Genomic DNA, 53565 nt, shown 5'->3' on the forward strand with positions numbered 1-53565 from the left:
ATACGCAAGCACGTCGCTTAGGCTATCATTGCCTTGATTCGTGTGAGCCGTCGCTTCGTCTCATCAACTGGAACGACAGACTCCAGGCCTTCGACACGTCATCGCATGCTCAAGTGTATTGCTAGTCCGTTACGTCGTTCGAGAGAATGTTACGTTGTTCGAGGAAGCCACGTCCGTTTGTTTCGACTTCGTGTGTTAGTATAAAAACCCAGCCTTCTCCATTCTTTCTTACTCTTTCAGAATTTTCAAATGCCCAAACTCTGCCAAAATTTCCTCTCAACTTTCCAACCTTCTCAAACTTCGAATTAAGAACTCTTCTCCCCCTGCTCAGAGTTTCTCTGTTTGTGACCACGATTTCAGCCGCTTTTTCCAATCACAAGTTCGTTAAACCTCTTTTCTGGGTTTCCAATCACCTGACGCCACCTGGACGAAAGAGATTCTAGAAAACTCGTCGGCCATGTTGAGGGCCGTCACGTAATATGTAGTTAGATTCTCGCTCGTGCATTGGTACTCCCCAGTTAGTTGGTTGATCACCAGCTAAGAATCGCCGTAAACCAAAACGGGAGTTGCCTTCATTTCCTTTAGAATTTCGAGGCCGATGATGAGTGCTTTATATTCGGCCTGATTGTTGGTGCATTTGAAATCAAGCTGGAACGCGAATTGCCACCTTTGTCCCTGAAGGGACTCGATCACGACCCCGGCCCCAGATGTGGTCTCGGTACTAGATCTGTCGAAGTACATGGTCCAATAGTTCTTCTCCATGCGGGCCATGCCGATCTTGACTTCCAACTCCTCCTCCTGCCCTTAGCTGGGTAGTGAGCCAGAAAATCGGCGAGAGCCTGACCTTTGACCGACTTCTGAGCCACATACTGGAAGGTGAACTCTGATAACGCCATCGTCCACTTCCCAATGCGGCCGCGTATGATCGGTCTGGTGAGCCTATATTTGATAAGATCGGTCTTGGAGATAATTTGAACAACTGAAGGAAGCATATAATGGCGTAATTTAGTAGCCGCGAAATAAAGTGCCAGGCACAGCTTTTCGACTGGTGAGTAGTTTAGCTCGGCCGCGTTAAGGGTACGGCTAAGATAGTGTACAACTTGTTCATGCTCAGACTTGTTATTCTGGGCCAATAGACAGCCGATGGAGCTTTCAGAAGTCGAGATGTAGAGCTTCAGGGGTTTCCCCCTTCTCGGTGGCATAAGAACCGGCGGCTGAGATAAATATCTTTTGATCTCGTCGAGAGCCGTCTGATGCTCGGCCCCCCACACGAATTGTTCCATGTCCTTCAGCTTGAGGAGAGGGGTTAATGGCCGAATCTTACCTGCCAAGTTGGATATAAAGCACCTTAAGAAGTTGACTTTACCGAGGAAGGACTGGAGCCCCTTTTTGGTTTTTAGTGGAGGTGCCGCCATAATAGCCTTGGCTTTATTTTTATCCACCTCGATCCCTCGTTGATGGACCAAGAAACCGAGGAAGTTCCCGGCCGTGACACAGAAAGCGCACTTCTTAGGGTTCATCTTCAGGCCGTGCACTCTCATCCGATCGAATGCCTGACGGAGATGTCCTACGTGGTCGGCCTTTGATAAGGACTTGACGACCACGTCGTTGATGTAGACTTCAATGGTTCATCCAATGAGGTCGTGGAAAATAAGGTTCATGGCCTGTTGGTACGTCGCGCCAGCATTCTTCAGATCGAAAGGCATGACCACCTATTCGTAGGTTCCAATAGCCCCCGGACATCTGAATGCCGTCTTGTGGACATCACCCTTGGCAATAAAGATCTGGTTATAACCAGCATGGCCGTCCATGAAGGAAAGGAGCTCGTGCTTTGCGGCCCCGTCGACCAAGAGATCGGACATAGGCATGGGGTACTCATCTTTGGGGGTCGCGAGGTTCAGATTTTTGTAGTCAGTGCAAACCCTCAAAGCCCCGGTCTTTTTCAAAACCAGCACGATGTTAGCTAACCATTCGACGTACCGAGCCGTATGGATGAAACCGGCTTTAAGGAGTCGTTCAATTTCTTCCTTGACTTTTAACTATACGTTGGTCGAGAATTGCCTTGGCGACTATTGGAATGGTTTAAAACCTTCCTTGATTTTTAACTCATGCTCAACCAAACCTCTAAGTAAACTAGGCATCTCATGATAATCCCAAGCAAAACAATCTTTACATTCATGGAGCAGGCCGATAATCTCGGCCTTTAACTTCGGATTCAAAAGTTAGCTTACAAAAGGAGGCCGTGGTTCGGCCTCCGTTCCTACATTTATTTCTAATAAGGGGTCTTGAACCTCAGGATAGTCATCCTCCATCTCGGCAGGTGCCATTTCCAAGTCGTCGATGGTCAAGACATCCCTGTCATTTGATTCGTGGAGGAACTTGATCAGGTTGATTGGTGAGTTTGGCTGTAAGGACTCCTCCGTCCAATGCTCCAGCAGTCTTTCCAGCAAGTCGGTCACGGCCGCTGCTCCTTCTTCCTCGGTGGCTTTGTCCGTCATTTAAAGGCTAGTAAGGTCGATCAATACTTTGCGCGCCAAATTCTGTCGGACATTCTCGGCGCCTAACTCCAGTACTTTCTGGACCGTTGTCCTGGTTGGTCGGCCGCTCAAATCGTGGCAGGTGAGGACAACCCATCCGACGTCATTGTCGTAAATCTGGGCCTGTACGGCGTTTGCTTCGAACGGCCTCTCGTCGGTCGGGTGTATGGATACTTTCTGGCCATCCCAAAAGAACAATAGTTGGAAAATAAAGGACGGTATGCATCCGGATTGATGAATCCAATCACGGCCAAGCAATATGTTGTAGTCTACACTAGAGTCGACTACGTAGAATGCCGTGACTCTCGTCTGATCAGCCACGGTAATCTTCAACGGTAACACCCCAATGGTTTTTGATTTATCACCGACAATGGTTTTTGATTAAGGCCAAAGCTGCTCATTACCACGTCGCTGGGGATGAGGTCTTCCTTTGATTTGTCTAACTTCCTCATCAGAGAATATGAGAGAATATTGATCGTGGCTCCACAGTCAACAAAGACTTTAGACATGGGTATCCCCTCCACATGAGCCGAGATGTATAACGGCTTTAGGCGTCGGTATTTGTTTGGCTCGTCTCTGGGTATCACCTCGTTAAAGGCCACGGCCAACAACTCCTCCTTTGTCTTCGACCTCTGACCAGGCCGCTCTTCGAGCACATCGTTGTCCAGACCGCCCTTTTGTCCCCTTGGGGCCGTGAACTCGGCAGGTAAGACCATCACCATGTTTATGTTTACTTCTTTCGGCCCGTGCGGGTTTCCTTTGTCAGCTTCCTCTTCGGCCGTGCAGTCGTCCTTGGTGAGGGTTCGGTCCTCAACCATCCCGAGAATCCCCTCGTATTCCTCATTGGAGATCCCTAACATGGGGTCGTCCTCGGCCTCGGTCCCAGAGAAGGAACTGACGAGGTCGTCAATCACAGGACATTGCTCGTGGAAGTTTTGGCCACAGAGAGGCCCGAAAACTTAGACTTCCCCCTGAGGGCTCGTTTGGCCTTAGTCAACGCATCTCTAGCCATTAGGTACTCGTCCAATCGGCTAACCCTGACCTTTTCCTAGGTCGTCAGACCGAGATGGAGTCGGCCGGGATTACGGTAAAGTACTGGCGGAGGTATTCTTGATCGTCTTTGCGGAAAGGAGCCTTGGCCTCCAATCCTCCTAAGTTAGGTTGGTAGCCCGGCATTATTTTTGCCCTAGCCTCCCGGCTTGCTTGGTATACGGCCTTGATGGCCGAATCAGATTCTTTGGTAATGAGGAGCCCCTCTGCCTTAGTGTTCTTAAGGGCCAGCTCCACAATTTCTTGGTTTTCCGGGACCATGCCGTATAGGTTAGTGGCAGAGTGGTCTTTATGGAACTCTATGAGGAAGGACAGACCGTTGGCCGAGAATAGGGGGTCCCTTCCGCGGTAAATATCGATGATTGTCTGCCGCGCAAATCTCACGGCCTGGAGTTCCGGGCCGAGGGGATATGCGTTAACACGCGGTTTCCTGCTTTTGGGTGCGGTGCGGTGCGGTTGTGCGCGGGCGTGCCAGCACGGTCTACCGTGCGTCGATGTGTTGATGAGTGTTGGATGGGTAAGTGGTGCGCCTGTTTGAACTCGTCTTCCTAATCAAACGATTGTAGCCGAGAGAGGAACTGGTCTCGGCTGTTAGGTTCACGGCCTGAACTACAAGGCCGTTGAGTGATGGTGTTGGTGGTGGGTTTTGGGCGGTGCTCCGGCGCGCTGCTCAGGGAGCGACGGTCGTGTGATATATGGGGTGAGTGAACGAACAACAAGGATGGTGCTCCGGCGCCTTGAAAATCAAGGGTCGTATGATATATTGATGAATGGATTTTCCTTACAATCTAACACTACTCCTAGGAAAGCAAGTAAAGATATTGAAAGTGCATTACAGGAAAAAATAAGTTGCTCCGTGGGAGGCTTTGTTTTGGTGTTGAACCCTTTGAATGTAGCTCGAGTCTTGTATTTATAGGAAGAGTCTCTGGAGGAGTAATCGAGGCTAAAAATCTGCATGGTGGAGCCTGATTGGAGCAAGTGGGCAGTCCAATCGACATTTGGGATCGTGAAGTATGGTGGTGTGACCCCAGAAATCCCGGTGAATCTCGGCCGCCGCTCTTGATCGTGGGTTCTGAGCTTCTGGCCGTGGAGACGCATTTATGGCCTGTATAGCTGGTGAACCAATATCTCAGGCTATCAGAATTCTTGTGAGAATGTCCACGTCTAATCACTCTGATCCTCATCACCAAATCCTGACTTCAGTCACTTCCCACCTTCCCTCATGCATTAAATGCTTCTTTGTGGCCAGTGGGTTTGCTGCATTAAACAGGCACTACTTCATTAAATGAAGCCTGGGACCCTGCTGTCACGTGATGATTTGCCTTTAATGCCTTGGCCGTGATTTTGTTCGGCCTCGGCCTCGGCCTGCGCTTGAGGCCGAGATGATCATGCCTTAGCATTTCTTCTTTTGTCTTTAGGAAGGCGAAGTACCCTGGCGAAACGCTGCGTTTCAGTTTTGACGAACAAGTGCCAGGGCCGAGAGAAGGAGCTCCTTCGGCCAGCTTATGGCCGTAATTTATCAGGCACAAACAAGGAATAGCCTAAGTCTTGTTACCCAATGGCACAATGTTATCCATCCCAACTACTTTATATGCAGCCAACTCTAAGAGAAACTTGTTGAGTTTAAGGATATACGTTTAAATGGATATCATATTGAAACACGAAATGAGGACAATATGGAATATCTGCATTACCTCTAGTAATACCCAAAAGCGTATACTAGAAAAGTTTAGTGCGCTCTCATTAAGGTTATATTCTACAACCATACAAACGATTGAGGCACATAATGTGATGCACCAACGATACATTGACTCTAATGTTATTCAGATGTGGCATGACCATTTAGGTCATCCTGGATCCACAAAGATGCATAGGATCATTGTCAACTCTCATGGCCACCCCTTGTTAAGTAAACATATGTCATTTTTTGGTAATAGCCATTGCTAGACTTGTTCACAAGGGAAGTTGATAATCAGACCATCTCAAAGCAAGGTTAATGTTGAATCCCCATCATTTTTATAGAGAATTCAATGGGACATTTGTGGGCTCATTCAACCGCCTTGCAGACCATTTCAATACTTTATGGTCTTGGTTGATGCATCTACACGTTGGTCGCATGTTTGCCTCTTATCCACTCAAAATGTGGCATTTGCTAACCTCCTAGCTCAGATAATTAAATTAAGAGCCCAATTTCCATATTATCCTATTAAGTCAATTCGACTATATAATGCTAGTGAATTTACATCACAAACTTTTGATCACTACTGCATGTCATTAGACATTGAGGTTGAACATCATGTTCCACATGTTCATACTCAAAATGGTTTGGCAGAAGCTTTGATTAAATGTCTTCAATTAATAGCCCGAACTTTGCTAATGAAGACTAAGTTGCCTATTTATGCTTGGGGACATGCAATTTTATATGCAACATCATTAGTAAGATTGAGGCCCATTGCTAACAACCAATTTTCCCCCATACAACTTGTATTTGGAAATCAACCAAACATTTCACATTTACAAATTTTTGGTTGTGCTATTTATGTGCTTATTGCACCACCACAACGTACTAAGATGGGTCCTCAACGCAGAATGGGAATCTATGTTGGTTTTGATTCACCTTCCATCATTCAATATTTAGAGCCTCTGACGGGTGATGTTTTTACCACATGGTTTGCGGATTATCACTTTGATGAGACACATTTCCCGCCATTAGGGGGAGAAAGTGTCATTCCTACATAACGGCGTGAATTATCATGGGATATACAAAAACAGCTTGAATTTATCATGGGATGTACCCACTGTGTCTTAAAGGATTCAACCCCTTGAAAATGGAAGGCAATGGCAACTATGAATCCAAAAGAAATTGATCATGAAAAAGAAATAAATAAGGAACCCACAGTTCATGATTCAAATGCCATTGAAAAGGCACAAGTATTTTCTAATAAGGACAATGTCGTAGATTTGACAAATGTCCCTGAGGAGGCAATCATACCTAAAAATCAAGGGATCTCTATAAATTATGCATGCAATAACAAATTGTGGGATCGAAATGAAATAATCATCGATGAAATATTTTCATTCTCAGTGGCTAATGAGATCATAGAAAACAATGACGTAGAGCCCCACTTCGTCAATGAATGTAAACGAAGAAATGATTGGCATAAATGGAAAGATGCAATCCATGCATAACTAAATTCTCTGGAAAAACAGAGTTTTTTTGGATCAATTGTCTTAACCCCATCCAATATTAACCGTGTAGGTTATAAGTGGGTATTTGTGAGAAAACTCAATGAGTAAAATGAGATTTCAAGGTATGAAGCATGCCTCGTTGCACAAGGGTTTTCACAAAGGCTTGGGATTGATTATAAGGAAACATATTCTCCAGTAATTGACGCAATTGTGTTTCCTTAAGTGATAAGTTTAGCGGTTTCAGAAAAACTTGAAATGAGACTTATAGATGTTATTACCGCATATCTATATGGAGAGTTGGATACTGATATATACATGAAAGTCCCAGAAAGACTCAAGTTGCCTGAAGCAACTAATACTAAACCATGGGGCATGTTCTCAATAAAATTGAGGCGATCATTTATGGTTTAAAACAATCTGGTCGAATGTGGTACAATTGCCTAAGCAAGAATTTACTTAAGAAATGATATACCAACAATCCTATTTGCCCTTATGTGTTTATTAAGAAATCAAACTCTGGTTTCGCAATCGTGGCAGTATATGTTGATGACATGAATCTTGTTGGAACTCCAAAAGAGATTCAAAGGAGTGCTGAATATTTGAAACGAGAATTCGAAATGAAAGACCTTGGGAAGACACATTATTGTCTGGGGCTACAGATAGAGCATACTGCTAGAGGAATTCTTGTCCATTAATCAACTTACACTGAAAAGGTATTGAAGCGGTTTGGAATGGACAAAGCTCATCCACTCAGAACCCCAATGGTCGTTAGGTCTCTTGGCACTAAGAAAGATCCATTTCATCCGAAAGATGAAAATGAACCCATCCTTGGTCCAGAAGTGCTATATCTTAGTGTCATTGGTGCTTCATTATATTTAGCACAATGTGTGAGACTAGATATTGCTTTCAATAAATTTGTTAGCACAATACAATACTGCTCCAACAATTCGACATTGGACAAGCATCAAGCATGTTCTACTATACCTTCATGGAACAACATGTAACATCCCGTTCCAAAATTTAAATTAATTTTCAAAATTCTAAATCGGAGTTGAAACGAATGAGTTATGATCTATGGAAGTGCAGTGGCACAACAGTAATTCTTGCAAAGTCGGATTTTAAAAAGTTGGACAGTTTTCTTCTCTGGGATTTTTTTTTCCTCTCTTCCCTCACGACTCTCTCTCTCTCTCTCTCTCTCTCTCATATGTTTCTCTCTCACCGCGACGACTGAATTTCAAACCGCAATTTCATCGCCATCAACTCGAATCCAGCGACGCCACCGCCACGAAAATCTCCATCTCTCTTCCCTCTTCAAAACCTAGTACATCTTGGAGATCAAAACCACCAATTTAGGGCTCGATTTCAAGCAAAACCGAGGCCTTGTTTTCCAGCATCTGTACCGGAAGTTTCGAGCTTCAGTCCGGCCAACTCCGGCCATTACAAGCCACGATACCACCATCAAACCTAGAATGATCCCCACATTGTCTTGAGCACGACGGTATGCTCGGATTTGAAGTTGGATACCGTTTGACTATCGAACGGATTTTGTGTCTATTATGCGATATTCGGGTTCAATAGTTGATATATTTACTTTCCTAGTATGATATATTTATGTTTTATTGTGCGGATTTGGGTTGAGTTGATTTTAAATGTTTGGTGATTTGTTTATGTTTATTTTTATACATGTGTTAAATCGTTTGAAATTGGAAATATTGTTGCCTTCAGAAATATTGATGTCTTCGGACATCCCGGTTGCCTTCAGAAATATTGTTGTCTTTGGACATCCTAGTTGCCTTCGGAAATATTGTTGCCTTCGAAAATATTGATGTCTTTGGTCATCCTGGATGCCTTCTGAAATATTGATGTCTTCGGACATACAGTTGCCTTCAGAATGTCTTTAGACATATAGTTACCTTTGGAATGTCTTTGGACATGTAGTTGTCTTCGGAATGTATTCGGACATATAGTTGTCTTTAGACACCTCAATTGCCCTCGGATTTGTCTACGTGCGTATGACATTGCCCCACGAGTATCGTGGACGTCGGAACCGTGTGGTGCCAAAATTTGCGTTCTTAGGTTGAGTATATCTCCTTGAGTCCCGCTAGGGGAATTGATGGATTATTTGCATTCTCAAGTTGAGTATTTCTCCCTAAGTTATTCTAGGATTTGCGTTCTCAAGTTGAGTATATCTCCCTGAGTTCTGCTAGGATTGCATTCTTATGTTGATCATTTGTCCCTGAGTTCTACTAGGAGAATTGATGGATTATTTGAGTTCTCATGTTGAGTATATCTCCCTGAGTCCTGCTACGGGAATTAACGGATTATTTGTGTTCTTAGGTTGGCCACGTGTCCCTGAGTTCTGCTAGGATGCAACACACATGTGGAGTTGGCCATTCCACATGTGTAGCACTTGGAATTCACGAATTATGTTTGAGGTACATCTATGTGGAGAATAGTGTAGTACCAACGTGTGGTATAGTTAACATGATATTTTTCGTCACCTTGCTCATATTATCTGCATATGGTTGGCTAAGATCCTTAGCCAACTGCCCGACTTGTCTACACAGGTGGTTAGAGCATCTCCTGGAGAGTCTCCAAATTTTAGCCAAATTCTAGCTAAAATAGCTAGAAAGCTATTATAGCAAACCACTTAAAAGGTGTTTCCTCCAACAATGTTCTCTATTTCTCTTTCTTTTGCAAATCAAATATATTAAAAAGAAAAGTAGAAGCCCAACCCTACCAACCTCCCAAATGTTTCTATTTCTCTCTCCCTTTTTCTCTTTCCTCCTAGCCAAATTCTCTCTCCTCTTTGCTAGATGTAGAGAGCCAAAAGTAGTTCTCCAAAATAGAGAGCCTAGTAGGGAGTCTGCTGGAAGAAGGATTTTCCTTCTTTTTAGCCAAAGTAGTTAGGGATGAGAGGATAGAGAGTCTACTGGAGATGCTCTTAGCTAGTTTGCCTTTCCCCTATTGCCTTCGGATTTGATGGTGTTCCCATATACCCCTTGGTGGGTGATTACAGGACATATGCACTATGAGGTATGACTTTCAAGTAAAAGGTTTGGTTATGTAAGTGTTTGGATATACAATGATAAACTAATTGAATTGTTAGGTACATAATTTCATGGCATGATATTCAATCATATAGCTTGTTGAAATCAAGGTAAAGAATGATTCTATAATTTTAGTGTTGATTTCACTTTGAACATTTTTGTATTATCTTAATTGTGATTTAGGGTGGAAAGAACTATGTGTGACTTGATCCCTCAATAAGGGTACGTAAGCAACCTAGTCTAACCTAGGTGCAACTGTAAGTTTATGATTTGTTTGTTATGTTCAATTTTGTCAAGTTGATTTTGCTCACTTTCTTATATTGGTAAAAGGGGGCCTAAAGCCCATTGAAACTTTTGCTAATTGGTGTGTGGTTTTTACCTTATGCTTGCTAAACTTTTGGGAATTAATTGTGTTTGCTGTGCATGTGGATTTTTTTGGGTTTTGAGCCAGTTTCAAGGAAGGCTTTGCCGATTTTCCGTTAGAAGTCAAGCCCTAAAGTTGTTTTGGAATTAGAGCAAGAAGGGTGTTTTGGTAATTTGGGCCGACACATGCCTGGTGTCGAATAAGGAGAGGGTTCATCACTGATTCCAAGGGGGAATTCTAGGCGGGTCCTTTCAATTTGGTATCAAAGCATTAGGTCAAATTCCTGTAAACCTTGCACCTTGTGTGCCTCCTTATTTCGGTGAATTATTTGACGTCCTATTGTGCTGTCTTGCCTTCTCGACGTGGCTGAGCTCATAGGCTAGTTGAGATTAACGACTGTTTGAAACATTTGAATTTCGTGTTTATGAAGATGACTGTGCCCATGGTGCTAAAAGTTTGGCACAACTGGTAAGTAATGTGGGTATGGGAATTTGAAGTACGGTGTGTTGACAATGGACAAAGTATTTTTGGATATACAGATGCAAGATATCTCTCTGATCCACATAATGGTTGTTCACAAACTAGCTATGTATTTACCTATGGAGGGACAACAATCTCATGGCATTCCATAAAGCAAACATTAGTGGCTACATCCTCCAATTACTCAAAAATACTTGCACTCCATGAAGTAAGTCGTGAATACGTTTGGTTAATATCAATAATCCATCATATACGGAGCACATATGATTTACCTTCAGTGAAAAATACTACAACAACCATATATGAAGATAATGCTGCTTGCATTGCTCAAATCAAAGCAGGATACATCAAGGGAGATACAACCAAACACATATAACCAAAGTTTTTCCACACACACGAACTTCAGGAGAATCAAGAAATTGAAGTCAAACAGATATGTTCAAGTGATAATCTGGCAGATCTTTTCACCAAATTGTTACCGAAATGCACATTTCAAAACTGGTGCATGGCATTGGATTACGTGGACTTTCTAATTAGTAAAATTAATGCATACTTATCAAGGGGAGACATCCATCCTGGGGAGCGTGCTATCAACAAAGTTTATATATACACTGTACTCTTTTCCTTTCGCCCAGGTTTTTATCCCACAGAGTTTTTCCTGGCACGCATGTCAATGTCATATACACAGAATTTTATGTTACATATGATTATGTACTCTTTTTCCCTTTGACTAGTTTTTGTTCCACTAGATTTTACTGGCAAGGTTTTTAATGAGGCATATTCATGCATGATGGACATCCAAGGGGGAGTGTTGCAAATACATGTTGTAAATTAGCATAGATTAATATGAATGCCCATCATTACCTATCATCCCTACCATTATATACTTACCCTACAATTCAATCATTTTGTTTGAAACCTATCATATGACTCACTGCCCCATATCATATTATAAATAGACACCAACATTAATATAATGTTGATGAACTTAAACACAAGAATAAATGAGTTTTCTTCATCCAAATCTCTCTCCAAAATCTCCCTCTTAAATCCTCTTAATTTTATAAGAGGATAGCAATTTAAAACACCTACAATTTGATAACAATTCTTAAATCCTCTTAATTTTATAAGAGGATAGCAATTTAAAACACCTACAATTTGGTAACAATTCGAAACCACCTTCAAAATTCGGGAAGTTTTATGTAATCAATTCAAAAATAAGTATTTCGTGGACAAATATTGGCAATTTGTCTCTAGTCTTTCACGAATTTTAGAAGCGACAAAAATAGAAATAGAAAAAGGACAAGCCCAATCTCGCAAATAATGTAGCTCTACCTCTACTTGACACCGTTGCTGTCCCCACATCCCGGCAACCTGAAAAAGAGCATATTATTCACCAAGGTTTGCCAACACGGTGATGATCTCCCAAATTTTTTGACTCTGTTTTATTTCCATGAAGAAACCAGCGAAAATTTCAGAAAGAGAGACACATATTCGACATGGGTTTCTCCAAAGACAATCTTAAAGGCTTTGTTTTGGCTTTGCTTTCAAGTGGGTTCATAGGGGCAAGCTTTATTATCAAGAAGAAAGGCCTCAGAAGAGCCGCAGCTGCTTCTGGGGTCAGAGCTGGTGACTTTCTGTTCATTTATTTCTTCTCAATCTCGAATTTTCTTTTACTTATATTGATTTATCAGATGGGTTTTTTTTTTATTGATTGGTTTGTTATTGGTCCTTGATTGTTGTAGGTTATGGCGGGTACTCTTATCTCTTGGAGCCTCTGTGGTGGCTGGGCTTTATTACAAGTAAGCTTCTACATCTGTTTTTGGCTTTTTGGTTCTGTTTCATAATGTTTGTAAGACAGCCAAAATTCTGATTACTGTTGTCGTTTTTTTGTATATTTTTATTGTTGAATATAGATTCTGCAAATAGTTATGGCCATGGTGTCATATAAAACTTTATGGATTATGGTCATTACTTGCTCTTACGATTTTTTGGTATTTCATCACCGTTCACGCTTCATTTTGTAATCGAGTTCAAGTGCTGGTCATGGGAAATAATTTTCTTCACCATGGAAGTAATGCTATTGTTGCATTGTAGCAATTGATGTTTTCCAATGTCACTATGTCAGTTAAAAGTACGGGTTTTGGTATTCATTTTGTTCGTTCAATTCCACTGATGGTTTGCAGAATCTCTCTTGATTTATGATTTTTGATATAGTGATTGTTGGAGAGATTGCAAACTTTGTTGCCTATGCATTTGCTCCGGCAGTTCTTGTTACCCCTCTCGGTGCATTAAGTATAATTGTAAGGTAACTGCTCATATATTGCTTTTGATTCCGTGGTTGGTTGTTCATATATATTTTTATCATGTCCTATGATGTTGTTTGGTTTTACTAATAATGTTTAAAAATTCAATGGTATGGTGTAGTGCTGTGCTGGCTCATTTTATCTTGAAGGAGAGGTTGCACCGGCTTGGAGTTTTGGGCTGTGTAATGTGCATTGCCGGGTCGATCATTATTGTTATCCATGCACCAAAGGAGCATTCTATAACTTCTGTTCTTGAAATATGGAGTATGGCAACTCAGCCAGGTTTGATTCAGGCTATTTGTTTTATTCTAATTCCTTTTTCTCTGTTTTCTTGAACTTTATATGATTCTTCTTTGGAAATTAACAACATATACTGTCAATTTCAGCTTTTTTGCTTTATGTGGGCTCAGTGGTTGTTCTGGTTTTCATACTAGTCTTCCATTTTGCACCACAATGTGGGCACACGAATGTGCTTGTTTTCACCGGCATTTGTTCATTGATGGGTTCTCTCACGGTAAATTGTTTCAAGTACTTATAAGCATTAGTTCATTTCTCTCTTACTGTATTGAGTTTCTCTCTTTTCAACCTATGGTGTTCTCCCAAAAAAAAGAGGAAACCTGATTTCCTCTCATTCTTGTCTTACTGTACTAAAATAATTATGCATTATACAGAATGTAAGAATTTAAACTTTAAGCACAAAGTTCACACATAAAGCTAGTGTTAAAATTGTTCTAATATCAACCTGTAAGTTCTTCATGCTCAAATTTCATTCTAAAGTTACAGTACAGATTTATTTCAAAAATGTTTAGGGTGGGGACTGGGTGGGTAATTGATACATAAGTCAATCTGATTGCTTAGTTGGATGAAGACAAATTTCTGTTAGCACATCAATCTACAGAGTCCCTGTAGACCTGAGTCTGCTTTTAATGATTTCTTGTTATCAAATTGTTTCCTTTCAATTTTAATAATATCTGGATCTCTCGTAATTTACATGCATTATTTTCCATGATTCTGCAGGTGATGAGTGTTAAAGCCCTAGGAACTGCTCTGAAATTAACTTTTGAGGGGAAGAATCAGTTAATCTATCCAGAGACGTGGTTTTTTATGTTGGTCGTGGCTACATGCGTCATCACTCAAATGAATTATTTGAATAAGGTTAGAAACTCCGTTTCATTGTGAATATGTTAGATATGGACAAACATAGTCTGATTTATAGGAGTCTTTTGGAAATTCTTGCTCTTGTACTGTTCTTCCACCTTTCCCCTTCTCCAGAATAGTTTTCTGGCTATTCCTTTGTCCTGCCGTTCACTTTGCTCTTGTGCATTGCATCTATCACTAACAGAAAAAGTAGTCTGAACATAAGTAGGCTTTTGTTTAGTCTATAAAATTTGACATGTTCGGGGACAAGTGGTTCTACCTACTTTTCGGAGGATGTATGGGAAACCCATCAAGTTTTGTTCAGTTTTAGACCTTTTCCCACCTTTAAGATTAATCTTGTTCTATCCTCACTACTAAGTTAGTCAAAGAAAGTAGTTTTCTAATGAATATATGCTGCAAAAAAGAAATTGGTATTGAAAATACATTTGTACAAGTCAAAGTCTGTAGCTGCCTTCGGTGGAGGCTTTAACTACAATTAATCATAGGATAATTTCATGTCATATGATGTTTTCAAATTTCTGTGTAATGTTCAATATAGTTTCCATAGTTAATATGTGGTTGCCACATCTCTTACTCATATTTTCATATAAATTTTTTTTCTTCACTAGAGCTGTTAGTGGCATTGATAACATATTACATGTCATTTAAAGAGTGGTGGTGATGCAGGACAAAGAGAAATAATATCTAGGTAAGATCAAAATGGAAATTTATGGAATGCAAGGAGAAAATTAAAAGAAAACGATAGAATCTAATAGCATCACACCAATAGTGTTTTAGGAATCACTTATAGAGGCCTTAGGCATCACACCTAGGGTCAGGTTGCATCATACATACCTTGAGAGAAGCAAAGCTGATGTAACTTTATTCAATCATCAAAATATGTTCGAAATGATCACGACTAGATAATTTATAGAACCTAAACCTAAGAAGAACTCTGGATAAAAAAGTACTAAAATATCCTTCACTTAAACAGCGTTAAAATGACTCTCTAAGTTGGACTCACCTTCACCCATCATCCATCACACCTCATCTCTGAGTTGGACTCAATCTTGGCCGTCCATTTTTGAGCATCCACAATCTATAACTTGGCTTTTCAACATTTCTGTAAGCATCTTAAAAAACATAATTAAAAGGTAATCATAACTTGAGGGTTATTCATTATTGCAGTAATAGTTTGGCTCTTGCTTTTTGCGTGTGCATGAACATATATATGGATACATTCCAGGATATATGTATACCATTTATATGTATGTTTCTTTAGAAGAATTAAAGGAATCTTTGTATTCATATTTTCTACTGAACCACTCAACTCTGATTTTTCAGGCGCTTGATACATTCAACACTGCAGTCGTGTCCCCTATTTATTATGTCATGTTTACAACGCTGGCAATCATTGCCAGTGTCATAATGTTTAAGGTATTGTTCCCTCAAAAAAAAAAAGTGTGTTAAAGGTATTGTTAAGTGATAGTATTATAAGTTGGACATGTCATGGTGTTATATCTCTTTGCCAAGTCTAGCTTCAGTTCCAAGTTGGATTGTTGTTAATGTGATTGATTTTAACAGAAGGCATGAATCTGGAATGTGACTACAAGGCATACACTGAAAAGTAGCTCCAGTAGACCCTTGTGTGGATAATAACATCTGATTTGGCATTTCAAGCAAAGATTACCCAGTTAAGAAAATCACGCTTTTTATGAGGCTAAAGCCAGGTCCATTAATTTAGTTGACGTGAAAAAATGTTGGTTCTTTGGTTGATTGGAATTGGTAAGGACCTTAATGAAAAACCGACGAAAGAGTACAATGTCAGTCCGACTAACTATACTCCAAATTAACCTATTAGAATTAGTCAAACTTAGCCATCCAGTACTCTTGATCCAAATTGGAGGGCTAACTTTATGACAGGGAGAATTCTACAAGGGTTTGCTCTACTTTTTGTATCAGAATTGTTGTTTAGACACTCAATTTCTACTGCTTAAAATGTGATGTATATCTGCACCATAAAAGAGAAGAAACAGAGTCAGATTTCAGTTTCTTGGTTAGACCAACTTACAGAAAATATTTTTTGCATAGAATGCTATGTAACCATTCTTTCTAGCAAAATACTTTTTGTTCTTCTACTAAAACCACAGGCTGTTGATTGGGGATTTAGTTTGATGACAGTAATTACATACTGCTTTTTATGATTTTAGGATTGGGATGACCAAAGTGGGGGAGCCATCTTATCAGAAATATGTGGATTTATTGTTGTATTATGTGGGACCATCTTATTGCATTCAACAAAAGAATTTGAAAGAAGCTCTTCTTTTAGAGGTGTGAGACCAATCTGTTCTATTACTTTTTTTTCTCTCTACTCTAGTATCATCTATTCCCTAACCAGTTGACTCTTTTAAATTTCCAATTATTTTGGGCTTTATGCTTGTTGAAATAAACAGGTGGTAGCTATATGCCTGTGTCGCCTTCATTATCTGCGCGACTTTGTAGTGGCGGGAATGGAGAATTAGAGAAACATGAAGAAGAAGATGGGACACCTTCGGAGGAAATTTGCTTAAGAAGACAAGAATTGTACTAGATCATATCTAGGATGATACCATTCCATTCCATATACCTACACGGCAAGCAAGAGTTAAGTGCCAACCATTCTTTTACCATTGTCCATTAGATGAATCTATTCTTGCCCCATCTTTGTCAAATCCAAACATACAGTGCCGGGTGGTGGCCGTTTGCTGAACTGCCAACGGCATTTTCTGTGTAGACTAGTGAGGAGATTGACGATGCTGACTTAACCTAGGGCTTCGCAGACAGTTCGTCCAAGATTTCAAGCTTTTAATGGGTGGTTTGTTCACATTATGAAATATGGAAAGATAGCTTTAAAATCATGTGAAGCCAAAGAATACATGAAGACCTGGATTTTATATCCAGGCAGGGCTTTTCTTTGTTGAGGTTAACTACAGCGAAAATTGATGTATGAAGGAGCTCAAGATCAGCGGGGAGTTCAAGTTTCTGCCCATTTTTTTTCTCTGGTGACTTCGAACATAGATTATTTTATTTTGCTTATTGGTATTAATTCTTTTAGGGGTGGTGGGGGGTGGTGATTTTCCCTTTCTGGCTTTTTGGAAGGCATAATAAGAAATACTTCTTTGTAGAGTTCTGTAACCGCTTCTGATTGTACTTTTTGAAGATTGCTGAGTTGATCTGGAAATGTTTATGCATACGCATTGTGTTTGTGACTTTTGTTGGATCAATACAACTGTTTTTCAGATCAAATAAAAACCAATTCTAATACCTTTTCTTTTGTGCAAATCGATTTTCTAGTACCAATCCATCGTGTCCTTTTGGATCAATCCCTACAAATTGTGTTTAAATGAAATACTACAGAGACTTGTCATTTTGAGCCATCCTTTTGTGTGATTGGATGCACATTGATTTACTGCAGACAATTTTTTTTCACCAAATGGTTGGTTTCATAAAAGACTCAATTATGATGCATTCGTTAAAACGTTGTTTAAGCAATTCATCTTCGGTTTAATCTTCTCTACACGGATTTTGGTTGTCTAGCTCAAGCAGTGAATGTGCTTGTGAGAGATGACACTCTGAAAGCATTGAATGTGCTTTTCTTGTTGCCATTCCGATAGGAGAGACATGTATAAAGAGAGAATAGATTTTAGGGTTGGTTGTCAAGGAAGGGAGAAGAATTTACATAACAAGGATGCAACCATGGCGTCTCAAGCCTATCACACATTGTCATGTTGGAAAGTTGTGTTGCCATATCGGAAAGTTAAAACATATGGCAATGGGTGATTGGCACGAGATAGTGCCATAGTGTTATCCCCGATATAGGAAAGCTTTTCTCCAAGGAAAGGGCCGTGGGTTGTCGACCACTGCCGAATGCACAAGGTGGTTATTGATCGGTTCATAATTGTATATCATTTTGTACCCTTCTAGCTTATGATTTGGTTATGTTTTTGAGTTAAACTTGTGCTTTTAATCATTTTTGTGTTTATCTTTCAGTTCATTGAGCTTTAGGTAACAATGATGGCTTTGGATAGGAAATGATGCAATCCATGCATGTTAAAGCCTGATTTGGGTGAATGGAAGAAGAGCTTAAAGACAAACTAATTTTGGCTACAAACCCTTGCCAGCCCAGTTTCGTAGGTCAACTTCTTGGCCTTGGATCAGCATGCTCTAGGGCTCGGATGAGGTGAAGATCTTCATAAAAGTTGTTCCAATGGGTGTGTACTATAACATATCCAAATTTCAGCCCAATTGAACATATCTGGAGTCCTTAGCCCGTCCAACACTGAACCCTGCTCAGGAGGATTTGCAGCTGCTAGCTTTTAGCCATGTGCCTCACCCCAGCTATAACTGACTTTGTACCCAATATAATGAGTAAAGTAGGGAGGCATTCTAGCTATGAAAGTCTAAAGGAGCAAGTTGGTACATGCTGGAGCTATTAAAGAGAAGCATGTGCATGCATGTGAAGCAAAAAGAAAGAAATGAAATGAAATGAAGTCAATTCCAGTCTCTGTTCGGCAGCCAACTTGCAAGGCCCAAAACGCACACTTCTACTGCTCCTGTGGGAATACTTTCTTCATAGAAGTTGTTCCAATGGGTGTCTAGTATAACATAACCAAATTTGAGCCCCATTGGATACGTTTTGAAACCTCTGGCCATCCTACACCAAGCCTGGTTCAGAAAACTCATTTCTTTTCAGCAACCAAAAGAAAACCACATGGGTTGGCAGCAAAAGACAGCCACAATTGAACACCTTTGAAAACCCATGTGAAGAAAGCTTCAAGAGCAGCAAAAGAAGTATGAGATGGAATTGATTCCAACCACACTAACATAGACAAGATGAAGTGAGAGTTATGAGTTGTATTAAAAGAGGAATGGTGGTGTTGGAATTCATCATGATGTTCCTCCCTATTGGCCCTATAAATAGAGAAGTCTTCAAGCTTCAAAACACACCCCCAAGGGGGGGAGCTCTCAAACACTTCTCTAGAGCTCCCTTCCCTTCTCTCCCTCAAATTCTCTTAGTTTCCTTTCAAGTTGTCAATTGTTGTAACAAAATGATTTTACTAAATTTTCCTTCAAGTTTTCTTAGTTCCACTTTACTTTTATTTGTAATGTACATTCTTTCTTAAGTATTCAAGTTTAATTAGTTTCCAAGTTTCAATTATGGTTTTTGTTCTTATTCATTATGCTTATAAGTTAATATGCTAGTTTGAATGATTGATCACCATTTAGGCTTGCATGTTAGCTATCTTGGTTTGAATTAAGAGTAGACACCGTGCTTTAATTCGAATTGAACTATGAATAGGAAGAGTATGTATGGACATTCGACAACAGGGATTAGATACATGCTTGGTTGTTTAAATTGTTCTTCTATGCTTAATGGGTTCCTAATGCTTAATTTTAGGTTAGACAACAAATGATCAAATTAGGGAATTAGGAACACAAGGTTATGACCAAACCTCATGGCTTAATCATACTTTAGCTAGAATCAATCCGTTAATCTAATTGAACTTGGGAACTTATTTGCTTGAGTTATTTCCTTTTTTTCTTGTTTTATTTATTTTCTTTTTCATTTCTGTTTTGTGTAGGGGAAATGAATTGGATCATTCAATCACCAATCCTCGTAGGATCGACCTCGCACTTACATATGCTATATTACCAAACGGCTCGTGCACTTGCGAGTATCACAAGTTGAGGATGCAGCTGAATCCATTTTGGTGCAGCTGAATCGACGCAATAGTTATTAGGGTCGCTTTACCCCATGAAATTAGTTCAAATGTGCATATTTGATGGTTTTATTGATACGTGATAGCTAGGGCATGGGCATATTTGATGGCTTTTTTGATATGTGATAGAAGAGGGAAAAATAAATGAAACTTAATTTTCATTTTCTGGCTAGGGAAGCAATTAGAGTAAAAAGAAAATACTATTGTTTAATTTTTTTCAGTTATTTTTGTCAAAAAAAAAAGTACGGAGACTCTTACACCATAACTCCTTGGGATACAAATCCTGGATCCGCCACTGTTGTCGGCAGTTCAGTTGGTGAGTTTTTTTCCTTCAGTTTTTGTCTTCAAGGACATATTAGTAACTTCATATTTTGTTGGACAAGAACAGACAACAGTGGCGGTTCTAGCCTATGACAGGCTAGGAATTTGTGTTAAAAAATTATTACCCACACTCTTCTCTCTCCTCTTTTGCCCAGCCCAAATTTTTGTTAAAAAAAATATTACCTACACTCTCCTCTCTCCTCTCTCCTTTTTTTTTTTTTTAAAATTTATTTATATATTTATTTTTTATAATTCTTTTCCTTCTCTCCTCTCTATCTCTCTTTTTTCGTTCTTTTCCTTCTCTCTTCTCTCCCTCTTTTTTTTTTTCATTTTTCGTTCTTTTCCTTCTCTCTTCTCTCCTCTCTCCCTCATTTTTTTTCTTTTTTCGTTCTTTTCCTTCTCTCTTCTCTCTTTTTTTTTCTTTTCCTTCTCTCATCTCTCCTCTCTTTTTATTTCCGTTCTTTTTCTTCTATCTTCTCTCCTCTCTCTCTCTTCTTCTCTCCCTTTCTTATTTCTTCCTTTTGCTTCTCTCTTTTTGTTAGAAAAATATTACCTACATTACTTATGATTATTAATTTTTTGTCTCGCACAAAGATAGCTATTTCAGAAATTACGGAACATGATTGATAGGGCTATGGAGTTCGAGGTGGAAAGCCAAAAACGGATGTCATAATAGACGTTTATAAAAGGAAACAAGGGGCAAAATGAGGTCACAACTCGTTAAAAAAAAAAACCTAGCTCCGCTAATTTTCTTTTCTCTCGATATAAAACTGGCTTTTTTTAAATTAATGTAGTCCCCTATTTTATCTTTCTTTTTAATGTGAAATAAATTTTTTTTCTATTTTTTTCTTTCAATTTTTCTTTTGGTTTTTATTTTAGTTTTTGTATTTGTAGATATAAATGCATTTGAGGGTAAGGCTTATTATGTCTCCTCTCACTATGTAATCTTTTTATGTTTATTAATGAAATTCACTCGTTTCGTCAAGTTTATTATATAAGTTTTGCCCGGTCAGCTTTCGAATCTTGGAACTGCCACGGACAGACAACCAAAACGCAAAATAAACAAGGAGAGGCCAATTGGTCTAGTCTAGTTAAAAAAAAGGCATTGACTTGCAGACCACTAATTCATGTTTAAACCTCATGACACTTTAATAGTAGGTGTGACAAAACAAAAAACCAAAAACTATCGATTGTATTAAAAGAAAATTAAATATGTTTTTTCGGTCGAGAGACCAAACAAGACTTAGCACTGAAGTAATTTATTAAAAAAAATATCTTTATATATCAAACAAAGTCCCTCCCAAAAGAAAGCGAAAGAGGAAGGAGGCTCAATTTGGGCTTTTACTCGTCTATCTGAACTGTGAGGCAGAAACCCCAAAACACACAAACCAAACGAGAATGGCAGCGAATGTTGGGAAATTCTTTGAGTCGGTTGGCAACTTCTTCTCCGGTGGTGATCAGATCCCATGGAGCGACCGTGACGTCATCGCTGTAAGCACTTTTCCTAGCATTTTTCTGAACTTATTTGTTATTATGTATTGCTTAAAATTTTGGCATAAATGTGAAATTGGTTTGCAGCTTTAGGTTTTAAGAGCTAATTAACTTTCGATAGAATTAATTCGGTTATTTGATTTTCTAGGGTAAATTAAAAGACTTTGCTTGTCAGGGTTTTGTTGTTAGCTTGCTTGTATGTATAAATCCGTCTTATAATGGATCATGGTTTTCATTTTCTCAAGATTTTAACTTCTCTAATTGCAATTATTTGGTTATTTCGTCGAATTATTTAATGGATAATAATAATAACGATGTGGGGATTAAATCAGATGAATATAAAATTGAATCCCCTATTAAGCATCGTTGCGGGATACTCCATTTGTTAGAGTTTCGATTTCAGCAGCTCCTTTGCAATTTCGGGTTTGAAACAGCTTTTACAAAAACAATTAGCATGTCATTGGTAGAAAGTGTAGAGGTTCTTAAGAAGTAATAACCAACCTTACAATCTTTCCAGATCAGAGTGTTTTGTCTATATTATGATGCACTGATGTATTCCCTTTTGTTTTATTCTTCCCAATTATTGTTATTTTCTTTTTCAATAAAAAGAAAAATCATGTTGCTTTTTACTAGAAACTGCAATGTGGTTGCAGCTCGCGTGATAGTTTCAGTTTAATTTACTACAAGTGAAAACAATCAAGTGCTTTACATATCGTGATGAGTAAGGTAAAGAATATGGATCTTATTACGACTCTAATGCTTAAGTAACTACGTCTTCTACTCTTTGACTCCTCGAACTAATGAGGAGTAGTAACTAGTTCTTAACGATCTTTGAGAGCCAACCCGCATTACTGGGGTTGGAGTTCCATAAGGGCTATCTAGAGGTTGGAGTATAATGCCTTGGTAGAATAGTGCTTAGTCATTGAATACTAGTAGATGTGTGAACTTACTAGGGAATATTGCTACCACCTCACCAAGGTAAAAGTGGTACCTCATGATTTGGAACCATGGTGGGATCTTACGGTCTTAAAGATTATATACTAAGCCTTACACAGCTCTAATATTGGCTGGTTCATAACAGAGTCCTAATCAGCATTGTGGTGTCAGCTGGAATGGTCAGGCACATGGTTTGCTCCCATGTGGTCCGTTTGAAACTCCCAAAAGGATCTACCTAGCTATTTGCTAGTCTTTCCTGCCACCCAAAGATTGTAGGGTTTGGTGAGGGGCCCCAGTTTCAAATCTGTGTCCGCACAATGGATTGGTGCATTTGTGGGTTTTAAAAAAAAGAAAGAAAAAAAAAACCGGTCCTAATCCCAAAAGATGTGGAAATAAATGACTAGTAATTTTTGAGCATTCTAAAATGTAAATGCATTTTAAGGACTGCAAGAATTTATTGATGAGTGTTTGGCAGGAGTGGTCATGTTGCAGGCCACACTCATCTGATGTTTTCATGTTTCTGAATGCATGTTATGACAGGGTTGTGAAAGGGAAGTTTCTGATGCTCAGAAAGGTTCCTCTGATGAATTTTTTAAAGAATGTATCATGCGATTATCATGGGCTCTTGTTCATTCAAGACAGGCAGAAGATGTGCAACGTGGGATAGCAATGCTTGAAGGTTCTTCGTCTCTGTCTCTGTCTCTGTCTCTCTCTCACACACCCACACACCCACACACCCACACACCCACACACTTTTTCGTCAGGGCTTCTTAGATAAGGTAGTCAGCTTGCCATGTCTCTTTTGACCATATGATGTCTTTAATTATGCAGTGCACCACCTTCATGCTGTTCAATTTATTGATTTTTTTTGCCTTTTTCTGACTTGATATGATTGTAATTTGCAGCCTCTGTGGCTGATGCTAATGCTAATGCCAGCCCTCCGCAATGGAGAGAGAAGCTGTATCTTCTTGCTGTTGGGTATTACAGAAGTGGTGACCATTCTAGGAGTAGGGAACTTGTGGAACAGTGTTTGATGGTATGATTTTATTTTATGGATTGGATTATGCAAACGTACCAGAGCTTAATGCATGGCCATGCACACTTTGAAATTCTCTGCATGTGTGGATTGACCTATTTTTGAAAGCATGCATAGTTCAAACTTGGTGGAGATGTAGAGCAGTTCCTCAGGAGTTGCGGGTGGAAAACACCCAGTTATAATGATGTTGAAAAAGATGTGAATCAAGAACCTTTTTTTCTATATAGTAGTGCAGATTGCTTTACAAATGTTGATCTCATTATATAATACATATGCAGGCAATGAGGTATGTTTTTTTTTCTTCGTTTCTTTTTCCTTGAACTTGTTTGTAACATTACCACGATATGGTTCTTTTGTAGATTGCACCTGATTGGAGGCAGGCACTGACCCTTAAGAAAATGAATGAAGACAAGATCAAAAGAGGTAGAAATCAATCATTGTTCCTCTCTCTCTCTCTCTCTCTCTCTCTCTCTCTCTCTCTCTCTATATATATATATATATATATATATATATATATATATATTATTTGTGTAACTCGGCAACTGACAATTCTTCCCCTTTGGTTTGAATGTAGATGGTGCGATTGGCATAGGTATTGCTGCAACTGCTGTTGGACTCATTGCTGGTGGAATTGCAGCAGCTGTGGCTCGCAAGAAGTGACCGAACCCTTCTTAATTCTCCTATATGCTCGACCCATGAATCCTCTTGCCTGACCGTTCTGTTCCCTGTTCATATAAATTTTAGATGTAAAACTATACAACTTTTAGCAGCTTAAACAAACCAGTTTGGAAAACCTTATATCATGAAGAAAAGTCAATAGAGATGGATTTTACTTGCTTTATTTCTCCTGGGAAACCTTAGAGGAATTATAACTTGTTGAAGTGTTCTGAACTTGCGATGAAATCCTTTTAATCGTTTGTGTTTTTTTGTACTCTCACCTTTTTGGGGCAACCGTAGCCCAAAAGTTTGCATGCCATGAATTTGCATCTGCAGCCGGACCCATTTTTGCATACTCTAATATTTATTTGGGATTTGATTTTTTTTGCTGGTAAATGTTTACTTGGGTTGTGTTTCTGTACTCTTTTATTTGCAGTACAAAAGAGGAGCGAAGAATATGTTATGGGATGAATTGAACGTAACTTCTTTAGAAAATTCCACTTTCTTTGACACAATCGAATGGAAAAGACAAAAAGAAAAATTTAAATTAGATGAAGGGACAAAGTGATTGTGGTGATTTAGGGCTGTTGGTCGGCAATGGAGGTCGCTGAATGAAGAATGGTGGAGATGACTGATATAACCACACAAATAAGGAAAAATTTTAAAAATGTAGTCTACACTTATAAACAAATTTCAATTTGTCATCTTAAAAAAAAATTAAGAGATATGTCATCTCAATTATTTTTTTAGTACAAGCGGAAGTCTAAACTACACGGAAGAGGAATTTCTCACTCACACACAACTATAATGCCGTTGGCCTCTATTATTGAAAATTCATGATTTGTCACTTAATGTTTATTCCATTCAAAATTCCATTAACCTCTGTTTGAATGAAGAAATTGCAAACTGCATAGAATTCTTAAATTGTACGGTTTTCTCTAATTAAATTGACATTATAATGGAATTTTGGAAAAATTACCTATTTAGTTAGGTAGCAACAATTCAAATCTATTACATTGAATTTCATATTTTTTTCAATTTACGATTTAACGATTTTCTTATTGATTCTATCAAATAAGGAATCTCAGATTTTTTTTTTTTATAGAGAGGAATCTCATTTATTAATTTGATGCAATGATTTCCATGTAGATTATATCAAATAAGGAATCTGATTTATTGGTTTGATGAAATTTACAAACTAAACCAAACAAACCATACATGCACAATGAAGATATCCCAATGATTTAATACCTACTTCTCTCGCGTTAAACCAGACATGCAACCCCTATCAATATGGCCCAACAGAGTTCATTTAGTGTAGTGCAAACAAACCTTGAAATTCAACTTTACCGCAGGTGTCACGCAAATCATAAAAGCATGCAAGGGGAAGGTTTCTCACTATTTCAATTCTCCCACATAAATAATTAGTGAAATTAGCTAGCAGTAAAAGTATTTGTATTAGATTTAAATAACGGCCACTGATAAATTTTTTATTTATTTAAAAAACATTGTTAATTTGCAATTGTAGTATTATTCTCAATAAGGGCAGAAGAGCAACAATGTTCTACTAGCAAGGACTGTGATGAAGCTTTGTGTGTTTCAAGAACTGTTATTTGCATTGACCACAAATGCACGTGCTTGGATCCAATTGATTTTGATCATCAAAGTCAAAGTCAGACCGCTTTTCTTGGAAAAGAGTACCACACATGCTCTGGATCCGTTGATTGTGAAGATGTTAGAGCATCATGTGTTTCAAGAACAGGTATTTGTCAAGATGGAAGATGCACATGCCTTTATTGATGCTTATGTTGCAACGTTGCCACCAAATTAAATAAATTCCATCCACAAGTGGCTCTGTAATCTTTCTTTAAGAAATGATGAACAAAATATTTCAATAATATGCATTGTTTTGTCCATAAATCTCTTAATACGAATAATTATATATATATAAGCTTCAGTTGAGGGATCACTCAAATATGCTTATTTGAAAGACACCCTTGTAGGGCTCACTTTGTATCTTATTTCACTAATCCAAACTATTTATTTTGTATATACTCATTCAAAGATCATCTCTACAAAAAATTACTTGAATCCGATATCATTTGACCACTCAATTTAATTATTGAAATTTTAGTACTTTCTTGAAGCACTGTGTTCATTGATTTTGTAGGACACAATTAGATATTGAACCGGTTTCCGATTTGTCTAATTTTTTCCAAGGATGATCTATTAATGTAAACTTAAAAAATAGACGATTTGGATCATTGAAATTTTTTTTGTATGGGACCCTAAAGGGTGTCCTTCAAATAAAATTATAACAGGACCCGACCTGAATCCCCCTTGGAATCCGTGTCAAATCCTGCTTCCCTTCCGATGTCCAAACGATGCCTGGCCCACTAACTAATTTAACCCTCCACCCTGCATGATGGAATCCTCAATGCCCATGTGGCTAGAACTCAAAACTACTATCCTAAATCCCAAAACACAAGGTCATAAAATTATATAATAAAAACTCAACCCACAACCAAATTTCCAATAACCCAATAAACATTATTCTTTTACTTAATAAATATAATAAACTCAGATGAACACGTAAGACATTTATAATAATAATCCGATATCTAAATAATCCAATACCAATATCCAAATATCCCTTTTTCCACAACCATATTCGAATTCCAGGGTCGCAATATCCCCATAACCAAATTTATATCACATATAACACTCACCCTTTCCTTCTCCTAATCTTGTACTTATTATCTATATATGTATATATCTATATTACACAACCCACACCATCATAATGTACCAAGAGAAAACAGTCCAACACGGGGATCGTTTTAACTAGACCACATGGCAGTATCCTCAATACTCATGTGGCTAGGGAATGAGTAGTCCAACCGGGGGACTATTGCTCCCCAAACACGCACTGTAGAATCCTCAATACATGTGCAGCTAAATATCCCTCCTACGAGCGCAAACTGCCGGTCAAGGGTGCCTAGTATCCCGACACACCTCCGAAGAGTTACCACGTGTCTAATATATCAAGTATCAATAACAGGGAAGGTACATATCATAGTGCACATCATGTACCAGGGGAAAAAAATCCAACATGGGGATTGTTCTACTAGACCACATGGCAGAATCCTCAATACTCATGTGGCTAGGGAATGAGCAGTCCAACCGGGGGACTATTGCTCTCAAAACACGCACGGTAGAATTCTCAATACACATGAGACTGAAACAAGTCTTACGAGTGCGGAATGATGGTCAAGGCCTTCGGCACACCCAGCCAAGGGTGCTTGGGTCATCAACATCTCACACGTCGGAAAATCCCTCAACGCACGTGTGGTTATCATCCATATCGAACCAGGGAGATGGTGCAATTCACAAACCCATATAATATAAAATAATATACACCCTCCCTTAATTCAATTTCCCAAATTCTCAATATTCCATTACATAATCTCACATACATAGACATCCGGACATTAATAGTGTCCATAACTCAATACCCAATATTTATATGTAATATAGATATCAAACTCTCAAAAGCATAAATTCCATAACCTAAAATATTCATAAACTTCAGTAATAAATCCATAAAATACCATAAACCACAAAATAAACCATATTATAAAATCATAGTCTCAATAATCAAAATAATCCAAATTATATAAATATGCAAGACAATCCATGAAACATTTTCATAATCAAACCCCATATAACCCAATCCATATATTTTAATAATAATCATAATAACAATAATAATCTCTGAAAAACCCATATCACATTCCGATAACCTCACAATCAAAACAATAATATAATCTCATAATCCCAACATAACTAAAATAACTAAAATAACAATCAAGACTCGTTTATAAGGTCATTCTAGTACTTTTCGAACGGTGAAACTACCTCGGAAGACTCATGATCAACCGAGGAGTCAAACTTCCCATATTGGTCAACTGGGCCCGAGGGGACCATGACCTCCGATTTCCAATCCGAAAGTTCCTACGGGTTCAACAAAGCCTACTCAACACGTCATGTAAGTTTGGTTTCGATCGAGTGGTCGAATCTAAGCCAATTGCACGATCGGACGGCGATCACTTCGCCTAACCATGGAATCATTGATTCGGAGTATCCGGGATTCCGATTCTTGATCCGCGAATCCTAACACGATCCTAGAGGTACAAAGAATAACATATTTGAAATTGGGATCGATCGAAGGGTCCGAACCTATTGAACCCGGATATCACATATTGGGTGCAATATTCGTTTTTCTGTCATATGGTAACCAATTCCAAATCTGAGCATACCGTCATACTCAGGACAACAAGGGGAACATTTTAGAACACAATGGGCCACCACACAATGGCCCACATGCCGCCACTCGCCGCCGACAGTGCGTGGTTGTCTTGAGAAATTTTTGGCGACGGAAATTTCTCGAAACACCCTACAATACCTATACCAACACGTTTAGACTAACAAGGGGAGCATTTTTGGTTCTTAGACCATGGCCAAAAAGTAGCCAGAGCTAGCCGGATCGAACCCAAACTATGAGCCCTAAGTGGGTGTTTTGAACGAGCTCTAAAACCTCAAAATTGATTCTAGACACCCATACTAACAGCTAGAGCATGTCAAGGGGATGAAGAACCATACGTTGGTCGACGGAAATAGTTGCTAGAATCGCTAGAAACAGCGTCAGAAAAACTGCCGAAACTTTCAGTCGATACTGTCGACTATCCTGGTGGTTTCGAGCTACAAAAAGTAATAGGTTGTGTAAAGTAGAGGGAGACGAAAATTTTGGAACAAATTTGGTTGGATTTGTTCACCGGACAGCGACAAAATCATCACTTGAAAAAGAGGCATCACGGTGGAGAGAGAGGGAAAAAAGAGAGAGAGAGAGAGAGAGAGAGAGAGAGAGAGAGAGAGAGCCCCACGACCCTCAGGAGAAGAAGAGAAATAGAGTTGGCCTGGGTACTGTAGCAAACATACTGTAGCGGTGCTATTTGTTACCGTACCAAATTTTAAAATTCCACTTTCTTCCTTTTGTTTCTGGACCTTTACACGTTCGTTAAAACTCGGTACTGAGCGTGCCGCCTGTCTACGAACTCGTGAGAGCGAGCTCTATGCAACGGTGCCACTCAATTCCTCAAAATCCTTCCATATTAGCCCTATACCAACATGATCAGACTAACAAGAGGAATGTTTTTTGTTCTCGGACCCCGGCCAAAAAGTGATTGGAGCTAGATGAAATCACAGCCAAACCGTTGGCCCTAAATGGGTGTTTTGATTAATTTACAAACTTCCAAAATGGATCCTAACCACAAACATAAACATATAGAACATGTAGACTAAATGAAGTTTGATGGCCGGAAAAAGCTCTGAAGCTGCCGACACTTTCAATCCTTGGGATTTCGAGCTGGGAAATGGCCTGGGTTAGGCAGAGTGAGTGGGAGCACTCTTGAGCAGAATGTAAGAAAAGATTACCAGTCTCACCTTGAACAAGATTTCAGATGGCTACAGAAGTCCCATGGCTATGAAATTTAATATGTTAGAGATTTTGACGTTAGGAACAAGTATCATGAAGACACTCTTGTCAAAAGACGAATGGAAACTTCGAAGTAGTCAACAAAACTGACTTGAAGAGGAGCACTCAGCTTTGGAAATATAAAATAGAAAGCTGTCTTGTGTGGAATAACCATGCCATACGTGGAAGACATAAAGGACAGAGGGAATAGGTATGGAATCAGCGTGGGAAACAGTAGAGAGTGTGGCTCAGCCAACCCAAAAGTCAAAACTGATGACAAAAGGCTTTACCAATAATTCGATGGCACCGAAACTCTTTTTGACAAAAAAGAAAAACAACTGCAGCCTTGTGAGTACAAAGGGTTCACATGTATAACAGGTATATCAAGGTTCAAGCTTGCCTTGTGACTTATCTCGCAGCAACAGAATGGATTGGAAAAGTGAAAGCAGACGTACAAAATAGAAACAGCCTTTTCTTTGGATTACAAATGTACAAGTTTTTGTACAATCCCTCGCAAGTGTCAAGGAAGACAGGTTTTCTAAACAAAACACAAAAAGACGAGAGGAAATCATGAAAGAAAAGTCACAAATTTTGAGGGTCTCACAAAACCAGCATGCAACCCCTATAAATATGGCCCAACAAACCTTGAAATTCAACTTTAGCACAAGTGCCACACAAATCACAAGAACATGAAGAATGCTACATCTAACAAACCAATCTGGGTCGTCCTCTTGTTCATTGCAACTTGTAAGTTTTCTCACTATTTCAATTCTCCCATATAATTAATTATTGAAATTAACTAGTAATAATAAAAGTATTTGTATTAGATTTAAATAACGGCCACTAATAATTTTTATTTATTTATTTTAAAAACATTGTTAATTTGCAGTTATAGTATTATTCTCAATAAGAGCAGAAGCACAACAATGTTCTACTAGCAAGGACTGTGACAAAGCTTCATGTGTTTCAAGAAGAGTTATTTGCATTGACCACAAATGCATGTGCTTGGATCCAATTGATTTTGATCATCAAAGTCAAAAGGCTTTTCCTGCAAAAGAGTACCACACATGCTCTGGATCCGTTGATTGCGAAGATGTTAGAGCATCATGTGTTTCAAGAACAGTTATTTGTCTAGATGGAAAATGCACATGCCTTGATTGATGCCCATGTTGCAGAGTCCAGTTTTCCTATTTCCTTTTTGCCTGTGCCCACCTGTTTTCCCTTTATTCTTCTGACATGTGTCCTCTTAACTAACAGAATGTTAACTCTGTTAAGTCTCTCAATTTTTATTAAAATTTTATAAAATAATTCTTTCATCTTCATCTTCCCTTTTATAAAAATAAAAAATAAAAATTGTTCATCTTTGCAACCAGCACACCTCAGCGACAGCCCCCTCTGCTCGTCACTCCCCCAAGCCTCATTTCTCTCTCTTTGAATTTCTGCACCATATCAAGATAGTTTGAAATCAGCCCGACTCTTCTCCCACTTCGAATGCATCATCAACCACTGCCAGCTCTCTCTCGTTTTCTCTCAATTTCCATTATTTTCTTTTGGATTATTTTATGTCTTTAAAAATTGGTTCTTTGATCAGTCGATCATCAACATGACAAAGCCTAAGAACAATCGCGCCTCGAGATCACTACGGAGAAAATGAAAATTCAAGTTTTTTTATTCAAAAAGTTAAAAAAATAGAAAGCAAAAATAAATTGCAATAGTTTATCAGTTCTCACAACATTTTGGGGGTTTTTGTTTTTTAGAGTGTGAAGAGAGTTTTATGCTTCTTGTTCCAGATATATTTCCTCTCAAAATCTTCATATTCAGAACACCTCCATGGCTCATCTTCAGAGAGAGAGAGAGAGAGGAGAGAGAGAGAGAGAGAGAGAGAGGAGGAGGAGGAGGAGGAGGAGGCTGGGTGGTGGTGATTGTGGGGGTAGTGTTGGTTGTTAGAGTTTTGCTTGGGTTGCTGCTAGGTTTCTGGATTTTTATTTTTCATTTTATTAAAAGTTAACAACGTTATATTTGATGTTAAGAGATGACAGGTGTCAGAAGAATAAGAGGGAAACAGGGTGGGCACAGGGAGAAAGGAAACAGGAAAACTGGACTCCATGTTGCAACGCTGCCACCAAATTAAATAAATTCCATCCACAAGTGGCTCTGTAATCTTTCTTTAAGAAATGAAGAACAAAATATTTCAATAATATGCATTGTTTTGTAGATCAATCTCTTAATAAGAATGATTTTTACTCTATATATCTCTTATATATATTTTGTTGCTCCATTGTTTATGTATAATCTTCGTGATTCTTGGAACTAATCCATGTGTTAATTAAACTTTCTCAAAGAAAAAAGGAGAATAAAATCCAAAACGATAACAAAATTCATGTTATACAATGTTTTTTTAGAGAAAAGTGTATATATACACGTGTATTATATAGTTCATGAAGTTTCAACTTATCATTTATCCATATTATAATCGTGGATTAGTAAAACCGTATGGTAGTGAGATTATAACATTGAAAAAAAATTTAGATTATTATAAATAAACCCAATCCTAGACATGTATTTATAAAAAAACCCACACACTATTTAAACATAGAAACACACCCAAAATCAACAATGGTATATTTTTTGGGTGTGTTTATAAATGGGTTTTGAGTGTGTGTAATGATGGGTTTTGGGTGTGTTTATAAAGTGTTTTGGGTGTTGGGTTTTTTTATAATTTCAGCCCCCATTTTGGGTGTTTTAGTGAAACCCCCAAAAAATTTCATGCTTGCTATTTGCCGTGCCACTTCATCATTTCATGGTACAAGAGAAGAGGCAAATGGGTAGACAAAATATACGTATTCTCCCCAACAAGGCAATATTGCCTAATTCAAAGTGAAGAAGTATATTGGCCCCACATATTTTTATTATTATAAATTTTTATTTTATTTTATTTTTTATGGTGGGTGAAATCAGGTAATGTAAAAGATGAAAATAAATAATATAATATTGCATTGCCTAGTTCATTTGCCTAGTCCATTGGTAGTATATTTATGGTAGGTTTGAACTTTTCTCTCTAATTAGAATGTCATTGTAATGGTATTTTGGAAATATTACCTGTTTTGTCAAATCTATTACATTGAATTTCCTCTTTTTTTCCATTCTGGATTTAACATTTTCTTAATGATTATATCAAATAATGAATCTCATTTATTAATTTGATGAAATTTACAAACTAAACCAAACCAACCATACATGCATGAAGAAGATATCCCAATAATTTCAAAATCAATTAATTAACCTACTTCTTTTGCATTAAACTAGACATAGAACCCTTTTAAATATGGCCGAAAAGAGCTCACTTACTATAATGAAAACAAATCTTGAAATTCAACTTTACCGTAGGTGACAATACCCACTTGTCCAACATCATATGTCGGGCCCACTTTACTAAATTACCCTTATTCCAATTAAAAGTAAATAATTAAGGAATTTGACTTCTACCAAAAATCCGACAGAATCTCTCCAGTAATTGTAACATTTCAGAAACTTAATCACGTGTAAAGAAATACATATGACCCTTCCAAGCATTCAACATGCAACATATTAACCTTACATAAACATCAACATGTGATAAAATAAGCATGCGGTCCTTCCACAATAAAGAGAAGGTGAGGTTTCCGTTTCCAACTAAAAGACTAAGATAGTTACGAGGCCGACCAATATATTTATTTTAAAAAAAATTGAAAGAGTAAGAGATTAAGTTACTTCCGTATAAAAAATAAAATAAAAAGTCTCTTTTACAATTATACATTAGTACATGATAGATTTTTTTTATGCTGCAATAGATTCTCAATTGCAAGAATTAAATAGCCGATTTAGTTATCAAGCAATGGAGTTTGGATCCTTATGAAGTGAATACATCTGTTAGAATTGATGATATCTGTCAATTGGTAGAAAAGTTCCACTCGCAAGACTTTGAACAAGGACGGATCCACGTTAGGCCTAGAGTGGGCTCAAACCAAATGCTAATTAGAAAATAGGCTTAAGTCTAGAAAGACAATCTAAATATATCAAACATTAGCCCAGCGATCTATGTAAATCAATGGACCAGACTCAACTTTTGATAGCTTACTTGGGATGGTACTTTCCCTTCATGTGATTAAGGCATAATATAATATTTTCTCACACATAAACCCCTGGCTCCGTCCCTACTGTGCACCGAGTTCAATTCACATAAAAGACAATCTTGAGGCAATCCAATATAATACTCCCCCATTTCCCTCCATATCGAATGACAAAAATAAAATAAAAAAGATCAAATTGCAAAAAGTAGTACAAAAATTATAGTTGAAAATTTATTACGTACAGAACTAGTAAAATTTCTTTAAAGAACAAAGTCATATGCAAATCCCACCTAGCTAGCAATAAAACCACCATAATGACAATAAGGGTCAAATTAAAATTTTGGTTTGTTTTTTTGAAACTAATTGTTTTTGTTGAAAGATGAAAACTGCTCTGCTGTCTGTCAATCACATAATGTTGCAACCACTGTTTAAAGCAGCTTGTCCAATGTCAACACCAACATTCAATATCCCTGCTATTTTCACAACCACATACTGAAATAATAAATACCCGATCACAAGGAATTAGTCAGTAATTATGCAAGCAAAGGTCATGCTCCCTATTCTTTAGTTAAAATTTAGCTAAAAACACACAAAAGTTATTTTAGGAACTCTATAAAATTTGAACTCCAATCATACTCCCTAAGTTAGGAAGTCATAAAAACTATAGTTATCTTATAATTCAATATGATTGGTTATCATCTCTACAAAAAAAAAATAGTTTGTATTAATAAAAGTTTAAACTATGCATAAAACGAAACTGCATTAAATTATAAGGAGCCACTAGGAGTCTCTTTATTTTAGGAGGTGAATAGGGAGCATGGTTGGAGTTGTATTTTTCCAATTCCTCCCTAAAATTTGTCTAAGGAGGTGGTTTAGGTTAGGGACCCCATTGTGGATGCTTAAAGTGCGAGTAATTATAGTGTACGTAGTATGAGAGTATGTCACATGGTATAACTCGTTTGTTAGAATATGTAAGTGGATATTTATTGATATTATATCATAAAAGTGGGAAATATTAACCATATTGCCCATCCATATTATAACAAGTGGATGAGTTACAGCAGCCTTGCTACGCAGTAAAGCGTACGTACATGTGGATTTTTCACAAGTCATTAGACACAAACAAGTTTAAACACTTAAATCTATCTCAACCACATGATTTCATTGAAATAGATCCAACGACTAAGAACCTCATTCCTTAAATGACGACACTGAATCTCTCAACTGCATGCATGGCACTATATATATATTCTTCAGCAAGAATATTATAATTGCCCCAATAATATCTATGTTCCCATGTGCAGACATTGCTTGTCACGTGCGTACATCCCCACCATTGACTTGACACTAGCTCTTCAATTACTTATGTAGATTTTTTTTTTCAAGTGCCCATAGAGATAAGACTTCCATATATAGGGCTCACCTCGATTAAAAATGTGGTTAGTAAAGTGGTACACGATTGTTTTTATACATGCTCAGATATTCAATTTTGCAAAAATAATGCATCCAACTAACTCAACCAAAAAATTTGCATCCAATTAATGATGTTCTTGGAATATTGATACAAAACAAACTAGGTGTTCAAAAATATTTAATATCTGAGTATGATCTAATTTAATCAATTTAATCCATTTTAATTCTTTTGTGAAATTTCAATTTTTCCCTTGGGAGTAGGGGTACTTTGGTCACTTTAAGAAAAAAAACATTTATTGTATGGCATTACGTAATGGTGTAAGTTTGTGTTAACTTATGTGAGGCCCCAGTTTAAGGTTCGCACAAGGCCCTCAAAATCTCAAGACTGGCTTGCATCCCTTCATATGTTCCCTTCCATTTCTATATATAAATTACTTCCCTTCACTACTTTCCTCTCTCTAACTAGCTACTAGGAAAAATCATGTTAATTATCCTTCAAAATGCAGATGTTAAGTTCATGTTGTGTTCGTATTATCGTATAGCTGTTTTACCAAAATACATACTAGGTCATAATTTTGTGGCAAATGTGTCATCGTAACAATCTCGAACAGAAGTCAAAGACAAGACAACTACACGCACATGATCATAACCAAAGGTTTCATAATGTCTCTCACAAATTGGGCCAAAGGTATAATTAAGACAACTTCTACACACACATGCATGCACTTTGAAGAAGATGATATTGGCGATTTGTGGAAAGGATCGCAGTTTACATTGGTGGCTAGGGTCTTAACTCACAAGTCTGTTAATAGGGAGGCGTTTGTGAGTGTGTTTACTAGGCTGTGGAAAGGAAGTGATGGGGTCTCTATTAAGGAGATTGGGGAACGCCGCTTCTTGGTGCGTTTCACCAACTTGAATGATAAGAGGAGAGTATTGGACATGGAACCTTGGACTTTCAGGGAAGGATTGGTTCTATTACTGGAAGTTCGTACAGGGGTTGATGCGAGGACTGTGCATCTGGATTTGGGAGTTTTTTGGGTCCAACTACATGGTATTTCTCCTCTCAATATGACCGTGATGGTGGCCAAGAAAATTGGAGCTTTGATAGGACAGGTTTTGGAGGTGGACCAGACTACCAGTGACGATTGCATAGGCAGATTTCTGAGAGTTCGTATTAGATTTGATGTGGGGCAGCCTTTGATGCGGGGAACCTTTGTGGTGTTTCCAGGGGAGGGTTCTCGTTGGATTGATTTTAAATATGAATTTCTCCCAGAATATTGCTTTGTCTGTGGTTGTTTGGGTCATCCAAGCCGGCTCTGTCTGGAACAGCGCCATGAGGAGTTTGGGAGTAGTGGTGCACGGTCTGAAGCTTTATTGGCCTTTGCTGGTTTGGAAGCTGAGGATGATCTACGGGGTCGTAAGCTCAAGGGCTCGGTGCGACGATCCCATAATAGCCTGAATTCTGGGCATAGGGGGCAGGGCCGGCCCTGACATTTTGGTGGCCCATGGCCAAAAATTAAACGAGGCCCTTAGTATATAATTTTTTAAAAAAAATTTGCTCATTCCTTTTTCTTTTTATGAATATGAAGCAAAATCCCACTGCTTAAATAGAATAATTTCATTCAACCAACAAAAAAAAAACCAAAAGTATATGATCCATAAACAACAAAAATCATATTTAGGGGCATAGAGCTTCTAAAATTTCAGCAAAACAAAACAAAAGTTTTTAAGTGGCTCTTCCATAGGGCTTAGTTCTCAAGTGGCTCAATTGTACACAAAAAGCTCCTTTGACTTCCACTTCATCATCTACAACCTCTTCAAAATTCTTGATCTTCTTGATCTTCATTGAAAAATTCTTGATCTTCTAGCATTTTGAGAAGCAAAATCATCAATAACCTCTTCAAAATCAATATTTTCCAACATATTCTTTTCAATACATAAGATTGCCAATCCATTTAACCTTTCTTGTGACATAGTTGATCGCAAATAAGATTTTATTAATTTTAATTTTGAAAAACTTCTTTCTGCAGATGCCACAGTTACTGGCAAAGTCAGTATAATTCTATAAGCAATTGAGACATTTGGAAAACAATCCACAACTTTTACAAAATCAAGAACTTCAATGGCTGTCTTTGTCTCTTTCGGTAAATACATTTGTAACACTTCCAATTCAGAAAACTAATTCATCAGATGGATCTTCAATTGAAGAACTAGTTTTAAAAAACTTATCAAGAGCTCCTTTTTGAGTTTGAATCATTTTTTCTATTTTTCTCATTTTATTTCTTTTTTGACTTCCAGATTCATGTTTCCTAACCATTTTTGTTACTGCAACTCTGAAATCTAGAAAGTGACAGACAACAAATGAACAAAATAAACACACACCACACCAAACACAACCAGCAAAGCAACGAAACACAACCAAACCAACCAACCAGCAAATGAAAAAAAACTAAATTTAAGCAATAAAAAATAATAATACAACCTGGTTTATGCTTAAGTTGTTTTAAACCTCTTCAATCTTGCAGAGCCTTCATTTCAATTGATCTATATTGCACATCTGAAAAATATAAAAACATACAATTCAATATCTAACAAAATAAATAAGGGAGCAGAGCAGAGCAGAGATGACATACTTACACTGAAACTGCATTTCAGGTGTCTAAATTTCTTCGATTGGGCTAATTTTTTGACATGTTATAGTAGAGATGAAGAGGAACAAGTTTGATAGAGGGAGAATTTCGATTTGAGCTTAGGAAGTTGATGCTTTGGATCTGTGAACAGGGCTGACGGACGGATTTGATAGCTGAGATGAGAGGTGTTTGGGAGAGAATTATTTGAGAAATCTTGAGTTTTAAAAGAAGCCGTTGGGCAGAAAAAAGAACAAAAGATAAAAGAAGGCATGCGTGGGATGGGAGACAGATGAGGATGAACAAAAGATAAAAATAATGCACAAAAGGGGAGACAGATGAGGATGAGGATGGCGTGGGAAACAGATGAGGATGGAGTGGGAGACAGATGAGGATTGTTTATTCAATGGTCTCTCTTTTGGCTCAATTTGTTTTCTTTATGTTTTTTTTTAAATTTTTAATTAATATAACACTTTATTACTACTTAATATATATAAAAATTTGGGGCCCCAAAAATTGGAGGCCCATGGCCGTCGCCCTCCTTGCCCACCCCTCTGGGCCGGCCCTGATAGGGGGGTCAGTGACGATTTTAATGGTGAATTTATTGGGCGTAGATATAATGGCGGAGATCGTTGGGGTGGTAGAGAAGGTAATCGTGCTGATCAGGTTGGTTCGTGGAGGGGTGGTAGGATTCAAGGGGCGGAGATGGAGGACACGGCTACCTCATAATGCAAATCTGGGACTCGCTCTTCAGCGATGGCAGACTCAATTCGCCGACAGCAGGAAGATGAGGAAAATAATAGGCGACTCAGAGAGCAGGCATGGGATACTAGGGTGTTTACTAGAAGGGCGGATAATCCGGTGGGTGCCAAGATTTTTGTCTCACCTACGGTTTCCTATAACTTTGGACAGGGTGCGAATCATGTAATCATTAGCGGGGAAGAGCCAAGGCCGGATGAAAGGGACGTGGGTTTTGTGCTGGACTTAAATGCTTCTATTGAGGAGCAAGTGCAAGATGGTGAAGGGGGTGCCTGTGCAGAGCTGCAGGCACGAGGGGATGTTGATGGTGGGATACCGTGGAGCTTAACCCAAAATTCTGACCCTTTCAACTTGGGACCTTTGATAGTTGCCGCACAATGTAGGGATGAGGGTAGGTTAAAGAGGAAGGGTCTAGATAGCATGTGGGAGCGGGACGACGAAAGTGTCAGATATGATAAGAGATTTCGTAGTGGCGACCAAGGTGGGTGTTCCAGGACATCAGGAACATCAGGTACAGTACGACGGTGTTTGCCTTTAGAGGAAGAACTGAATCCGGCAGTGGAGACCAGCCTTAATGGGTCTCCACGGTCGCCATGAAAATCATCGTGTGGAACTGTCAGGGCATAGGGGGTCCCCTGACAGTTTCGAGTCTTAAGGAGCAAGTTAGGCTCCAGGCCCCTGACATAGTGGTGTTGCTAGAAACAAAAAACAATGCATACCGCTATGGGTGGTTACAAAAACAGTTGGGGATGAATTTTTTGCATGTGGTGGCACCTAAGGGACTCAGTGGAGGTCTCTGTATGTTTTGGAAAGAGGCTCAGAATGTCGTATTGGTTAAGTATGCGAATTTTCTCATTGAGGTTGGAGTTCATGATATCATGCACAACTTTACTTGGCGATTTTTTGCGGTTTATGCAAGTACTGACGACGGGGTTCGGAGGAAACAATTGGGGGTTTTGCAGGACCGAATTAACACTTGTGGAGAGGGTTGTCTTGTTATGGGGGATTTTAATGACATTCTTGATGTGACAGAGAAAGATGGTGGTAGACCGCGTACTATACGAAGTATGTATGACTTTCGTAGGTTTGTCTCAGATAGTCACTTGTTGGACTTGGGGTATGAAGGATATCCATATACTTGGAGGAATCGAAGGGAAGATGGGGGTATTCAGGAACGACTGGACAGAGGTTTCGCCAATGAGAGCTGGCTGCGTAGTTACCCTAACGCCAGAGTAGTTCATCAAGTGGTACCCGGATCTGATCATGCTATGCTTGTACTGCATACCTCGGTCTCACTGCAACGTAGGGCAAGCCGTTTTATTTTTGACCAAAGATGGGGGGAGTTGGAACGATGTCAGACGGTGGTCAAGGAGCGTTGGTGTCGGGGGTTCAAGGGGTCCAAGGGTATGCAGGTGTTTGAAAAGCTTAAATGGGTCAGGAAAGGGCTTGTGGATTGGAAACGACAGGAGTGGCGTAGCTCTAAAGTTTGCATTGACAACATAAAGGAGGAGTTATGCACTGCTCTTCAGAGTTCAGTTTTTTAGGGTAACAAGATCAGACGGCTTGAAGAAGATCTTAAAACTGAGTTACAAAAAGAGGAACAATATTGGAAGGTGAAGTCCAGAGTACAATGGCTGCAAGAAGGGGATAAAAATACAAAGTTTTTTCATTCCAAGGCCGTATCTCGCCGAAGAATGAATCGTTTGCATGGGCTAGAGGATCAAGGTGGCATCTGGCATAGGGAGGTTTCTGATATTAGGAGGATTGCAGAATCATATTTCCAGGATCATTTCACGTCCAGTAACCCGGTTAATATTGATGAGATCCTGGATTGTGTCCAAGCGACTGTTTCGTCTCAGGATAATATCTTGCTAAGTAAGCCTATTTTGGCGGATGAAGTGGTCACCGCTGTCAAGCAACTGAATCCTATTAAATCACCTGGACCGAATGGATTTACTGGAAGTTTTTATCAAAAGTTTTGGGCCACCATTGGTGGAGACATTCTTGAGATGGTTAATTGTTTCTTCCACTCTGGGAGGATGCTTAGGAAGTTCAACCATACCCACATTGTTTTGATACCGAAAGTTGAGAACCCTAGAAGAATGACGCAGTGGCGGCCTATTTCTTTATGTAATGTGGTGTATAAAATCATATCTAAGGTGTTAACCAACTGGTTAAAGAAGGTGATTCCGCATGTGGTGAGTTTGAACCAATCGGCTTTTGTTGCAGAAAGACAAATTACTGATAATATTTTGGTGGTACATGAGATACTACATACCCTCAAAACTGCTCAGGAATCGGACCAACAATACATGGCTATGAAATTAGATATGGCTAAAGCATATGACAGAGTGGAATGGGCCTTTTTGGAGGCCATGATGGAGAAGTTGGGGTTTGATAGCCGGTTCCGAGGTTGGATTATGGAATGCGTTACGACAGTTTCTTACAGTGTCTTGATTAACGGAGAACTGTCAGGGCACGTTATTCCAAGTAGGGGTTTGCGCCAAGGGGACCCATTGTCTCTTTTTTTGTTCCTCATATGTGCCGAAGGCCTTACGGCGTTGATTCGTCGACAGGAAACTAGGAATCTGGTGCATGGTGTACAATTTCGCACTGGGGGTGTAACTGTCTCCCATTTATTTTTTGCTGACGACTCGGTTTTGTTTTGTCGAGCGAGGGAAGAGGAGGCCCTTTGTCTATTAGAGGTTTTGGAGGCTTATGCGGCTGGGTCAGGCCAAAGTATTAATTTTGAGAAAAGCTCATTGTTTTTTGATCATCGATGCACACAGAGATTGCGCAGGCGCATCACAGAGCGGATGCATATACAATGTAAGGATGGATTCGGCAAATATCTGGGCCTTGTGGCAGATTTTGGTGCATCTAAAAAACGGATTTTTGAGTCTGTGCGTCAGAAAATTGGTGAGCGGCTCCATGGATGGGCTGAACAATTTTTATCTGCTGCTGGGAAGGAGATTTTGATCAAAGCTGTGGCCATGGCAATGCCAAATCATGCCATGTCTTGTTTTAAGCTACCAGTAAGTTTATGCAAGGAAATTGAAGGTGAGATCGCCAGATTTTGGTGGAAGAATGGTGTTGATCGTAAGCCAATCCACTGGGTGGGGTGGAAGCAAATGACTAGGCTCAAGAAGGATGGTGGGCTGGGATTTCGGGTATTGACTTGTTTTAACCTGGCTATGTTGGCTAAAATTGGCTGGAGGATTGTATGCAAACCACACTCTCTACTTGGACGGGTTCTGCAGGATAAATATCACCCAGGGGTGGGATTTCTTGAGGCACGTCTTGGAAGGAAAGTATCATGGGGGTGGAGAGGAATTATGCAAGGTAGACAGATTCTAGAGGCTGGGTTACGGTGGCGGGTGGGAACTGGAGAGCGGATTCGTGTTACTCGAGATCCTTGGCTACCCACACCTCATACTTTTAAGACAACATCTAAGCATCCTAATCTTCCTCCTATGGTGGCTGACCTGATTGATGCTGATCTTAAAACGTGGCGGGGTGATTTGATCTCACGCTTATTTGACGCTCAAGAAGCTCAACTGATCACTAGTATGCCGATAAGCCGGTGGGGCTGTTCTGATAAAATGATTTGGCACTTCCAGAAGCAAGGAGTTTACTCGGTCAGATCTGGATATGAGCTTGCGATATTTTTGAAACGGAACGGGGAGTTAGGGGTTAAAGGGGATGGCGAAAGCAGTAGGCAGAATTGTCATGCGCCGGTTTGGAAAGGCATTTGGCGTCTCCGCGTCCCACCTAAAATTCGTATGTTTATTTGGAAGGCTTGCAGGAATGCTTTGGCGGTCCGACATCATTTGGCAAAAAGACGGGTGCCGGTGGACAATAAATGTGCCTTCTGTGAGTGTGAGGATGAAACCCAGGAACATCTATTTTTCCAGTGTGAATTTGCGCGTGCAATTTGGTTTGCGAGTTCCCTACAACTTGACATACGACAACTCAAAGGTGGAGATTTTATGGCCTGCTGGATGAGTTTGTTGGCTTTGTATGAAACTCAAGCTAGAAGAGATGATGTTTTGCAAATCATGGCTTTTGTCCTTTGGCGGATTTGGAAATGTAGAAATGAGGTAGTATTCAATGGAGTGGCTGTGCAAGCCCGCGATGAAGTGTCTATTTTACTGAAGCAGGTAGCGGAATTCAATGATGCGCATGTGATTGAATCCATGCAAGGGATGCCGCAGAATGCTCTGGATGCACCTGGAGTCACCATCACTCCGACCTGGACTTGTCCTCCCCCAGGTTCTGTCAAGCTCAATTGTGATGGTGCTTGGGCGACAAAAGCAGGCCAAGGGGGGGTGGGGTGGGTACTTCGGGATGGCATTGGCTGCTTCCTTTGTCCTGGTGGTACAGGGGATTTACGGTGTGTGTCGGCCTTAATGGTGGAGGCGGAGGCGGTGCGGGAAGCTCTAATCCGTTGCTTGGAACTTGGGTATGATAAGGTGGTGGTGGAATCAGATTCACTTAGCTTGATTAATATGTTAAATCAGGAAACTAGCCAGGACGTGGAGATTGAAGGGATTCTTTTTGACATTATTTGTATGACTCAACAGCTTCATAAGGTGGAGTTTTTGCATACTCCGCGAACTTGTAATCAAGCTGCACATTTGGTGGTAGCTCATGTTTTTCGTTTTGGTGGCAGGCACAGCTGGGATATTGTTTGTCCTGATTGGCTGTTTAATTGCCTAGCCAAGGATGTTAACTGTTCTATTCGCTTTTAATAAATTTTCCCTATCTTTGACAAAAAAAAAAAACCATCGATAATTAATTGAAACATAAATTCAAAACCAAAGAAGATATATACTAAGATGACTTCGGTTCATACGAGGACAAATTGATCTTCTATATTTTTTAAAAAATTGCAAATACGAGATATTAATAGAATAAAGGAAAATACTACCGCTAGTCGCCCATGAGTACCTTGACATTTTTTCAGGTGTTGGGTTCAACATGCTTAATATTTTGGGATTTTTGTAGAAATGTCGCCTGACCTTATACCTCAATTTCATTTTGTCACCTTAAAGAAAAATTTTAAAGAAATATCACCTTAATTTTTCAAAATGCATGATTTGTCATCTAACTTTAACACCATCCATTCCATTCATTTTTTCATCCATTTTAAAGGGTATTTTAGTCTTTCCATTTTCAAGAAAAAAAAAAGAAAAAAAAGAGACCTCTCTCTCCCTTTCTCCCCCACCCAAACCCCACTGGCCCCCAACACACATCGCACAGGACACCCCTCCCCCACCCCTCTTCTCTCTCTCTTAGCATGTATAAATTTTTTTGCGGTGTTCATTGAGCATGTATGAAATTTTCAGATACTTGAAACTACTTAAACTTCCCACCCAAAATCCAACTTGTCTTCGTAGTTTCATTAACTTACGCCACTGTATTTTTGTTGAAGGATCTAAGTTTGCTTGGTCACCATTTGTTACATAGGCTACCGAATTGTTGGTTTGGTAGTTTTCCTTCCACAAATTTCAATATGCAAATGGGAAAATTCCAAAAAGAAAAAATAAGAAGAGGAAGGGGAAGAGGGAAGGGGAATGGAAAGAGGGAAGGGGGAATGGAGGAAGGGGTTGTAAAGAGGAAAGGAGGAATGGATTTCAAGGTGGGTGGGGTTGGAGCCACCGGTGGCGCACAGGGGATGGGAGAAAGTGAGATTTTTTTTTTCAATTTTAATTGTTTAGGGTTTAGAATGGAAAGACTAAAATACCCTTAAAAATGGTGGTCTTAAAGTCAAATGACAAATCATGGATTTTGAAAAATTAAGGTGACATTTCTCTTAAATTTTCCTTTAAGGTGACAAATTAAAACTGAGGTATAAGTTCAGGTGATATTTCTACAAAAATCTCTAATATTTTCTTGAAATAATAATTTTTTTAATATATAGATGAATTATGCGTGATTTACGAAAATCATCTATATGTTATCGTTTTGTAAATGAATTATGCTAGTTAATGGTTTTGGATATATATTTTATGAAGTAACTTGTACATTAAGATATAATAATGTAAAAGAACAATATGCGAAAAGAAAAAGTAAAAATATCATTCAACTTAGTAATTATATATCAAAACTACGAACAAAAAGTTTTTAAATAGTTCTTGCGTGACCATATAATATGTAGATCCAAAGTTTTTGAATATTAACCACAAGGTAAACTTTATCTGTCACATAACATAGCAGATTAAACTTCTTTTTTCTGTCTTTGGCGGATAGGAAGCAAATGTTTTGAACCCTAATTCTCAGCAGCCATGACTTTATTGTGTAGAGCTTTTCTTCGCTTCTGGGCTTCAGTTGGAGTTTTCACATCTGTGGCCAATCCAATTGCTTGTAAAAATCTTATCACATACCAAGTAACATCAATCTGCCACCATTCAAAACCTTGTCGAGCTGAGAAATCGAAAGCATGGTGATTGTTGTGCCATCCTTCTCCAAGTGCAAATAATCCCAACCACCTAAACGTACAGTTGAAAAAATATACATTTAATATCTGTCAACAGGATTCAGGATTCAGGATTCAGGATTCAGGAAGGAGAACATATAATAATATCCCAACTTCTATATTTATTCAAAATTTACCAATTATTCCTTGACATATCACCAGTGAGATATACTTGTTTTCCCCACATGTGACCAGCTGAATTTACTAACAAAGTACTATGGAAAATGCATACCATCCTCACCCCCTGCAATGACAAGGAATAATTTAAACTTTAATAGGTTTTATAATTAATTTGAATTGCACATATGTAATCCAGCTTTGATCTTTATGACAACCTCTTTACTAAGCATGTTTAATTAATTAATGAGAATAAGAAGAAAGAGGAAAGGAGAATCAAAGAATGAGAATCGGATCAACTACCCCTTCCTAGTTGATCCGATTCTTGGTTTTTTGAGTATTTGATCAAGGATTTTAAAGTGGTCTTTCGTATTAAATGTTCCTTGGTGTATTCTCGTTACTTATAAGTAAATGTGCCATAAACTCTTGCATTGTTTTATGACTTTATGGAAATCAAATTGGTCCGGTAAATCGACCAAGAAAAACTTGAATGTGAAAAATAATTTCCATGCCATTTCATACTTAAAGATACAAGACAGAAAACAATCTCACCAGTCCCCATGCCAGGAAGGGAAATCCACCCACGACATATAGTAAACTTCCAAGTAGAACAACAGAATGCAGAAGAAAAGTGCGATGAAGAAACCTATAGAAGGCTTGCCTTTTCAAATCTTCAACGTTCTTCAGTCCTCCATACTGCAAAAGTTTCCATTTAGAGCTTGAACAAAATTATAGCGTATGCAAATATATTTGTTCTAGAAAGAGAGAGAGTAGGGTATGTTTTTTTTACTTTTCCAAACCGAGAGCCGCTATCGAGGATCCAACCCATGTGACTAAACCAAAAACCTTGAAGAGGGCTATGAACATCTTTCTCAGTATCAGTAAACTGGTGGTGATATCGGTGTGAGCTCACCCATTCTATTGGACTTCCCTACAAAATCAAACAAACAAACACAAATATTATAGCCTTGAAAATAAAAATAAAAGGCGTACCAAAAATATGTTGCTAAACGTTGATATATACACATATACCTGAAGTGAGAGAACCCCGAAATAGGCAAACAAGTACTCGAGCCATTTCGGAATACGAAAGCTCTTGTGAGCAAGATTTCTATGGAAAGACAAAGTAACTCCCAAACCCGTCACAAGATAGAGAGCACAGGCCACCCAAAAGGCAGGCCAGGTGAAATGAAACGGCGCCATCATACAAAGGCAATGAAGACTGAAAAACACAACTGCAGTGACTATGTCTAGTAAATTCCATTTCCTTCCCCAGAATTCTCCGCAGGGAGCCATCACAATATTGACCATAATCCCCATCGATGCTATCTATGGCTTCAATATTTTGCTTATGGTGTATCTTCTGCACGCTGCCACTGGCATTCTTATATAGACATACGTTGTATGAAAATTATTGTGTTTGGAAATAAGTTGGCCGCCCATTTCATATATCAGTACCGCAATTTAATACTTCGCTGTTTTGTCAGCATAGGGTTGGTTTGGTGATAGGTAAAGGCTTATTTATGTACATGCCCCCTGTGCTTTTAAACTTATCTCATATTACCACATGTGTTTGCAATCGTTTCAAAATACCCCCCAACCTTTGAAAAGCAGTCTCAATTTACCCGTTCCGTCAGTATTTTTGACGTTCCGTTACGAGCATTGGGCCCCACTTCATTTTAATCTTTAACCTCTGCGAATAAGGGTTTTTTCACTTTCAGAAGAGAGGGGGAAATTGGGTGAGAAGGGGAAATTGGAGAAGAGGGCTTAGGGTTTGTGAAAATCTGAGGTGGGCTTCAAGAATCTTGAGAAGAAATTAGGGGTTCATAAAACTCTGAGGTGGAGTTTGAAATTGGGAGTTTGGTGGCTGTAATTTGTATCCTATCAATTGTTGGCAGTGAAATGAAAATTTGTAGATTTTCTCCTTGTGTGTTACTCTAGTACCAAATTAGCTGTCAATAAGCAACTTTCTTGTAATATCTTATTTTTGTTGTTTACAAACCATACATTGCGGCTTTGGTAATTCAAAATCTAAAGTCCATTACAGTTAGCTATTATGTATTGCTTCAGTCGATCTGCAAATTGAGTGCAAAAAAAAGCTCTGGATAGTCACTTCGCTTTACCAATACTTTCACTTTTTCCAAATGAAACCATGGATTTAGTTCTGGGTATTCATGCCCATGTTCATAGAACGAAGCATTCCTCCGATAACCTCAGTTCATCAAAGGAAGCTGAAAACTTGTCGACTTTTATAATTTCACATCATAATCAGATATATTAGAAACATCCCCATCTCACCAATATTGTAGGCCACCAAAGACCAAGCTGCCACTTGTTTAAATATTCACCATTCACACAAACCAATCGCATCACCAAGTTCAACAAACAAACTATTCCTTCCAACTTCATAAAACAGGTAACATTCAATATCAAGATCCAGCTTACAAGCCTTACATCTTCAACACCCCTTTTCTTTTTCTTTCAGTACAAGCCAATTTGATTCAAGCACACTGCATTCAACTGCAACATTACAGTACATACAACTGTTAAAGACAAAGTTCATTTTGACTTTGTTGCTCGGGGGGTCCCATCTCAAGATATAGATTGATTTCAAACTCCACCTCAGATTTTTATGTACCCCTAATTTCTTCTCAAGATTCTTGAAACCCACCTCAGATTTTCACAAACCCTAAGCCCTCTTCTCCAATTTCCCCTTCTCACCCAATTTCCCCCTCTTTTCTGAAAGTGAAAAAATCCTTATTCGCACAGGTTAAAGATTAAAACAAAGTGGGGCCCAATGCTCATAACGGAAGGTCAAAAATACTGACGGAATGGGTAAATTGAGACTGCTTTTCAAAAGTTGGGGGGTATTTTGAGACGATTGCAAACACATGTGGTAATGTTTATACTAGGAACAGCTAAAATCATAACTGCAAGTCCAACTGCCCCACCAATTTCATTAAAGATTAAACTGGTCATGGGAATCAAAATTGGCTTCGGTTCATACGAGGACAATTGGATCTTCTAAGGTTGCCACCTTGCCGACGCGAGCCAGATGTGTGTTAGGTCATTGGTTAGGGCAATAAGTCCATTTCTCTTTTACTCAAATTCAAATTTCCTTTTTGGTAGATTAGATTAATGTAGAGTAATTTAGATTATAGCTTGTATTTTAAAAAAACTGCAAATACGAGATATTAATAGAATAAAGGAAAATACTACCGCTAGTCGCCCATGAGTACCTAACTTTTTTTCAGGTGTTGGGAGCAACACTCTTAATATTTTCTTTAACTAATAATTTTTTTTAAAATAATTTGAATATATATAGATGAATTATACGTGATTTACGAAAATCATCTATATGTTATCGTTTTGTATGAATTATGCTAGTTAATGGTTTTGGATATATATATATGGTTAAAACCTAGGGATTATTATGTTAGTGAAAAAAAACACACTTGGTAATCCGGGTTGATGGTATGGATTAAATGGAAAAAGCTTGGCTCCGTAAAATTGAGGAGGAGCTCCTCCTAATAACTAATCTGATTTTGACATGTGTAAAAAAATAAGGAGGATGGACAGCTTTTATCTCATATGACATCCATTTTAAATTTGGGAGTATAAAAGTTGATGACTTTTTGTAGATGGATATCATTCGACAAAGAACAATATGCGCGAAAAGAAAAGGTAAAAATATCATTCAACTTAGTAATTATATATCAAAACTACAAACACAAAGTTTTTAAATAGTTCTTGCGTGACCATATATATAACATGTAGATTTAAAGTTTTTGAATAATAACCACAAAGTAAACTTTATCTGTCACATCATATAGCAGATTAAACTTCTTTTTTCTGTCTTTGGCGGATAGGAAGCAAATGTTTAATTATCAGCAGCCATGACTTTATTGTGTAGAGCTTTTCTTCGCTTCTGGGCTTCAGTCGGAGTTTTCACATCTGTTGCCAATACAATTGCTTGTAAAAATCTTATCACATACCAAGTAACATCAATCTGCCACCATTCAAAACCTTGTCGAGCTGAGAAATCAAAAGCATGGTGATTGTTGTGCCATCCTTCTCCAAGTGCAAACAATCCCAACCACCTAAACGTACAATTGAAAAAATATACATTTAATATCTCTCATTTGGATTCAGGATTCAGGATTCAGGAATTAGGAAGGAGAACATATAATAATATCCCAACTTCCATATTTATTCAAAATGTACCAATTGTTCCTTGACATATCAAAAGCATGGTGATTGTTGTGCCATCCTTCTCCAAGTGCAAACAATCCCAACCACCTAAACGTACAGTTGAAAAAATATACATTTAATATCAATCATTTGGGTTTAGGATTCAGGATTCAGGATTTAGGAAGGAGAACATATAATAATATCCCAACTTCCATATTTATTCAAAATGTACCAATTGTTCCTTGACATATCACCAGTAAGATATACTTGTTTTCCCCACATGTGACCAGCTGAATTTACTAACAAAGTACTATGGAAAACGCATACCATCCTCACCCCCTGCACTGACAAGGAATAATTTAAACTTTAATAGTGTTTAAGATTCATTTGAAGTTATTTACATTGATACCTTGAGACATGTGGTATAAGTATAATGAGGACCGGTTCATTGATTTTAAATGAAACATCACAATAAGTAGTTACTTGTTATTTTCACTATCATTTTCCAAACCATGCGCAATTTCAAGAAAAACATGAGTTGAAGTCAATAAACTTATGCCACATGAAAAGAAAAATACTAGATATACCACATTGTGTACCACTTCTCTAATAAAGGTGGAGCTCAACAATACAATATAGGATCCATCTCTATTAGAAGAACCCATATATGGGAAAAAAAAAACTTTCTTGTAACGTGGATATCACTGTTTTGCTAACCCCGACCAACAACACAGTAAGATGTGGAAAACCAAAGAAGAAGATTGCACCCGAACTCCCACCCGACTAAAATTACCAGTTCCCATTCGCCGCCCCTCTCCCTGTGTTTCTAATCCTCCCTCCATCTCTCTCTACTCTAGCAACTACTTACATTTGTTGTTTATTTCCACATTGAAATTTTGCCTATTTATTCATCTCCCTCAACATAAAAAGAATAAAAAATCGAAAAAACTAGAATATTGTACACCAACCACTGCACTCAGCTTTGCCTCCCTTGGCCATCGCCCCGCTCTCTTAGTTTCTCTCTCATCTGCATATTCCAATTGATCTAAAATCAGCTTTTGGGTGGGTCGTATTCAATTGAATGAGATCTGGATATTCAATTAAAAAGTCTAAAGTTTTCTCATATGTTATCGAGGGAGGACAAAGAGATGAAGGGAAGAACAGAGAGAAAGAAAGTGAAAGAGAAAGGTGCGGCGACGGAGGGAGATAGTTTGGGTAACTCGTTCTCTTTTTTTTCGATTTTTAAAATTGTATTCGAAGGGGTAGAAGTATAATTTTATATCCAGCTGTAATTAGTTTTAACTTTTAAAAATAAAAATAGATAGGTGGGAGATTTTGAATGGGAGTATCACCAACTGATGTGGTGATACAGTACCATTCTATGATTTGAACCCCATTCACTACTAAAAAAAACCCCTTGCGCGACCAAACTTTGCTCGACGAATATAAATCATCGTCGCTCAAAGTCTTACGTGACTCAATTTTGCGCAACGAAAAACAAATCGTCGCACAAAGTCACTTTGCGCGACGGCAAAGAATCGTCGTGAAAAGTAACTTTGCGCGACGAATACTAGAATTCGGTGCACAGAGTTTTGCGCGACGAATAGTGATTCGTCTCGCAAAGTATTTACAAAAATAAATAAATAAAAAATTATTTTTAAAAATTTTTGGATGCCTTTGCGCGACGAAATAATAATCTTCGTCTCGCAAAGTCTTTACTAAAATTAAATAAAAAATACAAAAAAAATTTGGATGACTTTGCGCGACGAAATAATAATCTTCGTCTCGCAAAGTCTATACAAAAATAAATAAAATAAAAAAATTATTTTGTTAGAAAAATATATTATTGTAGTTCGGATTGGGTTTTTGTTAGACAATATATATTTTAAATTGACGATCAAATTGGTTCATTGTATTCATATAGGGTCAAGGAATGTAGCTGTAAAAAATCATCAAAATCGGAGTTAAAATAACTGTTTAATCGTGATTTTTGTTTATAACCATCGAAAAGTTTTGTCCCATTACGTGATCTCTGAATGTTTATTTTTTCCGATTTTTGGGGTATACGATCTCGAAGTATAAACAAACAAGTTTGACGGTTGGATCATTGAAACTGGTTTCATAGAATACATATGCTATTAAAACAATATATTCACTAACAATTAAGAGTTTATTTATACTTTTGTTAAATATAACATAAGATTTTGTGGTATCCACTAGTGTAAATATTTTAAATTGACGATCGAAGTGGTTCATTGTATTCATATAGGGTCAAGGAGTGTAGTTGTGAAAAATCATGAAAATCAGAGTTGAAATAACCGTTAAATCGTGATTTTTCGTTTATAACCGTCGAAAAGTTTTATCCTATTACTTAATCTCTGAATGTTTATTTTTTCCGATTTTTGGCGTATATGATCTCGAAGTGTAAACAAACAAATTTGACGGTTGGATCGTTGAAACTAGTTTCGTAGAATGCGTATGCCATGAAAACAATATATTCACTAACAAATAAGAGTTTATTTATACTTTTATTAAATATAACATAAGATTTTGTGGTATCTACTAGTGTAAATATTTTAAATTGACGATCAAATGCAATCATTGTATTCATATAGGGTCAAGGAGTGTAGCTGTAAAAAATCATGAAAATCAGAGTTGAAATAACCGTTAAATCGTGATTTTTCGTTTATAACCGTCGAAAATTTTTGTCCTATTACTTAATCTCTGAATGTTTATTTTTTCCGATTTTTGGCGTATATGATCTCGAAGTGTAAACAAACAAATTTGACGGTTGGATCGTTGAAACTAGTTTCGTAGAATGCGTATGCCATGAAAACAATATATTCACTAACAAATAAGAGTTTATTTATACTTTTATTAAATATAACATACGATTTTGTGGTATCTACTAGTGTAAATATTTTAAATTGACGATCGAATGCAATCATTGTATTCATACAGGGTCAAGGAGTGTAGCTGTAAAAAATCATCAAAATCAGGGTTGAAATAACCGTTAAATCATGATTTTTCGTTTATAACCGTCGAAATGTTTTGTCCCATTAATTGATCTCTTAATGTTTATTTTTTTTGAATTTTGGTGTATATGATCTCGAAGTATAAAAAAACAAGTTTGACGGTTGGATCGTTGAGTAGCTTTAAATTTATTTATTTTGTACGTATAACACTTAAGAAATTGAATAGTATATGTATTTATTACTAGCTTTAAATATTTTTTAAGACTTTGCGCGACCAATTGCTATTTCGTCGCGCAAAGTATACTCTCAAAATGGGAATTTAAAATAAAAAAAAAATTTCGACTTTGCTCGACCAATATATAAATATTCGTCGCGCAAAGTATACTCTAAAAATTTGGCGGGCACCAAAAATGGGATTTTTAAAATAATAAAAAAAATTCGACTTTGCGCGACCAATATATAATTATTCGTCGCGCAAAGTATATATTCTAAAAATTTGGCGGGCACCAAAAATGGGATTTTTTTATAAAAATTTCGACTTTGTGCGACCAATATATAAATATTCGTCGCGCAAAGTATACTCTAAAAATTTGGCGGGCACCAAAAATGGGAATTTTTTTTTAAACACTTTGCGCGACCAATATATTGTTTCGTCGCGCAAAGTGATACGTTCTTTAAAAGCAAAATAACTCCTCCACCATTTTCTCAATGTCTTCTAAATCCTACCATTTCTCTCTTTCCCACTCCCCAAATCCTACCATTTCTCTCACACTCACTCCTCTCACTTAATCTCTCATCTCTCTCTTCACTATCTCTCTCTCTCTCTCTCTCACTCACTCTCTCATCTCTCTTTTCATCATCTCTCACTCTCACTCACTCTCTCATCTCTCTCTCACTATCTTCTCTAATTCTCTCACACTCACTTCTCTGTAAATTTTAAATTTTTTTCATTGATATGTGTTTTTGGAGTTAGTTTTGAGTTTATGCCAATTATTTGTCATTATTTTATGTTATTGTTTTGTTATTTGACAATATATATTTTTTTTTTGT

At 38.2% G+C, this 53565-nt stretch overlaps 5 protein-coding genes and 1 long non-coding RNA gene across 7 annotated transcripts; 4 read left to right on the plus strand and 2 right to left on the minus strand.

The window, feature by feature from the left end:
• Positions 1–11965: 11965 nt before the first annotated feature.
• On the plus strand, positions 11966–17416 carry LOC110744446 (putative magnesium transporter NIPA6). The gene is made up of 9 exons (XM_021944421.2): positions 11966–12299; positions 12416–12472; positions 12888–12978; positions 13098–13258; positions 13363–13490; positions 13994–14131; positions 15458–15550; positions 16324–16444; positions 16567–17416. The coding sequence occupies exons 1-9, from the start codon at positions 12170–12172 to the stop codon at positions 16701–16703; spliced, it is 1056 nt and encodes a 351-aa protein (XP_021800113.1). The 5' UTR covers positions 11966–12169; the 3' UTR covers positions 16704–17416.
• Positions 17417–21490: 4074 nt separating this feature from the next.
• Positions 21491–24497, plus strand: LOC110744459 (mitochondrial fission 1 protein A). The gene is made up of 5 exons (XM_021944437.2): positions 21491–21684; positions 23161–23299; positions 23526–23656; positions 24016–24079; positions 24231–24497. Exons 1-5 carry the CDS (start codon positions 21592–21594, stop codon positions 24314–24316), a joined length of 513 nt encoding a protein of 170 aa, XP_021800129.1. The 5' UTR covers positions 21491–21591; the 3' UTR covers positions 24317–24497.
• An 11591-nt stretch (positions 24498–36088) lies between these two features.
• On the plus strand, positions 36089–36859 carry LOC148294913 (Ta11-like non-LTR retrotransposon). Its single transcript, XM_088252301.1, has one exon. It carries the CDS (start codon positions 36089–36091, stop codon positions 36857–36859), a length of 771 nt encoding a protein of 256 aa, XP_088108427.1.
• A 145-nt stretch (positions 36860–37004) lies between these two features.
• Positions 37005–38467, minus strand: LOC148294914 (uncharacterized). Of its 2 annotated transcripts, none has more exons than XR_015835121.1 (3): positions 38006–38467; positions 37851–37925; positions 37005–37229 (listed from the first exon to the last, which is right to left on the minus strand). It is a non-coding gene; the product is annotated as an uncharacterized LOC148294914 (long non-coding RNA). The 2 variants fall into 2 exon arrangements; XR_015835120.1 differs by having other exon boundaries at positions 37005–37232.
• An 880-nt stretch (positions 38468–39347) lies between these two features.
• On the plus strand, positions 39348–40298 carry LOC148294915 (uncharacterized). The gene has a single exon (XM_088252302.1). The coding sequence runs from the start codon at positions 39348–39350 to the stop codon at positions 40296–40298; it is 951 nt and encodes a 316-aa protein (XP_088108428.1).
• A 4513-nt stretch (positions 40299–44811) lies between these two features.
• LOC110761594 (palmitoyl-monogalactosyldiacylglycerol delta-7 desaturase, chloroplastic-like) lies at positions 44812–46737 on the minus strand. The gene is made up of 5 exons (XM_021964092.2): positions 46382–46737; positions 46140–46280; positions 45902–46045; positions 45370–45476; positions 44812–45245 (listed from the first exon to the last, which is right to left on the minus strand). The coding sequence occupies exons 1-5, from the start codon at positions 46667–46669 to the stop codon at positions 45026–45028; spliced, it is 900 nt and encodes a 299-aa protein (XP_021819784.1). The 5' UTR covers positions 46670–46737; the 3' UTR covers positions 44812–45025.
• Between the last annotated feature and the right edge of the window lie 6828 nt (positions 46738–53565).

This window comes from Prunus avium, chromosome 4, assembly GCF_965620075.1.
Source record: "Prunus avium chromosome 4, drPruAviu1.hap1.1, whole genome shotgun sequence".
Classification (NCBI taxonomy): Eukaryota; Viridiplantae; Streptophyta; class Magnoliopsida; order Rosales; family Rosaceae; genus Prunus; species Prunus avium.

Bases quoted from the DNA above. Each gene is read 5' to 3' on its own strand.
- LOC110761594 (XM_021964092.2), bottom strand. From the start codon at position 46,669: ATGGGGATTATGGTCAATATTGTGATGGCTCCCTGCGGAGAATTCTGG. The intron at 46,281-46,381 runs GTATATGTGTAT...TTGATTTTGTAG, and splicing joins TCGGGGTTCTCTCACTTCAG to GGAAGTCCAATAGAATGGGT. The intron at 45,246-45,369 runs GTAAATTTTGAA...CTGTACGTTTAG, and splicing joins GATATGTCAAGGAATAATTG to GTGGTTGGGATTATTTGCAC.
- LOC148294913 (XM_088252301.1), top strand. From the start codon at position 36,089: ATGCACTTTGAAGAAGATGATATTGGCGATTTGTGGAAAGGATCGCAG.
- LOC110744446 (XM_021944421.2), top strand. From the start codon at position 12,170: ATGGGTTTCTCCAAAGACAATCTTAAAGGCTTTGTTTTGGCTTTGCTT. The intron at 13,491-13,993 runs GTAAATTGTTTC...ATGATTCTGCAG, and splicing joins CATTGATGGGTTCTCTCACG to GTGATGAGTGTTAAAGCCCT. The intron at 16,445-16,566 runs GTGTGAGACCAA...TGAAATAAACAG, and splicing joins AAGAAGCTCTTCTTTTAGAG to GTGGTAGCTATATGCCTGTG.
- LOC110744459 (XM_021944437.2), top strand. From the start codon at position 21,592: ATGGCAGCGAATGTTGGGAAATTCTTTGAGTCGGTTGGCAACTTCTTC. The intron at 23,300-23,525 runs GTTCTTCGTCTC...TGTAATTTGCAG, and splicing joins TGGGATAGCAATGCTTGAAG to CCTCTGTGGCTGATGCTAAT. The intron at 23,657-24,015 runs GTATGATTTTAT...GTTCTTTTGTAG, and splicing joins TTGTGGAACAGTGTTTGATG to ATTGCACCTGATTGGAGGCA.
- LOC148294915 (XM_088252302.1), top strand. From the start codon at position 39,348: ATGAAAATCATCGTGTGGAACTGTCAGGGCATAGGGGGTCCCCTGACA.